Source organism: Ranitomeya variabilis, chromosome 1 (genome assembly GCF_051348905.1).
Source record: "Ranitomeya variabilis isolate aRanVar5 chromosome 1, aRanVar5.hap1, whole genome shotgun sequence".
In the NCBI taxonomy this organism is placed as follows: Eukaryota; Metazoa; Chordata; class Amphibia; order Anura; family Dendrobatidae; genus Ranitomeya; species Ranitomeya variabilis.
The window spans coordinates 986,867,918-986,940,006 of NC_135232.1; positions in this window are offsets into that span (position 1 = coordinate 986,867,918).

The following is a 72,089-nucleotide window of genomic DNA, read 5'->3' on the forward strand; positions in this document are numbered from 1 at the left end:
AGGGGAGTGTAGGCCGAAGCCTGCACAGGCGGCAGCTTTGGGTGTGTTGTGTCTGCGTGACTTTTGCAGGACACGTTGCCGGCTACACAGCAGGGGAACAGCTGGCGGTGCTGGACCCCACTGACACATTGGCGAGGTGTTTGGCTCTGTGCAGCCAGCACTTCCGGACAGCAACTAGCGTTGTTGGAGCCCGGGCTCTGCAGGTGGAGCAGAGTGTAGGCCGAAGCCTAATTGAACCGATTTCAAAAGTCACCTTTAACCCCCCCTCAGGGGTTACAAAGTAGAAGAGCCACAGCTTATGCAGCAGCAGTGCTGCGCAAGTCAAAGGTTGCTCTTGTAATTTTTCTCCTTGCACACGCTGAATGGAACACGTATAACATTCAGCCCTTTAGACAGTCAAACTGTGTAATGGAGGCGAGAGTTCCCTTTGTAATGAGACGCAGCACAGGTGTCAAGAATCCCACCTTGGTGCTGGGTGCAGCCTCCCGAGCGTTGTTATTTGCTGTACAGGAGTCTGCGCTGTCGTGTTATCCCCTGGCCTAGCGCCGTTAGCGCTGCCCATCTTCTGGCATCATGTAATGTCGGCCGGTGCGGTTCGCGATGCCCATGAATCCCAGCCCCGCAGTGTCTTAACATTGTTAAAACACTGCGGGGCTGGGATTCAGGGCCTGGCGCAGCACATATGTTCGCCTCTCACACTCGGGTCCTTACACCCGCTTCAGACTGTGCGGCGTCATCTGATCCCTTATCGCATGCCACGGCCATGAAGCCGCACAGTCCGAAGAAGGCGGAAGGAGAGGAGGGACAGGCGAACTGATGCACTGATCCTGCCCATCAATCACACCCTCGCAGTCCCAATAAATAAGACACCGAGGGGCGTTGTGTGGGTCAGGGCGGCCGCAGAGGCGCAGGCAGCCAAACCATGATGCCAGAAGACGGGCAGCGCTACCAAGGGGGTTGCAGCGTGTCATTACAAAGGAAAGTCACACCACCGGGACGGTTAAATGGTCACACAGAGGACACATTGCAGACGTGTTTTCAGTTCCACATGTGCGAGGAGAATACGTTTCTGAGCCACCTTGCACACATGCAGCATTACCGCTGTACAAGGTGGCTGGATAACGTAAAAACGCCTGGGGGAGGGGGGACAGGTTCCCTTCAATTTCAGTTCTTGTGTCTGCGTGGCTTTTGCAGGACACGTTGCCGGCTGCACAGCAGGGGAACAGCTGGCGGTGCTGGACCCCACTGACACATTGGCTGGTGTTTTTCTCTGTGCAGCTAGCACATCTGGGCAAAAACTGGCGGTGTGTTAGAGCCCAGGGACAGCAGGAGGAGGAGCAGGAGGAGGAGGAGCAGGGGGAGGGGAGTGTAGGCCGAAGCCTGCACAGGCGGCAGCTTTGGGTGTGTTGTGTCTGCGTGACTTTTGCAGGACACGTTGCCGGCTACACAGCAGGGGAACAGCTGGCGGTGCTGGACCCCACTGACACATTGGCGAGGTGTTTGGCTCTGTGCAGCCAGCACTTCCGGACAGCAACTAGCGTTGTTGGAGCCCGGGCTCTGCAGGTGGAGCAGAGTGTAGGCCGAAGCCTAATTGAACCGATTTCAAAAGTCACCTTTAACCCCCCCTCAGGGGTTACAAAGTAGAAGAGCCACAGCTTATGCAGCAGCAGTGCTGCGCAAGTCAAAGGTTGCTCTTGTAATTTTTCTCCTTGCACACGCTGAATGGAACACGTATAACATTCAGCCCTTTAGACAGTCAAACTGTGTAATGGAGGCGAGAGTTCCCTTTGTAATGAGACGCAGCACAGGTGTCAAGAATCCCACCTTGGTGCTGGGTGCAGCCTCCCGAGCGTTGTTATTTGCTGTACAGGAGTCTGCGCTGTCGTGTTATCCCCTGGCCTAGCGCCGTTAGCGCTGCCCATCTTCTGGCATCATGTAATGTCGGCCGGTGCGGTTCGCGATGCCCATGAATCCCAGCCCCGCAGTGTCTTAACATTGTTAAAACACTGCGGGGCTGGGATTCAGGGCCTGGCGCAGCACATATGTTCGCCTCTCACACTCGGGGCCTTACACCCGCTTCAGACTGTGCGGCGTCATCTGATCCCTTATCGCATGCCACGGCCATGAAGCCGCACAGTCCGAAGAAGGCGGAAGGAGAGGAGGGACAGGCGAACTGATGCACTGATCCTGCCCATCAATCACACCCTCGCAGTCCCAATAAATAAGACACCGAGGGGCGTTGTGTGGGTCAGGGCGGCCGCAGAGGCGCAGGCAGCCAAACCATGATGCCAGAAGACGGGCAGCGCTACCAAGGGGGTTGCAGCGTGTCATTACAAAGGAAAGTCACACCACCGGGACGGTTAAATGGTCACACAGAGGACACATTGCAGACGTGTTTTCAGTTCCACATGTGCGAGGAGAATACGTTTCTGAGCCACCTTGCACACATGCAGCATTACCGCTGTACAAGGTGGCTGGATAACGTAAAAACGCCTGGGGGAGGGGGGACAGGTTCCCTTCAATTTCAGTTCTTGTGTCTGCGTGGCTTTTGCAGGACACGTTGCCGGCTGCACAGCAGGGGAACAGCTGGCGGTGCTGGACCCCACTGACACATTGGCTGGTGTTTTTCTCTGTGCAGCTAGCACATCTGGGCAAAAACTGGCGGTGTGTTAGAGCCAAGGGACAGCAGGAGGAGGAGCAGGAGGAGGAGGAGCAGGGGGAGGGGAGTGTAGGCCGAAGCCTGCACAGGCGGCAGCTTTGGGTGTGTTGTGTCTGCGTGACTTTTGCAGGACACGTTGCCGGCTACACAGCAGGGGAACAGCTGGCGGTGCTGGACCCCACTGACACATTGGCGAGGTGTTTGGCTCTGTGCAGCCAGCACTTCCGGACAGCAACTAGCGTTGTTGGAGCCCGGGCTCTGCAGGTGGAGCAGAGTGTAGGCCGAAGCCTAATTGAACCGATTTCAAAAGTCACCTTTAACCCCCCCTCAGGGGTTACAAAGTAGAAGAGCCACAGCTTATGCAGCAGCAGTGCTGCGCAAGTCAAAGGTTGCTCTTGTAATTTTTCTCCTTGCACACGCTGAATGGAACACGTATAACATTCAGCCCTTTAGACAGTCAAACTGTGTAATGGAGGCGAGAGTTCCCTTTGTAATGAGACGCAGCACAGGTGTCAAGAATCCCACCTTGGTGCTGGGTGCAGCCTCCCGAGCGTTGTTATTTGCTGTACAGGAGTCTGCGCTGTCGTGTTATCCCCTGGCCTAGCGCCGTTAGCGCTGCCCATCTTCTGGCATCATGTAATGTCGGCCGGTGCGGTTCGCGATGCCCATGAATCCCAGCCCCGCAGTGTCTTAACATTGTTAAAACACTGCGGGGCTGGGATTCAGGGCCTGGCGCAGCACATATGTTCGCCTCTCACACTCGGGTCCTTACACCCGCTTCAGACTGTGCGGCGTCATCTGATCCCTTATCGCATGCCACGGCCATGAAGCCGCACAGTCCGAAGAAGGCGGAAGGAGAGGAGGGACAGGCGAACTGATGCACTGATCCTGCCCATCAATCACACCCTCGCAGTCCCAATAAATAAGACACCGAGGGGCGTTGTGTGGGTCAGGGCGGCCGCAGAGGCGCAGGCAGCCAAACCATGATGCCAGAAGACGGGCAGCGCTACCAAGGGGGTTGCAGCGTGTCATTACAAAGGAAAGTCACACCACCGGGACGGTTAAATGGTCACACAGAGGACACATTGCAGACGTGTTTTCAGTTCCACATGTGCGAGGAGAATACGTTTCTGAGCCACCTTGCACACATGCAGCATTACCGCTGTACAAGGTGGCTGGATAACGTAAAAACGCCTGGGGGAGGGGGGACAGGTTCCCTTCAATTTCAGTTCTTGTGTCTGCGTGGCTTTTGCAGGACACGTTGCCGGCTGCACAGCAGGGGAACAGCTGGCGGTGCTGGACCCCACTGACACATTGGCTGGTGTTTTTCTCTGTGCAGCTAGCACATCTGGGCAAAAACTGGCGGTGTGTTAGAGCCCAGGGACAGCAGGAGGAGGAGCAGGAGGAGGAGGAGCAGGGGGAGGGGAGTGTAGGCCGAAGCCTGCACAGGCGGCAGCTTTGGGTGTGTTGTGTCTGCGTGACTTTTGCAGGACACGTTGCCGGCTACACAGCAGGGGAACAGCTGGCGGTGCTGGACCCCACTGACACATTGGCGAGGTGTTTGGCTCTGTGCAGCCAGCACTTCCGGACAGCAACTAGCGTTGTTGGAGCCCGGGCTCTGCAGGTGGAGCAGAGTGTAGGCCGAAGCCTAATTGAACCGATTTCAAAAGTCACCTTTAACCCCCCCTCAGGGGTTACAAAGTAGAAGAGCCACAGCTTATGCAGCAGCAGTGCTGCGCAAGTCAAAGGTTGCTCTTGTAATTTTTCTCCTTGCACACGCTGAATGGAACACGTATAACATTCAGCCCTTTAGACAGTCAAACTGTGTAATGGAGGCGAGAGTTCCCTTTGTAATGAGACGCAGCACAGGTGTCAAGAATCCCACCTTGGTGCTGGGTGCAGCCTCCCGAGCGTTGTTATTTGCTGTACAGGAGTCTGCGCTGTCGTGTTATCCCCTGGCCTAGCGCCGTTAGCGCTGCCCATCTTCTGGCATCATGTAATGTCGGCCGGTGCGGTTCGCGATGCCCATGAATCCCAGCCCCGCAGTGTCTTAACATTGTTAAAACACTGCGGGGCTGGGATTCAGGGCCTGGCGCAGCACATATGTTCGCCTCTCACACTCGGGTCCTTACACCCGCTTCAGACTGTGCGGCGTCATCTGATCCCTTATCGCATGCCACGGCCATGAAGCCGCACAGTCCGAAGAAGGCGGAAGGAGAGGAGGGACAGGCGAACTGATGCACTGATCCTGCCCATCAATCACACCCTCGCAGTCCCAATAAATAAGACACCGAGGGGCGTTGTGTGGGTCAGGGCGGCCGCAGAGGCGCAGGCAGCCAAACCATGATGCCAGAAGACGGGCAGCGCTACCAAGGGGGTTGCAGCGTGTCATTACAAAGGAAAGTCACACCACCGGGACGGTTAAATGGTCACACAGAGGACACATTGCAGACGTGTTTTCAGTTCCACATGTGCGAGGAGAATACGTTTCTGAGCCACCTTGCACACATGCAGCATTACCGCTGTACAAGGTGGCTGGATAACGTAAAAACGCCTGGGGGAGGGGGGACAGGTTCCCTTCAATTTCAGTTCTTGTGTCTGCGTGGCTTTTGCAGGACACGTTGCCGGCTGCACAGCAGGGGAACAGCTGGCGGTGCTGGACCCCACTGACACATTGGCTGGTGTTTTTCTCTGTGCAGCTAGCACATCTGGGCAAAAACTGGCGGTGTGTTAGAGCCCAGGGACAGCAGGAGGAGGAGCAGGAGGAGGAGGAGCAGGGGGAGGGGAGTGTAGGCCGAAGCCTGCACAGGCGGCAGCTTTGGGTGTGTTGTGTCTGCGTGACTTTTGCAGGACACGTTGCCGGCTACACAGCAGGGGAACAGCTGGCGGTGCTGGACCCCACTGACACATTGGCGAGGTGTTTGGCTCTGTGCAGCCAGCACTTCCGGACAGCAACTAGCGTTGTTGGAGCCCGGGCTCCGCAGGTGGAGCAGAGTGTAGGCCGAAGCCTAATTGAACCGATTTCAAAAGTCACCTTTAACCCCCCCTCAGGGGTTACAAAGTAGAAGAGCCACAGCTTATGCAGCAGCAGTGCTGCGCAAGTCAAAGGTTGCTCTTGTAATTTTTCTCCTTGCACACGCTGAATGGAACACGTATAACATTCAGCCCTTTAGACAGTCAAACTGTGTAATGGAGGCGAGAGTTCCCTTTGTAATGAGACGCAGCACAGGTGTCAAGAATCCCACCTTGGTGCTGGGTGCAGCCTCCCGAGCGTTGTTATTTGCTGTACAGGAGTCTGCGCTGTCGTGTTATCCCCTGGCCTAGCGCCGTTAGCGCTGCCCATCTTCTGGCATCATGTAATGTCGGCCGGTGCGGTTCGCGATGCCCATGAATCCCAGCCCCGCAGTGTCTTAACATTGTTAAAACACTGCGGGGCTGGGATTCAGGGCCTGGCGCAGCACATATGTTCGCCTCTCACACTCGGGTCCTTACACCCGCTTCAGACTGTGCGGCGTCATCTGATCCCTTATCGCATGCCACGGCCATGAAGCCGCACAGTCCGAAGAAGGCGGAAGGAGAGGAGGGACAGGCGAACTGATGCACTGATCCTGCCCATCAATCACACCCTCGCAGTCCCAATAAATAAGACACCGAGGGGCGTTGTGTGGGTCAGGGCGGCCGCAGAGGCGCAGGCAGCCAAACCATGATGCCAGAAGACGGGCAGCGCTACCAAGGGGGTTGCAGCGTGTCATTACAAAGGAAAGTCACACCACCGGGACGGTTAAATGGTCACACAGAGGACACATTGCAGACGTGTTTTCAGTTCCACATGTGCGAGGAGAATACGTTTCTGAGCCACCTTGCACACATGCAGCATTACCGCTGTACAAGGTGGCTGGATAACGTAAAAACGCCTGGGGGAGGGGGGACAGGTTCCCTTCAATTTCAGTTCTTGTGTCTGCGTGGCTTTTGCAGGACACGTTGCCGGCTGCACAGCAGGGGAACAGCTGGCGGTGCTGGACCCCACTGACACATTGGCTGGTGTTTTTCTCTGTGCAGCTAGCACATCTGGGCAAAAACTGGCGGTGTGTTAGAGCCCAGGGACAGCAGGAGGAGGAGCAGGAGGAGGAGGAGCAGGGGGAGGGGAGTGTAGGCCGAAGCCTGCACAGGCGGCAGCTTTGGGTGTGTTGTGTCTGCGTGACTTTTGCAGGACACGTTGCCGGCTACACAGCAGGGGAACAGCTGGCGGTGCTGGACCCCACTGACACATTGGCGAGGTGTTTGGCTCTGTGCAGCCAGCACTTCCGGACAGCAACTAGCGTTGTTGGAGCCCGGGCTCTGCAGGTGGAGCAGAGTGTAGGCCGAAGCCTAATTGAACCGATTTCAAAAGTCACCTTTAACCCCCCCTCAGGGGTTACAAAGTAGAAGAGCCACAGCTTATGCAGCAGCAGTGCTGCGCAAGTCAAAGGTTGCTCTTGTAATTTTTCTCCTTGCACACGCTGAATGGAACACGTATAACATTCAGCCCTTTAGACAGTCAAACTGTGTAATGGAGGCGAGAGTTCCCTTTGTAATGAGACGCAGCACAGGTGTCAAGAATCCCACCTTGGTGCTGGGTGCAGCCTCCCGAGCGTTGTTATTTGCTGTACAGGAGTCTGCGCTGTCGTGTTATCCCCTGGCCTAGCGCCGTTAGCGCTGCCCATCTTCTGGCATCATGTAATGTCGGCCGGTGCGGTTCGCGATGCCCATGAATCCCAGCCCCGCAGTGTCTTAACATTGTTAAAACACTGCGGGGCTGGGATTCAGGGCCTGGCGCAGCACATATGTTCGCCTCTCACACTCGGGTCCTTACACCCGCTTCAGACTGTGCGGCGTCATCTGATCCCTTATCGCATGCCACGGCCATGAAGCCGCACAGTCCGAAGAAGGCGGAAGGAGAGGAGGGACAGGCGAACTGATGCACTGATCCTGCCCATCAATCACACCCTCGCAGTCCCAATAAATAAGACACCGAGGGGCGTTGTGTGGGTCAGGGCGGCCGCAGAGGCGCAGGCAGCCAAACCATGATGCCAGAAGACGGGCAGCGCTACCAAGGGGGTTGCAGCGTGTCATTACAAAGGAAAGTCACACCACCGGGACGGTTAAATGGTCACACAGAGGACACATTGCAGACGTGTTTTCAGTTCCACATGTGCGAGGAGAATACGTTTCTGAGCCACCTTGCACACATGCAGCATTACCGCTGTACAAGGTGGCTGGATAACGTAAAAACGCCTGGGGGAGGGGGGACAGGTTCCCTTCAATTTCAGTTCTTGTGTCTGCGTGGCTTTTGCAGGACACGTTGCCGGCTGCACAGCAGGGGAACAGCTGGCGGTGCTGGACCCCACTGACACATTGGCTGGTGTTTTTCTCTGTGCAGCTAGCACATCTGGGCAAAAACTGGCGGTGTGTTAGAGCCCAGGGACAGCAGGAGGAGGAGCAGGAGGAGGAGGAGCAGGGGGAGGGGAGTGTAGGCCGAAGCCTGCACAGGCGGCAGCTTTGGGTGTGTTGTGTCTGCGTGACTTTTGCAGGACACGTTGCCGGCTACACAGCAGGGGAACAGCTGGCGGTGCTGGACCCCACTGACACATTGGCGAGGTGTTTTTCTCTGTGCAGCTAGCAGTACCGGGCCCCAACTGGCGGTGTTGGAGCCCAGGGTCAGCAGGAGGAGCAGGGGGAGCGGAGTGTAGGCCGAAGCCTGCACTCGAGCAAGTTGAAAGGAAACCTTTAACCCCCCCCCCCCAGGCGTTTGTAGCTGAAAGAGCCATTGTGTACAGCACTAATGCTGGAAAAGGTAAACTTAGCTCTTTTAATTATGGTCCTTGCACATGCGGAACCTAACAGTTATGAAATGTGTCCCCTCACAGCGTTAAACCGTCCGGTAGGTGGAACTTTCCTTTGTCGTGTGACGCAGCACAGCCATCATTTTTACCCCCTTGGCGCCGTGCGCCGCCTCCTCAGCGTTGTTTTAATCTGTCCCGGAGCCTGCGCTGTTAGGTTAGCCCTTGGCCATGCACACATTTTGCGCTGCCCGTCTTCTGACATCATTTGGTGTCAGGCTGGCTGCGCCTGTGCGGGTGCGCTGGCCGAGATCCCGCCTCGCAGTGTCGTCTAATGTAATCCCACCGCGGGCCTGTGATCCGTGCCCGTGCGCAGTGCATATCCTCTCCTCTCACTCCCCTCCCTACGGCTTTTTCAGACTGTGCGGTGTCACGGCCGTGGCATGCTATTAGGGACCAGCTGACATCGCACAGTCTGAAGAAGCCGTAGGGAGGGGAGTGAGAGGAGAGGATATGCACTGCGCACGGGCACGGATCACAGGCCCGCGGTGGGATTACATTAGACGACACTGCGAGGCGGGATCTCGGCCAGCGCACCCGCACAGGCGCAGCCAGCCTGACACCAAATGAGGTCAGAAGACGGGCAGCGCAACATGTGTGCATGGCCAAGGGCTAACCTAACAGCGCAGGCTCCGGGACAGATTAAAACAACGCTGAGGAGGCGGCGCACGGCGCCAAGGGGGTAAAAATGATGGCTGTGCTGCGTCACACGACAAAGGAAAGTTCCACCTACCGGACGGTTTAACGCTGTGTGGGGACACATTTCATAAGTGTTTGGTTCAGCATGTGCAAGGAGCATCACGAAAAGAGGCACTTTTTCCCTTTGCATCATTACTGCTGCACAAGGTGGCTCCTTCAGTAACAAACGCCTGGGGGGGGGGGGGGTCAGGTTCCCTTACATTTAACTTGTTGTGCCTGCGTGGCGGTCGCAGTACACGTTGCCGTATACACAGCAGGGGAACAGCTGGCGGTGCTGAACCCCACTAACACATTGGCGAGGTGTTTGGCTCTGTGCGTACAGCACTTCTGGACGGCAACTGGCGGTGTTGGAGCCCAGGGACGGGTGGAGGAGGAGGAGGTTGGAGGAGGTAGGAGGGATTGCCACACACACAGCAGGGGAACAGCTGACGTTACTGAACCCCAATAACAGAGGAGGGACTGTTGACTGTGCGTACAGCACTTCTGGACGGCAACTGGCGGTGTTGGAGCCCAGGGGCAGGTGGAGGAGGAGGAGGTTGGAGGAGGTAGGAGGAGGTAGGAGGGATTGCCACACACACAGCAGGGGAACAGCTGACGTTACTGAACCCCAATAACAGAGGAGGGACTGTTGACTGTGCGTACAGCACTTCTGGACGGCAACTGGCGGTGTTGGAGCCCAGGGACGGGTGGAGGAGGAGGAGGTTGGAGGAGGTAGGAGGAGGTAGGAGGGATTGCCACACACACAGCAGGGGAACAGCTGACGTTACTGAACCCCAATAACAGAGGAGGGACTGTTGACTGTGCGTACAGCACTTCTGGACGGCAACTGGCGGTGTTGGAGCCCAGGGGCAGGTGGAGGAGGAGGAGGTTGGAGGAGGTAGGAGGAGGTAGGAGGGATTGCCACACACACAGCAGGGGAACAGCTGACGTTACTGAACCCCAATAACAGAGGAGGGACTGTTGACTGTGCGTACAGCACTTCTGGACGGCAACTGGCGGTGTTGGAGCCCAGGGGCAGGTGGAGGAGGAGGAGGTTGGAGGAGGTAGGAGGAGGTAGGAGGGATTGCCACACACACAGCAGGGGAACAGCTGACGTTACTGAACCCCAATAACAGAGGAGGGACTGTTGACTGTGCGTACAGCACTTCTGGACGGCAACTGGCGGTGTTGGAGCCCAGGGACGGGTGGAGGAGGAGGAGGTTGGAGGAGGTAGGAGGGATTGCCACACACACAGCAGGGGAACAGCTGACGTTACTGAACCCCAATAACAGAGGAGGGACTGTTGACTGTGCGTACAGCACTTCTGGACGGCAACTGGCGGTGTTGGAGCCCAGGGACGGGTGGAGGAGGAGGAGGTAGGAGGGATTGCCACACACACAGCAGGGGAACAGCTGACGTTACTGAACCCCAATAACAGAGGAGGGACTGTTGACTGTGCGTACAGCACTTCTGGACGGCAACTGGCGGTGTTGGAGCCCAGGGACGGGTGGAGGAGGAGGAGGTTGGAGGAGGTAGGAGGGATTGCCACACACACAGCAGGGGAACAGCTGACGTTACTGAACCCCAATAACAGAGGAGGGACTGTTGACTGTGCATACAGCACTTCTGGACGGCAACTGGCGGTGTTGGAGCCCAGGGACGGGTGGAGGAGGAGGAGGTTGGAGGAGGTAGGAGGGATTGCCACACACACAGCAGGGGAACAGCTGACGTTACTGAACCCCAATAACAGAGGAGGGACTGTTGACTGTGCGTACAGCACTTCTGGACGGCAACTGGCGGTGTTGGAGCCCAGGGACGGGTGGAGGAGGAGGAGGTTGGAGGAGGTAGGAGGGATTGCCACACACACAGCAGGGGAACAGCTGACGTTACTGAACCCCAATAACAGAGGAGGGACTGTTGACTGTGCGTACAGCACTTCTGGACGGCAACTGGCGGTGTTGGAGCCCAGGGACGGGTGGAGGAGGAGGAGGTTGGAGGAGGTAGGAGGGATTGCCACACACACAGCAGGGGAACAGCTGACGTTACTGAACCCCAATAACAGAGGAGGGACTGTTGACTGTGCGTACAGCACTTCTGGACGGCAACTGGCGGTGTTGGAGCCCAGGGGCAGGTGGAGGAGGAGGAGGTTGGAGGAGGTAGGAGGAGGTAGGAGGGATTGCCACACACACAGCAGGGGAACAGCTGACGTTACTGAACCCCAATAACAGAGGAGGGACTGTTGACTGTGCGTACAGCACTTCTGGACGGCAACTGGCGGTGTTGGAGCCCAGGGACGGGTGGAGGAGGAGGAGGTTGGAGGAGGTAGGAGGGATTGCCACACACACAGCAGGGGAACAGCTGATGTTACTGAACCCCAATAACAGAGGAGGGACTGTTGACTGTGCGTACAGCACTTCTGGACGGCAACTGGCGGTGTTGGAGCCCAGGGACAGGTGGAAAAGCAGAGGAACACAATGTAGGCCGAAGCCTGAGAAAGTCGAAAGGGAACCTTTAACCCCCCCCCAAGGCGTTTGTAGCTGAAAGAGCCAGCTTGTGCAGCACAAAAGATGCAAAAGGAAAAGGTGGCTCTTTTCATCATGCTCCTTGCAAACACAGAACTAAACACTTATAAAATGTGTCCCCTGCAACCGTAAAACCGTCCCGGAGGTGGGACTTTCCTTCGTAATGTGACGCAGCCCAGCCGTCATTCCTACCCCCCCGGCGCCGCGCACCGGCTCCTCAGCGTTGTTTTATTCCGTCAAGGAGCCTGCGCTGTTATGTTATCCCGTGGCCAGGCACACTTAGCGCTGCCCGTCTTCTGGCATCATTTGGTGTCTGGATGGCTGCGCCTGTGCGGCCGCGCTGGCAGAGAGCCCGCCTCGCAGTGTCTTCTGATTTAATCCCACTGGGGGCCTGGGATCCATGGACATGCGCAGTGCATATCTGAACCTCCACCTCTCACTCATCTCCCTATGGCTTCTTCAGACTGTGCGGTGTCACGGCCGTGGCATGCTGTTAGGGACCAGCTGACACCGAACAGTCTGAAGAAGCCATAGGGAAATGAGTGAGAGGTGGAGGTTCAGATATGCACTGCGCATGTCCATGGATCCCAGGCCCCCAGTGGGATTAAATCAGAAGACACTGCGAGGCGGGCTCTCTGCCAGCGCGGCCGCACAGGCGCAGCCATCCAGACACCAAATGATGCCAGAAGACGGGCAGCGCTAAGTGTGCCTGGCCACGGGATAACATAACAGCGCAGGCTCCAGGACGGAATAAAACAACGCTGAGGAGCCGGTGCGCGGCGCCGGGGGGGTAGGAATGACGGCTGGGCTGCGTCACATTACGAAGTAAAGTCCCACCTCCGGGACGGTTTTACGGTATCAGTGGACACATTTTATAAGTGTTAAGTTCTGCGTGTGCAAGGAGCTAAACAAAAATAGCTACCTTTTCCTTGGGCAGCATTACTGCTGCACAAGGTGGCTCTTTCAGTAACAAACGCCTTGGGGGGGGGGGGACAGATTCCCTTACATTTCAGTTGTTGTGTCAGCGTGGCGGTCGCATGACACATTGCCGGCTACACAGCTGGGGATCAGCTGACATTACTGAAACCCAATAACACTGGGTCGTATGTTTTGACTGTGCAGACGGCACGTCTGAGCCTCAACTGGCGGTGTTGGAGCCCAGGAATTTAAGTTCAGGTGGTAGAAAGATGAACACAACAGGAGACCTGGATAACGTATACAGTGACCTAATTATTCAATCAGGAGGAGGAGTGGCAAATTCCGGCGAGATCCAGGCCTTGTTCATTTTCAGGAAAGTAAGCCGGTCAACGTTATCGGAGGATAGTCGCATGCGACGGTCAGTTAGTACACCACCTGCAGCACTAAAGACACGTTCCGATAATACACTGGCCGCAGGGCAAGACAGCACCTCCAATGCATACTGGCTTAGCTCTGGCCATGTATCCAGCTTTGAGACCCAAAACTTGAAAGGGGAAGAGCCGTCTGGGAGTACAGCAAGAGGGCAAGACATGTAGTCTGTCACCATCTGACGGAACCGTTGCCTCCTGCTGACTGGAGCCGTCTGTGATGGTGTAGACTTTTGTGGCGGGCACAGAAAACTGTGCCACAGTTCGGCCATACTGGTCTTGCCTTGGGCAGAGGCACTGCTTCTGCTCCCTCTTTGTGCAGAGCCTCCACCACGGCCTGGACGCACTGAGCTGCTTTGGAATGCACTAGCAGCACTTCTCTCAGTTGGAATGGAGAAGATGATGGAATTGACCAGTGTGTCTTGGTACTCCCGCATTTTTCGCTCCCGGTTCAACGGTGTGATGAGGCTTTCTACGTTGTCCCGGTAGCGAGGATCGAGGAGGGTGAACACCCAATAATCAGACATGTTGAGAATGTGGGCGATGCGGCGGTCGTTTCTCAGGCACTGCAGCATGTAATCCACCATGTGCTGCAGACTGCCAACTGCCCAAGAAACGCTGTCCCCTGCTGGAGGCGTGATCTCTGCCCGCTCGTCATCACCCCACCCTCGCTGTACACACTGAGTACTGGACAATTGTGTAACTCCCTCCTCTGGACGGATGTCTTCCTCCTCCATTGACTCCTCCTCATCCTCCTCACAAACGGTCCCCTGCCTACGCGTTTGTGAGGAACCACGTGGCGCTGACTGTCCAGAAGATGATGGAAATGGTGAATCCTCATCCTCCACCTCTTCCACAACATCATCCCTTAGCGCTTGCAGTGATTTTTCAAGCAGGCAGATAAGGGGGACAGTCATGCTGACTAGTGCATCATCTGCACTCGCCATCCGCGTGGAATAATCAAAGGGACGCAAAACCTGGCAGACGTCATTCATAGTGGCCCACTCTGTGGTTGTGAAGTCTGTACGGCGCTGACTGCGACTTTTTTGCGCCTGAAGCAGCTGGTACTCCATTACAGCTTGCTGCTGCTCACACAACCGCTCCAACATATGTAACGTGGAATTCCACCTGGTAGGTAGGTCACATATGATGCGATGTTCCGGCAGGCGGTGTCGGCGCTGCAGAGCCGCAATGCGCGCTTTTGCCGTGCTGGAACGCCGCAAGTGAGCACACTCTAGGCGGACCTTGTGCAGCAGTGCATCAAGATCCGGATAGTCCCTCAAAAAGCTCTGCACGACCAAATTGAGCACATGTGCCAGACATGGGATGTGAGTGAGGTTGCCGAGGCCCAGAGCTGCCACCAGATTTCGGCCATTATCACACACTACCATGCCTGGCTGGAGATTCGCTGGCACAAACCACACATCGCTCTCCTGCTTGATGGCATTCCAGAGCTCCTGCGCTGTGTGGCTACGATTCCCCAAGAAAATTAATTTCAAGACGGCCTGTTGACGTTTGGCCACGGCTGTGCTCATGTCGGTCGTAACAGGTACACGTTCATCACGGGTCCATGTGGAGGTGGACTGTGACGGCTCCTGCAGCGATGATTCTGAGGAACTGGTGTAAGAGGAGGAGTCAATGCGTACAGAATGGATTCCTGCAATCCTTGGAGTGGGCAGGACACGTCCTGCGCCACTCGCACGGTCTGTACCCGGCTCAACGACATTAACCCAATGGGCAGTGAGGGAAAGGTATCGCCCCTGTCCATGTTGACTGGTCCACGCATCGGTGGTGAGGTGGACCTTGCTACTGACGGCGTTCAGTAGCGCGTGTTTTATGTGTCCCACCACATGCTTCTGCAGGGCAGGGACGGCTTGCCTGCTGAAGTAAAAGCGGCTGGGCACTTTGTACTGTGGGACTGCCAATGACATGAAGTCACGGAAGCTGTCAGTCTCCACCAGCCTGAATGACAGCATTTCCAGTGACAGAAGTTTGGCAATGCCTGCAGTCAGAGCCTGTGCTCGTGGGTGGTTTGACGAGAAAGGCCGCCTTTTCTCCCATGCCTGTACTACCGATGGCTGTAGACTGGGCTGGGAGTGTGTGGATGACTGGGAAAGTGGCGCTGCGGGTGGAATTACAGCGGGTCTCTGGACAACAGGGGCAGAGGTTCTTCCACGGCGATCCTGGGAGGACGCCGAACCAGCTGCGTGTGAGGTAGAGGAAGAGGCAACACGAGCTGAAGAGGTGGTAGCTGCCGCTGTTGGTTGGCCTACCTCTTCAGTGTGTTTTTCTAACTCCGCCGGGTGCCTGTTGCGCACATGTTTCCACATGTTGGAGGTATTGAGGTTGCTGACATTTCGACCTCTTTTGACTTTTTGATGACACACGTTGCATCTGACATAGCAAATGTCATCTGCAACTGTGTCAAAAAAGGACCAGGCACTGCAAGTCTTGGGAGCGCCCTTTTTGGCTTTTGGAAGAGACATGCTCCTAACGGGTGCCAAAGCGGAGGCTGCAGGATCCGCAGTCTTCCCCCTCCCTCTCCCTCTTTGGGCCGTACGGGGAATCTCTTCCTCAGAGCTGCTCCCACCACCTTCCTGTCCCTCACGCCAAGATGGGTCGAGGACCTCATCATCTACACTACCCTCTGCCCCCAACTGCTCCTCCTGGGTAGTCTCAGCAGCAGAGCACGCACCAGTAAGTGGCACCTGAGTGTCATCATCAGCTGATGCGGCCTGCGATGTGGTGACCGGAGCCACTGGCCCACCCGCCTCTTCAGAGGAAGACAGAAAAAGCTGTTGGGCATCACTGCACCCTGCCTCTTCTTCCATTTCTCCAATGCTGCTTGGCTGGCCCCCTGTTTCCAAGCCAAGAGATTCAGAGAACAGAAGTAGAGACGGCTCCTGTCCTGGGCTCTCTGTCTGCCTGGGCAATTTGGCAGGTGGTGAAGAGACAGATGGCTGCTCTCCAGTGCTCTGTGTCTGAGAGGATGTGGCACTAATGGAAGTTGATGCATTAGCTGCCATCCATCCGACAACAGCTTCAATTTGTTCTTCACGCAGCAGCGGTGTACGGCGCTCGGACACAAAGCTTCGCATGAACGACTGTTGCCTGGTGAAAGTGGGTGCTGATGAGTCACCGGTGCCCGCAGCAGGCACAGAATCCCCACGTCCCCTCCCTGCTCCGCGACGGCTCCCACGCCCCCGTGCCTTACTCACTGCCTTCTTCATCTTGGTTGACTGATAAAGATAAGCAGAAAAGTACTAACGGATTTGTGTGCTTATTCCTGAGCAACTCCTCCTAACAGGTATAAGAAGCACTAATTATCTAAAGTGTGGACTAGACACAAATATGAGCTAATGTGGCCTACAGAAATGTAAAGTGGTGTAACTGGTGTGTTTGGTGAACTTTATTATTTATTTATTTTTTGGGGGCTGAACTGACAACAGATAGAGCTGCAGTCACACGGAGACCGTGCAGACAGACGTAAACGGCGCTACAAGGCCCAAAAACCCTCCTCTACTTTATCCTATGTAGTGTTTTTCCACAAATTAGCTGGAGACGGGTGGAAAGACACTAATAGGATTTTTTTGAATAAATTAGCAGCAGACTACACTATTTTGAAAAAAAAGAAAATTGATTTGGCGGTATGACGCAGTGAAAAACCCTGAGCTGGAGACAACCAGGCTATAGCTGCTCACAGATTACAGGGCGAGCTGCAGTCACACGGAGACCGTGCAGACAGCCGTAAACGGCGCTGCAAGGCCCAAAAACCCTCCTCTACTTTATCCTATGTAGTGTTTTTCCACAAATTAGCTGGAGACGGGTGGAAAGACACTAATAGGATTTTTTTAAATTAATTAGCAGCAGACTACACTACTTTGAAAAAAAAGAAAATTGATTTGGCGGTATGACGCAGTGAAAAACCCTGAGCTGGAGACAACCAGGCTATAGCTGCTCACAGATTACAGGGCGAGCTGCAGTCACACGGAGACCGTGCAGACAGCCGTAAACGGCGCTGCAAGGCCCAAAAACCCTCCTCTACTTTATCCTATGTAGTGTTTTTCCACAAATTAGCTGGAGACGGGTGGAAAGACACTAATAGGATTTTTTTAAATTAATTAGCAGCAGACTACACTACTTTGAAAAAAAAGAAAATTGATTTGGCGGTATGACGCAGTGAAAAACCCTGAGCTGGAGACAACCAGGCTACAGCTGCTCACAGATTACAGGGCGAGCTGCAGTCACACGGAGACCGTGCAGACAGCCGTAAACGGCGCTGCAAGGCCCAAAAACCCTCCTCTACTTTATCCTATGTAGTGTTTTTCCACAAATTAGCTGGAGACGGGTGGAAAGACACTAATAGGATTTTTTTAAATTAATTAGCAGCAGACTACACTACTTTGAAAAAAAAGAAAATTGATTTGGCGGTATGACGCAGTGAAAAACCCTGAGCTGGAGACAACCAGGCTACAGCTGCTCACAGATTACAGGGCGAGCTGCAGTCACACGGAGACCGTGCAGACAGCCGTAAACGGCGCTGCAAGGCCCAAAAACCCTCCTCTACTTTATCCTATGTAGTGTTTTTCCACAAATTAGCTGGAGACGGGTGGAAAGACACTAATAGGATTTTTTTGAATAAATTAGCAGCAGACTACACTACTTGGGAAAAAAAAAAAAAAAAGGAACAGTATGAGGCAATGAACCACCCTCCCTGAACTGAATACAACCAACTATGGATGGCCTATGTGGCTGCACTCAGACTGGAGACTGGGCTGCACTCACACACACACACACACAGACCCTGCAGATCGCTGTGAAAACAGCGCTACAAGGCAAAAGCAAGGTGAATAGTAGGTGAACACAGCGGTTGCTAAATTAGCCTTTGGAAAGCACAAAGAAGCAAATCGCTATCTCTAAACTGTCCCTCAGTCAGCAAACAGCGTCCTGTCACTAACTGAATTCACAGCAGAGTGATCGCAAAATGGCGCCAGCGACTTTTAAACTGCATCATGACATCATTACACCAGCCAATCACAGCCTTGCCAGTAGTTTCATGCCCTCCATGCTAAACAGGATGTGCCCACACTTGGAATCAATCTCATTGGCTGAATTTCTGCTTTTTGAATCTTAGAACTTCCGATTCCGGTATCCGATACGCGGCAAGTATCGGAATCCCGGTATCGGAATTCCGATACCGCAAGTATCGGCCGATACCCGATACTTGCGGTATCGGAATGCTCAACACTAGTTGTAAGCAATTCCAAACAAATTTCGAAATAACAGTCCATGATCCACCTTGCATTCTACAGCATTGTTGAGCAAAAGGAGAAAAAAAGCAATAAAAACTAAAATGCTTATTTGAATCATGGTTATGTGTGAATCTGCCCAAAACAAAAATGTTGTAGGGATTATTCTTTAGGCGCTGTGCAGCTTTCTTGCAATTAGAGTTTGCACTTCATGGTAGAGACTGGGATTATACAATTCATGTAGTTAACATTGGTGAAATCTTCATTAAGTACTAATATACTGTGCATGTGTTGCAGCTGATTAGAGATGAGAAAATACATTTGAGTGGAACTGAATTTTAGTTTTATAAAAATATGCATTCTCCAAAATGTAAATTGTTTTCTAATTCAGATACGCATGGATGCAGCTACTGGTTGCCGTTTTTCTAAACTGTAAAAAGCCATCAAAATGTAAAAAAGCACCTTTATGCTCTTCCCTGCAGCCCCTACCCATAAGCTGTCTGGTTCTAACTGCATCATTATATTGCCTTTGCTTATGCTGAAATTCCGGTGTGTCTCATGCACTTCCAACTTTGATGAGGGCTTGGGGGTGTTCTGTGAAAGCTCATGAAAGGTCAGCATGACCTTGCACACATGTGTAAGAGTTGTAGACTGTACTGTCATGTTTCTACCCCTGAAAGCACTAATCGCATCATGTTGATAATGTCATGCATTTTATACATATATTGTGCAAATTGTCTCTTCAGAGAGGAAGAGGACTAGAACTCTAGTCCCGCCTATTGGAAGTAGCAATCCTAACAGTCAATGTCGACCCTTTAACGAGCCTTGTCACATGACTTAGGATAATAGCCAAACCAGAATCTCAATTTGCAGACACTGTGTTTTGGGGTACTGCCCCTCATCAGTGCAAAGTGGAGATCTGGTCTGGCTGAGTGAGAGGCGTCTGATCGAGATCCAAGAAGTATCGTTTCTCCTTGCGGAGAGTGACATGTTAAGACTGTTGAGATGAGGAGACTTAAAGCCGCAATGCTCCTCTGGGAAATATGCAAATTGTCTCTTCAGAGAGAAAGAGGACTAGAACTCTAGTGCCACTTATTGGAAGAAGCAATCCTAACAGTCAATGTCTGCCCTTTCACATGACTTAGGATAAAAGCCAAACCAGAATCTCAATTTGAAGACCCTGTGTTTCGGGGTACTGCCCACTTTGCACTGACAAGGGGCAGTACCCCGAAACACTGTGTCTGCAAATAGAGATTCTGGTTTGGCTTTTATCCTAAGTCATGTGACAAGGCTCGATAAAACGGTCGATATTTACTGTTAGGATTGCTACTTCCAATAGGTGGCACTAGAGTTCTTGCCTCATCCTCTCTGAAGAGACATTTTGTATATTTTCCAGAGGAGCATTGCGGCTTTAAGTCTCCTCATCTCGACATGATTAACATGTCACTCTCTGCCAGGAGAAACAATAATTCTTGGATCCCTGTCAGACGCCTCTCAATCAGCCAAACCAGATCTCCACTTTGCAGTGATGAGTGGCAGTACCCAAAACACAGTGTCTTCAAATTGAGATTCTGGTTTGGCTTTTATCCTAAGTCATGTGACAAGGCTCATTAAAGGGTCAACATTGACTGTTAGGATTGCTACTTCCAATAGGTGGCACTAGAGTTCTAGTCCTCTTCCTCTCTGAAGAGACAATTTGCATATTTCCCAGAGGAGCATTGCGGCTTTAGGTCTCCTCATCTTGACATGCTTAACATGTCACTCTCCACAAGGGGAAATTATACTTCTTGGATACATATATTGTGTTATGTGAAATGTGAACTAGGTACTGCGGTTTTAATGTATATTATAAATAGACTGCAATATAGTAGTGTACAGCGTAGGGTAGGGATTGAGATTAAAATCTAGAACATAAGATAAGGACAATAGGCTTAGTACATACTGTTATAGAATAAGATACAGTTAATGTTTGGGACTAATGCACAGTGGGAGGAGGCTAGTGCTAATGAAAAGTGGGCACTTCCTGTTAGTTGGTCAGATAGAGAAGTACAGTAACCAAGGTCAAGTTCAAGTGCAGTGTGCTGCTAGTGTCCGCAATTGTCTAATGTTCATAGCAGTGGGAGGTCTTACTTGGATCCCTTGGGACATTACTGCAATGTCCAGAGTGTAGGTATTGGTACAGATACTGTGGAGAATGCCTTATTCTCTGACAGCAAGAGAATAATAGACGTGGAACCATGAAAACTCCGGGTGGAATGCAGTACTGGACAAGAAATCCAATTGGTTGAGGGAGTCAGTGATCATAGGGTTAGTCCAGGAGGAACGGATAGCGATGACTGTACTAAGGAAACAAGGAATTAGAAGTGTTGTGCCCAATACTGTGTATTACAATCTAATGAACTTGAACTGTCCTGTAAACTTTTGTTTGTTGAAACAAACTGCGTGTCCCCTATGTCATGTGTGGTGGCCCTGAAAGATGGAGGCCTAGAGGAAGCAGAGCCCTGCGGCCTACAAGTGAGTGTGATCCAACCCACACATGAAATCACATTGGAACTGTGACATGATTTTCCTTTAATGTGCTGGGGCATTATGGAGCACCAGCTTGGTCATGGCTACCACCAGACACATGCACAGAATGCTCTTGCCATCAGAGCCAGATGTTCCAGCTCAGCATGAAATTTCAGCTTGAGTGGTGGTGATCTAAAGAGGTTCGGAGACGTGAGCAGTGAGGTGAATCTAATTAATTTTTATATATTATGTTTATTATGCTCTGCGGTCTAGAGAGACCACAGAACGTAATAAATGTTATTACATTTGCAGAGAATCACTTTTGCATGAATCAAATTTCCTGGGAAATAACACACAAACATGCAATTTCAAATTTTGCCCGCTCATCTCTACCGCTGATACAAGACTACTTTATAGTATTTTATAAAAGAGTAGTTATCTATTTAATGCAAGCGTTGTTTCTGTCATATATTTGCATACAGTAAGTCTAATCAGAACCATTGCTAGAGAGCATTTTGTTGTCATAGATTTCTGATATAATAACCCAGTTCTCTTTTTTTAATTCCATGTTGGCCCATAGCATGTAGTAAACTTAAATTAATGTATGTGGTTTATATATTATTAGATATTGTTCTAATTCGCAGCCTTTTTTTTCACATAGCTGTATTATGGCTTTATGTTAAAGAATTTTCTTTTAGCTCAAAAAAGTATTAGATCCTATCATGATTAGTCAAAAAACATGTGCTATAATAAATTTCCTGAAATGTTTTTCTCCATTTCTCTTAAAGGATCCAGTTAGATTTTGCAACAAAAGTTTACATACCTGGCAGAATTTTTGCTTTCTTTTGCCTTTTTTCAGATTTGAATATGAATGATAACATCAAAACTTTTTCTCCACTCATAATTAGTGGTTGGGTGAAACCATTTATTGTCAAATTACTGTGTTTTCTCTTTTTAAATCATAATGACCACCCAATATATCCAAATGACCCTGATCAAAAGTTCACATACCCCATGTATTAATACTGTGTATTACCCTCTAACATCAATGACAGCTTAAAGTCTTTTGTGGCAGTTGTGGATGAGGTTCTTTATTTTCTCAGATGCTAAAGCTGCCACTCTTCTTGGCAAAAAGCCTCCAGTTCCTGTAAATTCGTGGGCTGTCTAGCATGAACTGCATGATTGAGATCTCCCCAGAGTGACTCAATGATATTAAGGTCAGGAGACTAAGATGGCCACTCCAGAGCATTCACTTTGTTCTGCTGTAGCCAATGACAGGTCAACTTGGCCTTGTGTTTTGTATCATTGTCATGTTGGAGCCTCCAATTACGTCCAATGCGCAGGTTCCGGGCTGATGAGTACACATTTGCCACCAGTATTTGCTGATAATGTGCTGCATTCATCTTTTCTTCAACTCTGACCAAGTTTTCTGTGCCTTTGTAGCTCACACATGTCCAAAACATCTGCGATCCACCTGTGCTTTACAGTAGTAATGGTGTTCCTTTCATCATAGGCCTTCTTGACCTCTCTTCAAATGTAACATTTATGCAGCTCATTATTCTTCAATGATACATTGAATTACATGCAATGATGCACTGGCGCGTGATCCATATAATGTTTAATTTTTGAGCAGCCTTTTTGGATAAAAGCAACCACCTGCTGTCAAATGTTATGAAAGGTATATATACCAAAAAAGTTCCAAACGGCACTCAAACAGTAAAAAAATATGTGCCAAACTACATGTATGATCTGTCCTCACACAAGAATGAAGGGTTCAATGGCAAACATAGAGATAATGTTGCTCTTTAAGCCCAGATGTGAGAAATGGCTATTATTGATGTCAGAGACCCAAACAGTGGTAAATCAAGTGTGCCTCCTAATAACTAAGTTGAAATAGTGGCACTAATATTGTATATCAACCAGGAATCTGGGATTATGTGGTCTTATTCAAATAAGAACCGCAATACAGAATAAATAAAATAAACATATTCAACTACAATCCTTTCCTAAAGACCCTAATAGGTTGAAGACCTTCAATGGTATTGATATAGAAGGGTTAATGTTTTCCCTTTAATTTGCTTTTTATTGCTAGAATGTGTTTAGAATGTGTTTAATCATGATGCAGTAGTCTGGTAGTCTCCTCTTCAAGGAGACTTTACTTATGAGTTGGGTTCTCGACATTCCCAGTGTTAGAAGTCTATTACTGCAATGCACATTGTGTGCCTGACTATTGTCTTGGGGAAAACCACTCTTAAGATTAAAGTGTTTCAATACTCCTGCATGTGCGTGTCCCGTTCCAGGGCAAAAGCATCAGGTAAAATATACTCTTGTATTGGATCCAACAAAGTGGCAACAGAGTAGTCAGCACTATTTCTAACTCTAAGAATATGGGCATGATGCTAAAGATAGTGCAGAAAGAAGGCGCTCATTTGTCTGATGCTTCCATGAGGTTCAAGTCTGTGGTGTGCTGATGGTGAGGTAACACTCAAGCTTTCTTCCTCCATCCCCTCCAGCTAATCACAAACAACAGAGAGGGAAACATTATCCTCTTCATCTCCTGTGTGTTGCACATTCATCTCCTCTTCCTGTTTGTCCTGTCCTCCTCCATTTGTTCCTCTGCTCTTGCATCTTCACTAACAGTTTGGCTGGTATCATGAGCCCCCTTCGCTCACTGTTATCTACCATCCCATAGCACCTACCTGTACTCAACAGTCCGAAATGTAGAGGTATTGCTATCCCTTCCACATCCTCCTCTGCTTCCACCTCCTCCTCTGGTACCACCACCTCCTCCTGCAGACTATTCATAGTATGCTCCAGTATGTAGATGACCGTAATATTGATGCTGATGATGGTATCGTCAGCGCTAACCATCTTAGTAGCCATTTTGAAATTGTGCAGAAGGGTGCATAGGTCCTTCATCTCTGCACACTCTACAAGCATGATTTGCACCACATCCTTACTGTGTTTGCCCAGGCTATGCAAAAGGACATACTGCACTAGGGCTTGTCACTGCTGCCACAGTCGCTGCAACATGTGCAGAGTAGAATCCCACTGTTTCGGCATATCATAATTCAAGCAGTTAAAAGGTAGGCTGAAAGACATAAGTGAGCACACAGTGACTGTGCTTTCTGCAGCAGGGCATCCAGCCTGGGATAATGGCGGTAGGCTGAAAGTCCTTTTTAGTGATGCAGGTCGATAACTACACAGTAGTGATGACCGAGTATGCTCGTTACTCAAGTTTCTCTGAGCATGCTTGGGTGGTCTCTGAGTATTTCAGCGTGGTCGGACATTTAGTTTATTTTGACGCTGCTGCATGATTAGCAGCTGCTAGACAGCTTGAGTACATGTGTGGATTGGCTAACAAACAAACCATATTTATATTAATGCAGGATGCAGCTGAGCCCATCAATGTTGGCCTTGCAAACTAAGGTGTCTGCCCTGGTGGTGTGCACTTACAGCTCTGGCAAAAATTAAGAGACCACGACATCAAAACTCTGTCATGGGCAGCCCAATCTCCGGATCTGAACCCCATTGAAAACCTCTGGAATGTAATCAAGAGGATGATGAGTAGTCACAAACCATAAAACAAAGAAGAACTGCTTAAATGTTTGCACCAGAAGCCGTGTGAAAGACTGGTGGAAAGCATGCCAAGACGCTTGAAAGTTGTGATCAAAAATCATGGTTATTCTACAAAATATTGATTTCTGAACTCTTCCTGAGATAAAGCATTAGTATTGCTGTTTCTAAATGATTATGAACTTGTTTTCTTTGCATTATGTGAGGTCTGAAAGCACTGTTTGTTTGTTTTTTTAAAATTTTAACCATTTTTCTTTTTCAGAAAAAAAAATACAAAATTATTGCTTGGAAATTCGGCGACACGTCAGAAGTTTATAAAATAAAATAACAATTTACATTTTACTCAAAAATATACCTATAAAGAGAAAAATCAGACAAGCTGAACATTTTGCAGTGGTCTCTTAATTTTTGCCAGAGCTGTATATTCTGCTGGACAGCCAGCTCAATCTAATAGTATAGCAATACTGAGTAATCGCTCCTTGCATGAATTAGTAGGCTGTCTCATCAGTAAACTATATTTCCGATGTTACACATCACTGATGTGCATTGCTGAGGAACATAGAAGGAATGAAGTCTGATCTTGGATAACCCCTTTAATAATGGCATAAATACAAGCCTATGTAGGTGTCTAAATTGACAACTTTTCCATTTCTAATTAAAACCTGAATCTAGGATGTTTTAAAAGTTGTTTATGTTAAGAAACTGTAATCTGTAATATGTACAGTTTTCAGATACATTAATACTGATTATAAACTGTTAAAATAGTGTTTAAAGTTAGTTCAGCCTGGAATAAAGTCTGTGATCAAAGTGTGCCATGCTGCTCCTATCTGGAAGGAATAACATATTATTAATCATATTAGAACTTTATATTAAAATATTTCAAAGAGAATATCTATATATGTTAATTCTTTTGATGTAGATAATTAATTTTAATGTTTGTGGGGTTTTTTCCATCCATAAAACAACCAGGGGGCACTGCATATCTTATGTTTATTTAAGCACACAGAATTTAGAATCATGTTAATTAATCTTGAATTTATACTTTAAAGATGCTGCATGTAATTGACAGAAGCAAAAAGTCCTACAAAATAGGATGGGAGGATTTGAGATATAATTATTAGGGATGATCGAATGGCTTCGGATAACAGCTTATCCGAATAGCTGCATCGGTAACCTGGATACCTGGAGCACTCCCGATAATCAGCTGTTACTCCCTTGCAAAAAATTGTGTGACAATTATTCTTTGAAATGTGGAGACTCAAAGTTGGGCCACCATCTGGTGGGTTGGCTCTATTGGAAGGTGTGCAAGAGGTCTATCATACTGTTTCTACTCTGTGGAAATTAATGCCACTTTAGTGCTGTGTGACAATTAGTCTTTGAACTATGGAGACTCAAAGTTGGGTCTCCATCTGGTGGGTTGCCTGTGGTGGTCAGAAGCCAATTATACTATTTCTACTTTATGGAAATTGATGCCACTTTAGTGCTGTGAGACAATTATTCTTTGAAATGAGGAGACTCAAAGTTGGGTCACCATCTGGAGGGTTGCCACTAGTAGAAGGTGTGTCAATGGTCTATTATATTGTTCCTACTTTGTGGAAATTGATGAAACTTTAGTGCTGTGTGAAAATTATTTTTTTAAATGTGGAGGAGACTAAAAGTTGGGACTCCATCTGGTAATTTTCACGTGTAAGTAGGACTCCCAGACAGGCAGGCCTGCACTTACTTTCAACTACCTGCACTTACTTTCAACTACCGTCAGGGCCGTATTTAGAGTTTCTGCTGCCCTAGGCACTTTTAGAGCTGCCCCCCCCCCCATCGGTGAGTATGACACTATTGGCAGGGACTTTGGCAAGAATCGCTGATGTGAAAGTCGCCTTTTGCAGCAGATGGGGCAGTTTTTCTGCATCTGCCACGTAACGGATCACTTACGGCAACACTGCGGTTGGCCTCATTCATTCCCTATGGTATCTGCGGCACTTGCCATGATCTGGCAAATGTGGTACCATACCTCCCAACTTTTGAAGAAGGGAAGGAGGCACAAAGTGTGCGGCGCGCGTAGCGCGCCGCAGCAAATTTTAGGCCACGCCTCTGACCACACCCATTTCACAACTAGTCACACCCATATCCACGTCCCAACCACAGCCATATTAGCACTGCTGATCACAATGTTTTATATACAATAATTATAAACGAAAAAATATGGCCACACAGTGCTCCATACTGTATAATGGCCACACATGATGCTCCATACTGTATAATGATCCCACATGATGCTCCATACTGTATAACGGCCACACATGATGCTCCATACTGTATAATGACCGCACATGATGCTCCATACTGTATAATGGCCACACATGATGCTCCATACTGTATAATGACCACACATGATGCTCAATACTGTATAACGGCCACACATGATGCTCCATACTGTATAATGATCCCACATGATGCTCAATACTGTATAACGGCCACACATGATGCTCCATACTGTATAATGACCGCACATGATGCTCCATACTGTATAACGGCCACACACAGTTCTCCATACTGTATAACGGCCACACATGATGCTCCATACTGTATAATTGCCATGGGCCACACATGATGCTCCATACTGTATAATGGCCACACACAGTTCTCCATGATACTGTATAATGACCCCCCCTCCTGTATGCATGGCTCACACTCCCCCCCGTATGCATGGCTCATATTCACACACCCCCCTGTATGCATGGCTCATATTCACCCCCCCCCCCTGTATGCATGGCTCATTCACCCCCCCCCTGTATGCATGGCTCATTCACCCCCCCCCTGTATGCATGGCTCATTCACCCCCCCCCCTGTATGCATGGCTCATTCACCCCCCCCCCTGTATGTATGGCTCATATTCACCCCCCCCCTGTATGCATGGCTCATATTACACCCCCCCCCTGTATGCATGGCTCATTCACCCCCCCCTGTATGCATGGCTCATATTCACCCCCCCCTGTATGCATGGCTCATTCACCCCCCCCCCTGTATGCATGGCTCATATTCACCCCCCCCTGTATGCATGGCTCATATTCACCCCCCCCCTGTATGTATGGCTCATTCACCCCCCCCCCCTGTATGCATGGCTCATTCACCCCCCCCCCTGTATGCATGGCTCATTCACCCCCCCCTGTATGCATGGCTCATTCACCCCCCCCTGTATGTATGGCTCATATTCACCCCCCCCTGTATGCATGGCTCATATTACACCCCCCCCCTGTATGCATGGCTCATTCACCCCCCCCCCTGTATGCATGGCTCATATTCACACCCCCCTGTATGCATGGCTCATATTCACCCCCCCCCTGTATGCATGGCTCATTCACCCCCCCCCCTGTATGCATGGCTCATTCACCCCCCCCCTGTATGCATGGCTCATTCACCCCCCCCTGTATGCATGGCTCATTCACCCCCCCCCTTGTATGTATGGCTCATATTCACCCCCCCCTGTATGCATGGCTCATATTACACCCCCCCCTGTATGCATGGCTCATTCACCCCCCCCCTGTATGCATGGCTCATATTCACCCCCCCCTGTATGCATGGCTCATTCACCCCCCCCCTGTATGCATGGCTCATATTCACCCCCCCTGTATGCATGGCTCATATTCACCCCCCCCCTGTATGTATGGCTCATATTCACCCCCCCCCTGTATGTATGGCTCATATTCACCCCCCCCCTGTATGTATGGCTCATATTCACCCCCCCCCCCTGTATGCATGGCTCATATTACACAGGAATGCAGGACTTGGATGGCGTGTGGGGAGTTTGCCAGTTAGCCAGACCGGGACCGCTCGGTTCTGCTACATCTGCGCAGCACTCACCTTCAGGTGCCCGTTGAAGTCGTGCGGGTCCCGGTCCGGCTGACTGTCATGCGATTCCTCCAGCGTCAGCATCGGGGCAGAGGAGCGGCTGAACTCGTCCATGAAGATGCGAGCATCAGCCTCCTCCTTCTCTAGCCCCATGCCTCCTCCGAGCTGCAGCGCGAGAAGACACTTCCTGGATGGTGCAGCTGCTCTCCACGCCCCCCCCTCCCTGCTATCCGCCCGGTGTGAGTTGTGACTTGTGAGTATTGTCTTCCGGGAGGGCAGGTGGGACTCGGAGGAGGGGGGCGGGGGAGCGGGGGGGGGGCGGGGCGGTCATTCGCTTGTGACCTGGGGCTAAAAAAAAAAAAAAAAAAACAACCTTGCTCAGGTGCCGCCCCCCGCAATGTCGCCGCCCTAGGCACGTGCCCTCGAGTGCCTAGTGGCAAATACGGCCCTGACTACCGTACTTTCAACAGGCCTGCACTTGTCAACTACCTGTTTTACTATTCTTACATTTTTCCCTCATTAGTAGTCTATGGAAATGATGTTTGTGCCATATGTGTGTGGCTGGAATAAAAAAAAATTGTAGGTGTTGCATAAGGTTTGAGGTCTCCCAGCTTAAGGAGGCTTACACTGCTATGGTAACCTCAAATTCCTAATTAAAACTTCAATGCCAAGCTGTAAATGCTTGTCCAGACCCTGATACTTCATGCATGACCCATGGCTGACAACTTGTGTGCCATTATAACAGGTTCTACCGTGGGTCAATTGATCAGTCAACTACCTGCGCTACTATTCTTAAATTTTTCTGTGAATAGTAGTCGATGAAACTGATGTTTGTGCCATCTGAGTGTGGCTGGAATATAAAAAAAATTGGAGGTGTTGATTGAGGTGTGACGTCTGCCAGATAAGAAGGCTTACACCGCTCCCTTAACCACCAATTCCTCATTAAAACTTCAATTCCAAGCTGTAAATGCTGGGCCAGACCCTGATACATCATGCATGGCCTATGGCTGACTGCTTGTGTGTCATTATAAACATTTTCTCCTGTGGGTCAATTGATCAGAGAACTATCTGCATTACTATTCTTACATTTTTCTCTCAATAGTAGTCTATGAAACTGATGTTTGTGCCATCTGAGTGTGGCTGGAATAAAAGAAAAAATTGGAGGTGTTGGATGAATTGTGAGGTCTCCTAGCTAAGAAGGCGTACACCACTCCTTTAACCACAAATTCCTCATTAAAACTTCAATGCCAAGCTGGGCCAGACCCTGATACCTCATGCAATTATAACAGGTGCTACTGTAGGTCAATTAACCTATCAAATACCTGTGTTACTATGCTTACATTTTTCGATCAATAGTAATATATGAACATATGTGCCATCTGAGGGTGGCTGGAATGAAAAATGGAGGTGTTGCATGAGGTGTGAGGTCTCCCAGCTAAGAAGGCTTACACTCCCTTAACCACCAGGTACTCAACCACACTTCAATGCCAAGCTGTAAATGCTTGTCCAGACCCTGATACCTCATGCCTGACCCATGGCTGACAATGTGTGTGCCATTATAACAGGTTCTACTGTTGGTCAATTGATCAGTCAACTACCTGCGTTACTATTCTTAAATTTTTTTGTCAATAGTAGTCTATGAAACTGATGTGTGTGCCATCTGAGTGTGGCTGGAATAAAAAAACAAAATTGGAGGTGTTGCATGAGGTGTGAGGTTTCCGAGCTAAGAAGGCTTATACTGTACCCTTATCCACCAGTTCTTCATTGAAACTTTCCAAGTTATAAATGCTGGGCTAGGCCCTGATAATTAATGCATATCCCATGGCTGACTGCTGCTGTGCCATTTGCAAATTTCTACTGTGGGTCAATTGCTGCCTCTTTTCATGGCATTGGCCCCTAATTTTAGCTGTTTGGGAAGCTTTTGTCACCCCTTAAGGTGTTCAGATACGTTTGTCATACCGTTCGGCAAACTGTTCAGCGAACGGTAGTCCGTTTGGCGAATTCGAAGCAAATCAAACCTTGAAAGGTTAGCGTATCTCTAGTATTAGGTTCTTTCTGTGATATTACAGTGGTATATAAAACCTTTGTATTTTTCTCTGTATTTTTACATCCTGGGCATGCTGGGATGCAGTTTTCATTTCCTGGGCAGGAAATTACACTTAAGGGCTTTCCCAGACTGGTGTCCATAGATTGGGTCTCTGTCCTTTTGTCTGCCCTTATTCACACACTGAGGTGAATTCTGACACATGGTAAGGTTTTTAACATTAGACAGTGTAGGACCGTCCCGATCAGGGCACCTTGACGATGGTGGGATGGCTTTTGTGCTATTTTTGATTGAAAACAGTATTACTAAGAACCCTGAGTGATTTAGATACACTTTTGCTTTTTACTTATTTAGTTACAGCAGGGTTTTTTGTTTATCTTGTTTCTTGTAGGTTTTATATGTTCTATGGCCAATGTGAACATGTATTTATGTGCTGCATGCATGCCAACTTAATCCAAGCTCAATTTTTGTGCTTTTCTGTATTCAGTTAGACATCCATACATTGTTAGGTCCTTTCTGTTAAATTTCAGTGGTATATTACACTCCAAAAAAGAGTTGACATTTGTTTTTCTGTATTTAATTCCTCATCCATAGAGTATTATGTGCTCTGGGGAACATTTCAGTTTTATTTAACATTTAAAAAACGCACTCAAAAATTTGTCTGTAGTCAATTACTTGTACATAGAGTATTGCATGTTTTAGTATACACTATAAGTGGTATATAACATTCCAAAAAAGAGTTCAAAAATTTTTATGTAATCAAATACTCATCCATAGAGTATTACTTGCTTTGAGACACATTTCTGTTGCGTATAACACTCCAAAAATGCAATGACATTTATTTCTGGAATTAATTCATAATCCGGACAATTTCATCATTGGAGTTTTTGCATCGTTGGAGTTTTTGCAGACTGCAGATGGTAGAGACAGGATCCAGCAACTAGTGAGCGAACTATAAGGCCCAGGCTGGTCAGAAAAGAAAAGGAGGTGAGCCAAGACCAGAGCGGAAAATATGCTAGCAGGCCAGCGAGCTGCAAGGTACCGACAGTTGGCATTCCGGGGGGAGGTCATCATGTACAACCAGCAGCAGAGATGGGGGTCAATAAATGAGTTTGGAAAGCATTAGCACATCTCTTTCAACCAGCGGGCAGTAGAGACAGAACACTTGCCTCCAAGGCTGGAAGAGTTGATGGTTGAAACTAAGGTCACATTCCTCAAAATGGTGGGTCAGCATCGCTGGTATGCAGTGGGTGTGATCTGAAAAGGAAAGGAGCAGGATTAGCTTTTCTTGAGAAATGAACCTGCCTGAGGGACTTTTCTCGAGGCAACTTGAGATAGGACTTCCACCCTTGGGAGATCATACTGATCTTGGGTGATGGTACAAGTTACATAGGGGGCTGTCACAATTTGGTGCCTTCAAGGGTGTATGAATGACCCTGCATGTAATTATTGGCCGGCTTTGCACTGTGTGTAGAGCTTCTATGAGTGAAGGAGTAACTCAACTACACTTTGCTCACAATATTTGAATGAGTCACTACAGTTGTTCCTTCAAGGGTGCATGAATGACCCTGCTTGTAACTTTGAGCAGGATTTGCATTTAGTGCCTAGCTTTTATGGGTCTATGAGTACCACTACGTTACAAATTGAGCAGAATGTGGATGAGACCATACTTTATGTCTAATACAGGGTGTATCTGAGTCCCTGTGAGTCCCTGATTTTTAGTACTTCTTGCTTCCTTCAGAAATTACACTGAAATTTCCATTTAAAAAAATTCAATTTTGGTTTACTTAAATTATATAGTTTTTAAATCCCTTTTTAAATTTGCCTTATATACATGTCATTATGCAGGAAAAAAAATGTTTCTTAAAATTTTTTTCCTGTAAACTCAAATTTCTTGTCGATTTTTGAATGTTTTACTGTCTGTCCTTAAAGTAGAGTAAAAGTATAACACCATTGTTTTAAGCAACAATCTGGTAGTCGGAGATGCTTTCAGGAATCTTTCCCATGCTATTCTCCTTCCATTCAGCACTTTTTCTAACAATTTCAACATGTTCACTATACCCCAGACCTCCTTTTATGTCTGCTGAAAAAATGCTCAGATTTCCCATTGACTTCCACAATACTTGTTACTCGAAATGAGCATCTGAGCAATAGGAAATGCATGGTTCAACTAACGAGCATCAAAGCATTTTACTGCCCTCGCATCTCTAGCAATAAACTCTTACTTTATAAATGTGGTTTCATATGTCTATATTGATTATACCTTTTCAAGTAAACATAAACACTAAGTAGCCTTCTGCAGAATTAACATAATTGACAATCTTAAGCCTTTTCAAGTGATTCCAAATGTAAATTGGAAAGCAGACACAGCATTTTAATTAAACTGTTCGAACATTTATTTTTATTTATTTGCAAAACGTTTCATCAAAGATTCATAATTTTTTGAGGTGCACGTATTATTTGAAATGTAAATGTTTAATAACACATCTTTATTAAATGTTAGAAAAGATAGAATGTAAAAATCAAATGTAGATCGAGTTATATGCAATAAAATTGTTTATACAATGCAAAAGATAGACATTTGAGTTAAATGACAAAAATTATGTCACTAAAGGCTTTTCATATAAAGAATACAAAATTTTTTTTTTTGTGTTCCATGAAATCTGTTATTCAAAAATTCCAAAGATGAAATCAGTTGAAAGTTATGTCATATGTCGTGTCCTTCACTTTGAGACTGGAGTCACACTAGAAATTTTAAAATCAGTCCGATTTTGTTCCTGCAAACTCGGACGAGTGTAATCCATGTGTCATGCAAGTGTCATGTGTTTCCATGCGAGTATAATCCGATTTTTCACACCTAGCATCCGATTTACATCCGAATGTGGTGCGATTGCTATCTGACTGCAATGTAATTTTAACATGAGCTTTTACATAGAGAAATTCTCATTTACACATCATTTTAAAGGAAATATTCTTCTATACATTATATATATATATATATATATATATATACAGTATATATACACTGTGTATAGATAGATAGATAGATAGATAGATAGATAGATAGATAGATAGATAGATAGATATATCTATATATATATATAATGGATGGAAAGAATAAAAGCCGTCAATTCAGCAGCCGCATAATATAAAATCACAACAGGAGCCAACAGAATAGACTAGATGGATTACATACAGTATATACATATAGAATAGGTAGATATATAGATGTCAGTGACATATACAGTTAGTACAGTGTGTGCAGCGTACTGTGCATGTATTAAAAGGGAACCTGTGAAATCATTTTTGAGCTATGAGCTGTGACCACTGCCTTTCAGGGCTTATCTAGAGCATTCTAGAATGCTCTAGATAAGCCCCTGATCTAATTTGAAAGATAAGAAAAACAAGTTATATTATACTCACCTGGAGGCAGTCTGGTCCGATGGGCTTCACAGGTCCGGATCCGGCGCCTCCCATCTTCATGCGATGTCATCTTCCTTGCTTCATGTCCTTACTCCTGTGCAGGCGTACTTATCTGCCCTGTTGAGGGCAGAGCACAGTTCTGCAGTGTGCAGGCGCTGGGAAAGGTCAGAGAGGCCCTGCGCCTGTATACTGCTGTACTTGGCTCTGCACTCAACAGGGCAGATCAGTACACCTGTGCAGGATCCACGACAAGTAGCAAGGAAGATGACGACATTGCATGAAGATGGGAGGCGCCGGACCTGGACCTGCGACACCCATCGGAATGGTCCGTCCCTGGGTGAGTATAATATAACTTATTTTTCTTCTCTTTCAGGTTGGATCGGGCGCTTATCTGCAGCATTCTAGAATGCTGTAGATAAGCCCCAAAAGGCAGTGGCTGCAGCTCATAGCTCAAAAATGAGGTGAAAGGTTCTCTTTAATTAATAAAAGATTATTTTTCTGAAAAAATGGCTCGGGTTCCCATGTAATTTTCTTAACCAGCAGATGGAAAGCCGACAGCTGGGGCGGATGTTTATAGCCTGGAAGGGGGTAATAACCATGGAGATTCCCAGGCTATTAATATCAGCTCACAGCTGTATAATTAGTCTTTACAGGGTATTAAAATGATGTATGTTTCCTCTATAATAAGCAGCAAAGGCTATGTAGACAGCTGTGGGCTGATATTTATAGTCTAAGAAGGGGCCATGCATACTGGCCTCCCCCCGGCTAAAAACATAATCTCTCAGCTGCCCAAGAAAAAACACATCTCTAAGATATGTGACATCAATCCTCCCCAATTATCAATTATCACCCTAAGTGCTAGAATTGGCACATCTTAGGGACACACCTTTTCTGGGGCAGCTGAGAGCTAATGTTTTAAGCCTGGTGGAGGACAGTATCCATGGCCCCTTCCTAGGCTGTGAGTTGATATTAATAGCCTGGGAAGCTCCATGGGTATTACCCCCTTCCCAGGCTATAAATATCTGCCCCCAGCAGTCATTTTTCCCTCTACTGGTTAAAAAAATTACGCTGGAGACCACGCCATTTTTTTCAGAAAAATAATCTTTCATTAATTAAATACATGTACAGTAAGCTGCACACACACTGTACTAATTGTATATTTTCTAATTATATATATGTGTGTCACTGACATCTATATATCTATGTATTCTATGTGTATATATCTATTATATCTATTCCAACCTAACCTGTCACACTGTGATAATACTGTACTCGGCACTAGTGTTGAGCGATACCGTCCGATACTTGAAAGTATCGGTATCGGAAAGTATCGGCCGATACCGGCAAAGTATCGGATCCAATCCGATACCGATACCCGATACCAATACAAGTCAATGGGACTCAGGTATCGGACGGTATTCCTGATGGTTCCCAGGGTCTGAAGGAGAGGAAACTCTCCTTCAGGCCCTGGGAACCATATTAATGTGTAAAAGAAAGAATTAAAATAAAAAATATCGCTATACTCACCTGTCCGACGCAGCCGGGACCTCAGCGAGGGAACCGGCAGCGTTGTTTGTTTAAATTTCGCGCTTTTACTTGGTTACGTGAAGTCCCGGCTTGTGATTGGTCAGGGCGGCCATGTTGCCGGGACGCGGACCAATCACAGCAAGCCGTGACGAAATTACATCACGGCTTGCTGTGATTGGTCCGCGTCCCGGCAACATGGCCGCCATTAACCAATCACAAGCCGTGACGTCACGGGAGGCTGGACATGCGCGTATTTTGAAAAGCGCGCGTGTCCAGCCTCCAGTGACGTCCCGGCTTGTGATTGGTTAATGGCGGCCATGTTGCCGGGACGTCACTGGAGGCTGGACACGCGCGCTTTTCAAAATACGCGCATGTCCAGCCTCCCGTGACGTCCCGGCTTGTGATTGGTTAATGGCGGCCATGTTGCCGGGACGTCACTGGAGGCTGGACACGCGCGCTTTTCAAAATACGCGCATGTCCAGCCTCCCGTGACGTCACGGCTTGTGATTGGTTAATGGCGGCCATGTTGCCGGGACGCGGACCAATCACAGCAAGCCGTGACGTAATTTCGTCACGGCTTGCTGTGATTGGTCCGCGTCCCGGCAACATGGCCGCCCTGACCAATCACAAGCCGTGACGTCACGGGAGGCTGGACACGCGCGCTTTTCAAAATACGCGCATGTCCAGCCTCCCGTGACGTCCCGGCTTGTGATTGGTTAATGGCGGCCATGTTGCCGGGACGTCACTGGAGGCTGGACACGCGCGCTTTTCAAAATACGCGCATGTCCAGCCTCCCGTGACGTCACGGCTTGTGATTGGTTAATGGCGGCCATGTTGCCGGGACGCGGACCAATCACAGCAAGCCGTGACGTAATTTCGTCACGGCTTGCTGTGATTGGTCCGCGTCCCGGCAACATGGCCGCCCTGACCAATCACAAGCCGGGACTTCACGTAACCAAGTAAAAGCGCGAAATTTAAACAAACAACGCTGCCGGTTCCCTCGCTGAGTTCCCGGCTGCGTCGGACAGGTGAGTATAGCGATATTTTTTATTTTAATTCTCTTTTTTACACATTATTACATTAATGTTGTTGCGATACCCGATACCACAAAAGTATCGGATCTCGGTATCGGAAATTCCGATACAGCAAGTATCGGCCGATACCCGATACTTGCAGTATCGGAATGCTCAACACTACTCGGCACATGAATTGCTAGCTTTAATTCTATCTATTTATCTATCTAATATATATATATATATATATATATAGATAAACTTGTGCTCAAAAGTTTACATACCCCGGCAGAATTTGTTCCTTCTTGGCCTTTTTTCAGAGAATATGAATGATAACACCAAACCTTTTTCTCCACTCATGGTTAGTGGTTGGGTGAAGCCATTTATTGTCAAAATACTGTGTTTTCTCTTTTTAAATCATAATGACAGCCCAAAACATCCTATTGAGCCTGATCAAAAGTTCACATACACTGGTGATTTTGGCATGATAACATGCACAGAAGTTGACATAAATGGGTTTGAATGGCTACCAAAGGTAACATCCTCACCTGTGACCTGCTTGCTTGTAATTAGTATGTGTGCATAAAAGCTGACTGAGTTTCTGGGACCCAGACAGACACTTGCATCTTTCAATCAGCCACTGACAGTTCTGGATTGTGAGTCATGGGGAAAGCAAAATAATTGTCAATGGATCTACGGGAAAAGGTATTTGAACTGTATAAAATAATAAAAACAATATCCAATGATTTGATAATGCCAGTCAGCAGCATTCAAACTTTGATTAACAAATTGAAAATCAGGGGCTCTGTAAAAACAAAACCACGGTCAGGTAGACCAACAAAAATGTTGTCTACGACTGCCAGGAAAATTGTTCTGGGAATACTACTTTTGAGGCACAGTGCAAAGCTCAGAAGGGAAGAGAAACCCTCATATGTGAACTCATTTTGCAAACTACTCTCCCCAATTAATTCATCTAGAGGTGCAGTGATCAAATTTACACAACATGTGCCTCGCAGAATTTTATACCATTGAGCGGTGAAGAAAGAATAAATTACATTTTTACCACTAAAATGTTGTTTTAGCCCCAAGTTTATAAATTTTCTAAGGGTTAATATGACAATTATTTTTGCAACAAACTAAGGTCCATTTTTTTTCCTGAGTGCACAAATACCCTACAAGTATTCGGGAAATATTTTTCAGGCACGGTTCAAGGCTCAGATAAATGTGTGCCGAACCTAACTGCGATCTTTAGGAGGCAGAATGAACAAAACAGCAGGTGGAAAATTAGTTTTATTTATTTTGTACGCCATTCCTCGTGTGGTAAAAGTGATATGGCATCTTTATTCTTCGGGTCAGTGCGACTACGGCGATATCAGATTTATAATGGGTTTTTATGTTTGGCTACTGTCACACACTAAAAAATACTTGTTATTGCAAAAAAATTTTTTTGCATCACCATATTTTGAGAGTTATAATTTTCAATATTTCGGCCGACAGAGTCATGAGGTCTTGTTTTTTTGCTGAACAAATGGTAGCATTTTTAGACATATGACATTTTTGGATCACTTTCTAATCCGATTTTTGTGAAGTAGAATGAACAGAGACCAAGAATTCAGAAAGTTTTATGTCATTCGACGTGTTGTAAAATTGATAAGGCAGTTTTATTTTATGGGTCAGCAATACCACAGTTATATCTTTTTTTTTTTTTTTTCATATTTTGGTGCTTTTACACTACAAAACCTATTTTATAGAAAAAATTATTATTTTTGCAACACTCTATTCTGAGAGCTATTATTTTTTTTATTTTTCCAAGCTGTATGATGGTTGTTTTTTTGTGGGACAAGATGGCATTTTCAGTGGTACTACGTTTATTTATATTTGTCTTTTTGATCGCATTTTATTCCACTTTTTGTTCGGCAGTATGATGATCAAGCATTGTTTTTTGCCTTGTGTTTTATAAATTTTTTCATGCAGTTTACAAAAGGGGTAAACTAGTAGGACAGTTTCATAGGTCGGGCTGTTTCAGACGTGACGATACCAAATATGTGTACTTTTTTGTTTATATTTTTTTCATAAAAATATTTATTTATGGTACAATATAATTTGATTTTTAAATATTTTTACATATATTTTTACAATTGTTTTAAATACTTTTTTAAACTTTTTTTTTTTTTAAACTGTTTTACTTTGTCCCACTATGGGACTATCATTTTTTGCAGGCCGACCAAGGACAGAGGGGCTGTCATCCCTCTGGTGGCTCCCGAAATGCTGCAATCAACATCGATGGCAGCATTTAGGGGTTAAAGTGCCAAGAGCAGTGTGGGACCGCTCCTGGCTCTGAGTGCCAGGTGTCAGTTTTCAGAACCAGCTGACAGCCCATGTGAGCGCAAAATCACCGGGATGTATCCATACGTCCCAGGACAATAAGACCCATGTCACAGGGACTGATGGATACATCCAAGGTGGGAAAGGGGCTAATGTCAGTTCATCCCACTCCCTCAATGTTATTGCTGAAAATGTGATTTATGTTTTTCTCTTATGGGAACAAAATAGAGTAAAATAGAGTAGTGTAACAAAAATAGGGAAATAATTCATCTCTACCTGAGTTTGTCAGCCCTTCTTGGTGCACAAAATCACTAAGGTTAATTGCTAACTTGCTTATTTTCATGGTAATTAACCCCTTTCCGGCGGTGAGCCCACATCAAAGCGGCGACATGTCAGCTGTTTTGAACAGCTGACATGTGCGCGGAATAGCGGCGAGTGGAATCGCGATCCACTCGCCGCTATTAACTAGTTAAATGTGGCTGTCAAACGCTGACAGCGGCATTTAACTACCACTTCCGGCTGTGCGACCGGAAATACGCGCATCGCCGACCCCCGTCACATGATCGGGGGTCAGCAATGCATCAGGATAGTAACCATAGAGGTCCCTGAGACCTCTATTGTTACTGATGCTGGTTTGCTGTGAGCGACACCCTGAGGTCGGCGCTCATAGCAAACCTGTAATTAAGCTATATAGGAGCGATTTGATAATCGCTGCTATGTAGCAGAGCCAATCGAGTTGTGCCAGCTTCTAGCCTCCCAAGGAGGCTATTGAAGCATGGCAAAAGTAAAAAAAAATGTTTCAAAAATACAAAATAAATAAAAAAAATATGAAAGTTTAAATCACTCCCCTTTCGCCCCATTCAAAATAAAACAATAAAAATAAAATCAATCCTACACATATTTGGTATCGCCGAGTTCAGAATCGCCCGATCTATCAATAAAAAAAGGATTAACCTGATCGCTAAACGGCGTAGCGAGAAAAAAATTAGAAATGCCAAAATTACGTTTTTTTGGTCGCTTCGACATTGCATTAAAATGCAATAACGGGCGATCAAAAGAATGTATCTGCATCATTAAAAACATCAGCTTGGCGCACAAAAAATAAGCCCTCACCCGACCCCAGATCACGAAAACTGGAGACGCTACGGGTATTGGAAAATGGCGCAATTTCTTTTTTAGCAAAGTTTGGAATTTTTTTTCACTACTTAGATAAAAAATAACCTAGACGTGTTTGGTGTCTATGAACTCGTACTGACCTGGAGAATCATGATGGCAGGTCAGTTTTAGCATTTAGTGAGCCTAGCAAAAAAGCCAAACACAAAACATGCATGGGGTTGCACTTTTTTTGCAATTTCACCGCACTTGGAATTTTTTTCCTGTTTTCTAGTACATGACATGGTAAAACCAATGATGTTGTTCAAAAGTACAACTCGTCCTGCAAAAAATAAGCCCTCACATGGCCATATTGATAGAAAAATAAAAAAGTTATGGCTCTGGGAAGGAGGGGAGCGAAAAACGAACACGGAAAAATGGAAAATCCCAAGGTCATGAAGGGGTTAAAGCAATTTAATAACTTGAGATACCCCTTTAATTACTAGATCTTATAGTGTATGCATGTATAGCAAAAAATAACACAATTTGTTTCTTGAATTCATACCATAAAAAATATCAGTTAATCTGAGGACACAAAGGCATTGTGGAATGCAGAATGCTTCTGCATATACCGCACTGTGCTATGTTGTATTAGACACAAATTAATCACATATGCACACAAAACATTTCCCATCAAAAACAATATATGAAACCTTTTTCATAGGACTATGAATTGCTTATAGTTTCTTTCTATAAATATTCCATTACTAGCAAATTCTTTCTGATAGTTGTCCTCCAGTGCCTTCAAATCTTCATTCTGAAGTTGTAACTAGGGTTGAGCGACCTTTACTTTTATAAGATCGGGTCGGGTTTCACGAAACCCGACTTTTTCAAAAGTCGGGTCGAGTGAAATCGGCCGATCCTATAAAAAAGTCGGGGTCGGGGTCGGCCGAAACTCGAAACCCAATGCAGTGCATTGGGTTTCCAATGGTTCCCAGTGTCTGAAGGAGCGGAAACTCTCCTTCAGGCCCTGGGATCCATATTTAAGTGTAAAATAAAGAATTAAAATAAAAAATATTGCCATACTTACCATCTGATGCGCCCTGGTACTAAGCGGGAACCTTCCTTCCTTAGAATCAGCCTTCCAGGACCTTGCGGTGACGTCACGGTGACGTCGCGGCTTGTGATTGGTCGCGCGGCCGCCCATGTGACCGCTGCGCGACCAATCACAAGCCGCGACGTCAACGTGACGTCACCGAAGGTCCTGGAAGGGCTGATTCTTAGGAAGGAAGGCTGCCGGAAAGAAGCAGGGCGTGTCCGAGGGTGAGTATATACCTAATAGGAATATACTCACCCTCGGCTTCGTTCCGGCAGCCTTCCTTCCTAAGAATCAGCCCTTCCAGGACCTACGGTGACGTCACGGTGACGTCGCGGCTTGTGATTGGTCGCGCAGTGGTCACATGGGAGGCCGCGCGACCAATCACAAGCCGCGACGTCACCGCGACGTCACCGAAGGTCCTGGAAGGGCTGATTCTTAGGAAGGAAGGCTGCCTGAAAGAAGCAGGGCATGTCCGAGGGTGAGTATATACCTAATAGGAATATACTCACCCTCGGCTTCGTTCCGGCAGCCTTCCTTCCTAAGAATCAGCCCTTCCAGGACCTACGGTGACGTCACGGTGACGTCGCGGCTTGTGATTGGTCGCGCAGCGGTCACATGGGCGGCCGCGCGACCAATCACAAGCCGCGACGTCACCGCAAGGTCCTGGAAGGATGATTCTAAGGAAGGAAGGTTCCCGGTTAGTACCAGGGCCCGTCAGAGGGTAAGTATAGCGATATTTTTTATTTTAATTCTTTATTTTACATTTAAATCTGAATTCCGATACCAATTCCCGATATCTTAAACATATCGGGAATCGGTATCGGAATTCCGATTCCAGATTCAGAAGATCGCCGACTTCATGGCCGACCCCACACAGGGGTCGGGTCGGGTTTCATGAAACCCGACTTTGCCAAAATTCGTCGACTTCTGAAAATTGCCGACCCGTTTCGCTCAACCCTAGTTGTAACATGAAGATAACTACTGTACATTTCTGTTTCATAACCAAGGGAAATGCCTACACTGTATACTGAATAATTTATTGTCAATGTCTCTTTTGTTTCCATAAAAAGCTGTCAATCACACTTAAGCCCCATCCATGATATAATAAGCCCTCCCATTAAGTTTTGCATTCATTAAATGTGTGTACATGCATGTAATATAGTGTAATTGCATTAATATACTTACCTGTTGCTGCCTTCTACGGTGTCCAGCGCTCTTCAGCTCCTCTTTTAAGTGAGTTCACAGCAAATGCAATTATCTGGATAATTTTATGCGCTATGCATGAGTCAGAAGTCTCTTTTAATATATAAGTCTGTGGAACCTCATTCTGAGGCTCTATAGGCTTATATTGTATAAGTGGTTAGGTTAACGTGTGCACAACCAAATCTGGTGCACGGGTAGGTTCCCAAACCGTAATCAATAAACAATACAAAACCCGGCACTCAACTTAATGGTGAGAAGAAATGAAAAATTTATTGTATCCCAAATCCAACAAAACGTTTCGGTCTCACAACGGGACCTTCATCAGTAATGTAAATTGGGATAATAGCTAGGAACAAGTGACTATATAACCTGTCAGGCGAACTCTAGTCAATATATTGTAGAATGTCCAACAAAGGAAGAGAGGTTACAGCCTATACGCGGGCTGACATCGCGGCATCCACCGCTGAATGGTTGGTCTTGGTGGTTTATTGTATATTGTATAAGTAACTTCCGAAGAGGAGGAGAACAACACTGGACAATGGAGTAGGCATTTGTAGGTGACTATATTAATACTCTTACTCTGCATTACATACATATACATACATATTTAACAAATAGAAAACTGTCATGGCTCAACTCCAAGGTTTGTTCCGGTGACCTCTGGTTGTGAGTTGGTTCCCCTATCTGTTGGACAACAGTCTGTGTCATCCCTGTCCAAATGCTGGCAATGCTCTTGTGTTTGCTTTGCTGTGTTGTTTCTATGCAGGCATTTTTTCATCCACATTTGGTATGTTCTATCACACCGTGGGAGTGGCTATTTATACTCACTGGCACATGAACTCTTTGGAGGGCTATATTCCAAGTTAGATGGAGTCCCAGCTCCCCAGTGAAGGATTATCTTGCTTAGGTTTTCTCTGTTGCTTATCCTGCAGTTTGTGTGTTTCCATTCTCAGCACTTTTGTTACATTCAGGATCTGGGGGTTTTCACATATACCAAAGGTCTTTTTGGGTTCCTTTCTTTTTCTTCTGTCTTTATAATTTAGGCCTGTGAGAACATGTCTTTAGCCTTGTGTCTCGCTCTCTGTCTGAGTGCACTACCTTCTGTTGTTACTGTTTTGGGTTACACACTGTGTATAGTTGAGGGTGCAGTTAAGGACACTGAGGGTCAGCCAATATTGAGTGGGGGCGCCATTGCATAATTTTAGGGTGCTAGCCTTAGTGGTCAAGCAGGGACAAATAAAGGTGAAGCTAGAGATTTGCCTAGTCTGTACAATAGATAACCTGTAGTTTTTAATTCCTCTGTGAGTGCTAGGGCTCAGTCATAACAAAACTTACTGGGAGTGCTTCTTTCACAACTGAGTAGCATAAGCATTCTGAGCAACACAGCAGAGTAATAAGGTGAAATATGTTTTGCTTGATATGAAGAGCTCTCTTTTTTTAAATAGCATGCCACAATACATCAACGGTGGTATATTCCCGAGAACCTCCTTTTGCTAGGGTCACCCAGTGACAGAAGTAATGCAACATAAAATTTTGATATCACACTATTACATTCCAAACTAAGGAATGTGATCATGTTGTGATAAGTAATAGAAACATAACATTTTCAGTCTTAAGTCAGTAGACTACAAGTTGACACATAGCCGTTATCTAAATTGTTTTTCATGCTGAGACATTACAAATGATGTTGGATCAAAGAGGATTTGGACAGTGACACAGTTTTCATAATATAAATCAACATTATTAGCTTGAACGGAAACCATTAAGATGTAATAAAAGTGAAGACTTTCAGCTTTATTTCAAGAGTTCAAAAAATAAATATTACATTAACCACTGAGGAATTACAGCCTATTTTTATGAAGTCCCTTCATTTTCGCAATTCCTCCATTTTATAGGCGCAAGTATTTGGTTAGTAGATGCCTAGAAAACTTATGTCAAATAAACATGATCAATATGTGGTTGAAAGAAGTGTCCATGCAAGTGAAGGAAGTTGAAAAATGAAACCACCAGAGAGATAGTTGAAGTTACCAAAAAGCCTGTAGGAACTGTATGACAATAAAAATAACTAAAGAGAACAGAAATCTTCATGAATCTAAATCTAAACATGCTAACCATTTGTAACTTTCCAAAACTAAATGGCTGAATTAGATTTTGATTTAAGAAAATCTAGAAAAGCCACATAAGTAGTGATGAGCAAACCCATGGATGTTCATGTTCATCAGTTATATAGTAAAAAGTTTGATTTGGGTCCAAACTTGACCTCGATCTTGACCCTGGACCTGAACCCAGTAGAAGTCAAAGGGGACTTGAACTTCGGTATTTTAATCCCTTCACCCACCAAGCCTGATTTCACCTTCATGACCAGGGCAAATTTTACAGTTCTGACCAGTGTCAATTTATGTGTAATAACTGTGGAACACTTCAATGGAGCTCACTGATTCTGAGACTGTTTTTTTATGGACCACATTACATTTGAAGTGACTTTGAGAGGCTTATATGACACAAAATACCCAAAAGTGACACCATTTTAAAAACTGCACCCATAAAGGAGTTCAAAGGCACATTCATAAACATTATTAACCTTTTAGGTGATTCATGGGATTTAATGGAATGTGGAAGGAAGAATTCCAAGATTTTACTTAAAGGGAAGGTGCCATCAAAATTTTTTTTTTTCCAGCGATTGAAAAAATGTAAAGAATTAATGTTTACATTTTCTTAAAAAATATCATTTGTTTTTAATTTAGTAAAATATGAAAAATAATTTTAAAAGGTTTGGCATTTCTACTTTTAAACACTAGGGGGAGCAGCTAATGAAATTTGACAAAAACCTAGTGTAAAACTAGCTCACATTACTGCACTGCAGTAATTATGGGCTGAGTCTGCTGACGTGTGTGATGTCACTCCTCTCCTCCCCTTCTGGGTGTTTGCTAGGGGATGAGAGGATTCAGGAACACAGTGTGCAGCCATTTTGTTGGTGACTGCAAAGTTATACTGACAAGTAGACAGTCACCGAGGATGCAGGCAGCAAGGATTCTGGGAGATATATGGTGGAGGGAGCAGGGTGACAGCAGCACAGAGTATTTCAGGAGAGCAGTGTGCTGGTCTATGGGGGGCACCCTGTTTGGTGTGCGGAGCAGCCAGGGATTGTACATGGAGCAGCCAGGGATTGTACATAGAGCGCTGTCTTTTATACACATGGATGGACCGTCTCCTCAGAAATCCAGGAAACATTTCTGCTGATTGATGGCCTGTTCTGATCCAGACTTTGCATGCAAAGACCCCATTCCCCTCCTCAGATCCTGTCCTGGCGATGTGTGAAAGCGAGGTGACAGGCGCAGTCCGGGGTGATGCTGGGAAGGAAATGTAGCCATATAGTAACGATAAACATGAGACCCCTCTCTTCAGCTGCCTCACCAGCCCTCCCCTGAAGGCACCTAACTGGAGGTCATGCTGCCCCCTCTATTACCCCAGACCCACGTGCAGCTGCTCAACCGGAACCACCCCAGATTGGGTCCCCTTTCTGCAGATAATACTTCCATAGTGTTCTCACAAAATACCGCCATATAGATCACACATAATATCGCCATATAGATCACTCATAATACCGCCATATAGAGCACACAATACCGCCGTATAGAGCACACATAATACTGTCCTATAGTTCTCACATAATACCATCATATAGATCGCAAATAACGACGCTAGAGTGTTCTCACATAATACCGCCATATAGAGCACACATAATACAGAGCACACAATACCGCAATATACTTCACACATAATACCGCCATATACTTCACACATAATACCGTCATATAGATCTCACATAATACCACCAGTGTTCTCACATATCGCCATATAGATCACACATAATACCGCCATATACATCAAACATAATACCGCCATATACATCACATAGTACCGCCATATACTTCTCACATAATGACGCCATATAGATCTCACATAATACTGCCATATAGATCACACATAATACTGCCATATAGAGCACACATAATACCGCCATATAGAGCACACATAATACCGCCATATAGAGCATACCGCCATATAGATCTCACATAATACCACCATATAGAGCACACATAATACTGCCATATAGAGCACACATAATACCGCCATATAGAGCACACAATACCGCCATATAGAGCATACCGCCATATAGAGCACACATAATACTGCCATATAGAGCACACATAATACCGCCATATAGAGCACACATAATACAGAGCACACAATACCGCAATATACTTCACACATAATACCGCCATATACTTCACACATAATACTGTCATATAGATCTCACATAATACCGTCATATAGATCTCACATAATACCACCAGTGTTCTCACATATCACCATATAGATCACACATAATAACGCCATATACAAACATAATACCGCCATATACATCACATAGTACCGCCATATACTTCTCACATAACGACGCCATATAGATCTCACATAATACCGCCATATAGAGCACACATAATACTGCCATATAGAGCACACATAATACCGCCATATAGAGCACACAATACCGCCATATAGAGCATACCGCCATATAGAGCACACATAATACCGCCATATAGAGCACACATAATAGCACCATATAGAGCACACATAATACAGAGCACACAATACCGCAATATACTTCACACATAATACCGACATATAGATCTCACATAATACCACCAGTGTTCTCACATATCGCCATATAGATCACATATAATACCACCATATACATCACACATAATACTACCATATACATCACATAGTACCGCCATATACTTCTCACATAATGACACCATATAGATCTCACATAATACCGCCATATAGATCACACATAATACCGCCATATAGATCACACATAACGGGGGAGAGGACTGCATAGGAGAGGATTAGATACACAGCTCAACAGTCAGTATTACACAGGACAGTATTAGATACACAGCTCAGTCAGTATCACACAGGATAGGATTAGATACATGGCTCAGCACACAGTATCCCACAGTAGAGGATTAGATACATGGCTCAGCACAGTATCACACAGGAGAGGATTAGATACACAGCTCAGCAGACAGTAACACACATGGGAGGAGATACACTGCTCAGAGTCAGCACCACAAGGGATAGGATTAGATTGCCTCTCCCCCTCCCCCACTGATACTTCAGCTCCCTGCTGAATCCTTTCTCCCTCCCGTCCTTGGTCTCCTCCTTCTCCTCCTCCTATAACTGCAGGGCTCCTGCGATTATCCTGGGAAGCTGGAGCTCACAGATGCAGTGTGAGCTCCAGGAAGATGGCGCTGATCTCCTGCCTCTGCTGTGCTGTGGACGGCTCAGGGGGCGTGGCCAGACCAGAGCAGAGAGCAGCTTATAATGCTAGGTATAGTGTCGGGAGCCGACCGCAGATCTCTATGCCCAGGGCTGCTGTAATTGCAGAGTGTAAGTGTCGTTCAGCTTCACTTACACTCCTGCAAAGCAAAATGGCGGCGCCCAGTGGCTGAAAAAAAAATTAATAATAAAAAAATGTTAAAGTTAGAAAAAGGAAATTTGTATGAAAAATAATTGTTTATATAAACAATTATTTTTAATACAAAAAATAAAATGCGGCACCTTTCCTTTAAGACCCAATTCTTTTTTTATTTTTGCAAGGGTAACACAAAAAATTGCACCATACAACTTGTGCAAATTATAGTGAGTACGCCGATAAACCATATGTGGGTGAAAAACACTGAGTGCACGGCAAGGCTCGGAAGGGAAAGAGCACCATTTGACTTTTTGAATGCAAAATTTGCTGGAAAAGTTTGAGGACATCATGTTGCGTTTGGAGAGCCTCTTAGGTGGAAACCCCAAAAAAGTGACTCCAATTTGGAAACTATATCCTTCAAAGATGGTAACTAGATGTGTGGTGAGCACACCATTACCTCTTTGGTAATTTATCTACATATGTAGTGACAAATTTGACACCATTAGAGTTTTCCAGAAACAAGCAGCAGTGGATGTTAGAATTGAGCGACTTTTACTTTTTTAGGATTGAGTCGGGTTTCGCGAAACCCGACTTTGTCAAAAGTCGGGTCGGGTGAAATCAGCCGATTATTGCGAAAAGTCGGGGGCCAACTGAAACACGAAACTCAATGCAAGTCAATGGGGAATCAAAGTCGGCAGAGAGTGGAGGACAGGAAAACACCTACAGTGCCTATTTTAATGCCAAAAACATCAATTCTTTTTACTGAAGCTTGTCAATCTTAATTTACTTTATAATAATAGTTAGGCATTGAAAATTGGGGGTCATTTGGCTAAAGTTGTGGGGGGTAGGGCTGGTTCAAGTTTTTCATGGGCCCAGGAAACGCGGACTACGTCACAGCGGTGGAGCAGGGAGAGGTAAGTATTTCAACTTTGCAAGTGCTGTGATCCTGAGCAAGCAGGGGGGGGCCCACTTGTTCGCATTGGCACTGGCACAGGGCCCCTCAAAGTACGGCGGTGTGTGTGATGGTGGGGGCGCCTCCCACCGGCGGAGACACTTTGGCGTACTATGAGGGGCCCTGTGCCAGTGACATTGCCGAGTATGCCCCCCCACCTGATGAAGGAACCTGCACTTTCATCTGCACCTTCCTGTTTGTCCCCGTGTAAGGTGGTATAGTATGCGGGAAGGGGAACCTGACTCTCAGCATGGTCAGATTCTGGCTGTGTAGAATGCAAGGGGAATGTAGTGGTCTGGGTCAATGTACCAGCAGACTCATCTAGCAGTGGCTGGGCAATGGGCAGGATGAGGAGGAAACACAGATATAAGCCCAAATAATAAAGTGCACTAAAGGCAGTTCAAAATTGGTAACAGGAGTAAACTGGCAGCATAGCTTTGTTCAGCAGAGGACAATTGTAAGGAGTGGCAGACACAGTTAGTAGGCCCAAAATAGTACGTAGGCTAAATGCAGTTCAAAGTTGGTAACAGGAGTACACTGGCGGCATAGCTTTGTTCAGCAGAGGACAATTGTAAGGAGTGGCAGACACAGTTAGTAGGCCCAAAAAAGTAAGTAGGCTAAATGCAGTTCAAAATTGGTAACAGGAGTAAACTGGCGGCATAGCTTTGTTCATCGGAGGACAACTGTAAGGAGTGGCATACACAGTTAGTAGGGCCAAGTAATAAAGTGAGCCAAATGCAGTTTAATATGTGATATAGGCTGAAAATTGAAGCTCAGCTTTGTTCAGTGGAGGAGAAAAGCAAGGAGCGGCAGACACCGTTAGTAGGCCCAACCAAACTAGTAGGCTCAATGCAGTTTAAAACTGGTTACAGGAGTACACAGGCGGCATAGTGTTGTTCAGCGGAGGACAATTGTAAGGAGTGGCGCAGACAGACACAAGTAGTAGGCGTAAAATAAAAAAGTAGGCTCGATGCAGTTTAAAACTGGTTACAGGGGTACACAGGCGGCATAGCGTTGTTCAGCGGAGGACGATTGTAAGGAGTGGCACAGACAGACTTAGTAGGCCTAAAATAAAAAAGTAGGCTCAATGCAGTTCAAAACGGGTTACAGGAGTGAACTGGCGGCATAGCGTTGTTCAGCGGTGGACAATTGTAAGAAGTGGCAGAAACAGTTAGTAGGCCCAAAAAAGTAAGTAGGCTAAATGCAGTTCAAAATTGGTAACAGCAGTAAACTGGCGGCATAGCTTTGTTCAGTGGAGGACAACTGTAAGGAGTGGCTGACACAGTTAGTAGGCCAAAATAATAAAGTGAGGTAAATGTCTGCCAAAAATTTTTTCAAAAATAAACAGGTGGCATAGGTACGTACAGGGGTGGGCTACTCTGCTGAGTAGCAGACAGTGGTAGTTGGCGCAAAGTATTAAATGGTCTAAATGGAGGCCAGGGCCCCTGTATATTTTAAGTATCATTTATCATTTCAACAAATTTGTATTGGCAGTGCCATTGAAGGATTTATCAGCACAGACTACACTGTGGTGGAGCAGGGAGAGGTAAGTATTGCAAGTGGTAGAGCACTGTTCGACCAGGGGGGAACACTCTCTCGTGGGCAGCGGTACTGGCACAGGGCCCCTCATATTACGACAGTGTGTCTGATGTTGGTTGTGCACCACCACTGTCAGAGACTCTTCATTGTACTATGAGGGACCCTGTGCCAGTGCCATCGCCCAAGAGTGGGCACACCCACCTGTCCAGGCAAACGGCACTCGCACGGGTGCTTGGGATAGGTGGTGACCACGGCCCTGTGGGGGGAGTCAGTCCATTTAGGGAGGTAAAAAATGGCCTATGGTGGACATTCAGCAGCTGCAAATGGAGGAATTGGAGCAGTCAGTAAGAGGAGGCCAAAAGCAAGACATTTTTCAGGCAAGCTACGTGTCAGCAGGGGAAGGTGGGGCAAAATAATTTGAAATCCATGATTGGTTCATTTTAATGAAGGTTCGATCATCAACATTTTGGGTAGCCAGACGAGTCCTTTTTTCAGTCAGTATTGAACCTGCAGCACTAAAGACTCTTTCTGATAGCACACTGGCAGCTGGGCAAGCGAGCTCCTGCAATGCATATTCTGCCAATTCAGGCCAGGTGTCTATTTTGGATGCCCAGTAATCAAATGGGAATGACATGTGAGGGAGATCATCGATAAGGGAGGAAAAATAGTTGGTAACCATACTGGACAAATGTTGTCTCCTGTCACTTTGAATTGATGCTGCAGTACCTGTCGTGTCTGCGGTCATTGCAAAATCACTCCACAACCTGGTCATAAAACCCCTCTGTCCAACGCCACTTCTGATTTGTGCCCCTCTAACACCTCTGCCATGTTGCCTCTGCAGCTCGTGTGAGAACCATCACCGCCACCGTGTGCTGGGAATGCCTGAACCAAACGGTCTACAAGAGTTGCTTGTTTGGTAGCCAATATTTGCTCAAGGTTCTCATGTGGCATGATATTTTGCAATTTCCCTTTATAGCGTGGATCCAGGAGGCAGGCCAACCAGTAATCGGCATCGGTCATCATTTTGATAATGCGGGGGACCTTTTTAAGGATACGCAAGGCATAATCAGCCATGTGGGCCAATGTTCCAGGTGTCAAATCAATGCTTGTGCTGGGTTGAGGAGCACTTTCTGGCAAATCCACATCACTTGCCTCCAGCAAAAAAACTGTACCTGACCTTTCACCACCAACACTTTCTATTCCCCCCTGAGAAGCTTCCTCCTCCCATAAATAATCATCCCCATGTTCCTCCTCCTCCTCTTCATCTGCAACCTCGTCCCCGAGACTTCCCTGAGCAGACAATGGCTGACTGTCATCAAGGCTTCCCTCCTCCTCGGCTGCAGACGCCTGCTCCTTAATGTGCGTCAAACTTTGCATCAGCAGACGCATTAGTGGGATGCTCATGCTTATGATGGCATCCTCTGCACTTACCAGCCGTGTGCATTCCTCAAAACACTGAAGGACTTGACTGAGGTCTTGTAGCTTCGACCACTGCACACCTGACAACTCCATGTCTGCCATCCAACTGCCTACCCGTGTATGTGTATCCTCCCACAAATACATTACAGCACGCCTCTGTTCGCACAGCCTCTGAAACATGTGCAGTGTGGAGTTCCACCTTGTTGCAATGTCGATTATTAGGCGGTGCTTGGGAAGCTTCAGCGAACGCTGATGATTCTGCATACAGCTGGAGTGTATGGGCGACCGGCGGATGTGCAAGCAAAGTCTTCACACCTTCAGGAACAGGGCTGGTAACCCCGGATAACTTTTCAGGAAGCACTGCACCACCAGGTTCAAGGTGTGAGCCAGGCAAGGTATGTGTTTCAGTTCTGAAAGGGCTATGGCAGCCATAAAATTCCTTCCGTTATCACTGACTACCTTGCCTGCCTCAAGATGTACACTGCCCTGCTATGACTGAGTTTCTTGCTGCAAGTACTCTGCCAGTACTTCCACGGTGTGTCTGTTGTTGCCCAAACACTTCATTTCCAACACAGCCTGCTGACGCCTACCACTAGCTGTTCCATAATGGGACACCTCGTGTGCAACACTGGCAGATGCAGATGGAGTGGTAGGGTGACTGCGCTCTGTGGACGAGCTTTTGCTTCTGGAGGAGAAGGAGGACGAGGAGGAGGGGTGGCCAACACCTACAGCCAACTGTTTCCTAGACCGTGGGCTAGGCAGAACTGTCCCACTATGGCTGTCCCCTGTGGACCCTGCATCCACCACATTAACCCAGTGTGCCGTGATGGACACGTAACGTCTCTGGCCATGCCTACTGGTCCATGCATCTGTTGTGAGGTGCACCTTTCTACTGATTGATTGCCTGAGTGCATGGACAATGCGGTCTTTGCCATGCTGGTGGGGGGCTGGGATGGCTTTTCTCGCAAAGAAGTGTCGACTGGGTAGGTCATAGCGTGGTACTGCATAGGCCATCAGGGCTTTGAAAGCTTCGCTTTCAACCAACCGGTAGGGCATCATCTCTAACGAGATTTGTCTAGCAATGTGGGCGTTCAAACCCTGTGTACGCGGATGAGTACTTCCTTTTCCTAACGAGAGTCTCTTGTAGGGTGAGCTGGACTGGAGAGCTGCATATGGTGGAACTAGCGGGGGTGGTGGTGGACATGGCAGATTGAGAGAGGGTTGGTGATGGTATTCTTGATGTTGGCCTACATACAGTGTTTCCTACCAAGAACCTGGTGATTCCCTGACTGCCTTGGCCTTGCGAAGATACCTCCACATTTGCTGCAGGTGGTGTCCTAAATGGTGGGCTTACAGTGAGGGAAGCAATGTAGCATTGCTCACTACCTTCATTCTAAGCGGGTGCACCAACATTACGGGACTTTTGGTAGTTAGTCCAGGCTTGCAAGTGCATGCTGGTTAAATGTCTACGCATGCACGTTGTATTTAAATTTAGGGGATTCTTCCCTCTGCTAAAGGTCTTTGAGCATTTCTTACAGATAACTTTGCACTGATCATTCAGATCTTGGTTAAAAAACTCCCACACTGCCCTCTTACTACTATCGAATACCTTTTCAGGCATTGCACGCTGTGCTACTTTCACCGGATTTCCAAGCTGTCCTAAAACTGTTTTTGTTTTAGACACACGTTTTGGCCTGATACGGGCCTGCCAGATGAAAGCTGTTGCGATGTTGATGCCTGCTGTGGATCATCCTCCTCCGCTTCAGAGCTACTGCCAGCGGCACCCTGTTCCCCCAATGGCTGCCAATCTGGGTCAACAACTGGGTCATCTATCACCACCTATTCAATGTCATGTGCACCTTCCTCTGTGTCACCGTGTAAGGTGCTATAGCGCTCAGGACGGGGCACCATAGTCTCATCAGGGTCAGATTCTGGCTCAGTACACTGCGAGGGCAATGTAGTGATCTGAGTCAATGGAACAGCATAATAATCTAGCTGTGGCTGTGCATCTGTGCACGGCAAGTCCAATTCATCTTGTAATGGGCTGTTAACTATTTCCCTTTCTAACCCTGGCACGGTATGTGTAAAGAGCTCCATGGAGTAAACTGTAGTGTCGCCTGCCGCATCCTTCACTTTTGCTTTGGGTGAAGGACACAAGGAAGCAACTTGTTCCTGACCGGGAGCATCCACTGACGACTCGCTGCTTTTATATTTTGAACTTTCTGAAGAGGAGGCGAAAGAGCTAGAGGCTGAGTCAGCAATAAGAGCCAAAACTTGTTCCTGCTGCTCCAGCTTTAAAAGCGGTTCTCTTACTCCCAGGTAAAGGAACCTTCGAGGCCTTGTGTAGCCAGACGATGAAGCTGTCTGAACAACTTGACCCTTAGGTGCTATTTTACTTTTCCCACTACCACCAGATGCTCCACCACCACCACCATCATTACCAGCTGGCAATGACCGCCCACGGCCTCTTCCACCAGACTTCCTCATTTTTGGGAAAATGTAACCAAACTAACAACCGTTATATGGTACTGTAAAACAAGGTAGAAGGTGTATATAAACTTGTTGGCAATTTAAATCTCCCTTTTTTGTGTGGGAGACTGCTGCAAAATCCAGGCACACTGTATTACACTACACAATGTAAGTGGCAGAACGTGGCTGGCAGATATACGACAAACAGAACTGACGCAGATCCACTTAGGGGCAATTTAAATCTCCCTTTTTTGTGTGGGAGACTGCTGCAAAAACCAGGCCCACTGTATTACACTACACAATGAAAGTAGCAGAACGTGGCTAGAAGATATATATAAAAAAAAGGGACTGTACTACAATAACAATCTCAGGACAAGTATGGCAGCCAGCAATAGGACTGCTGCACACAAAAGTGTGGACAAATAAACAATAGAACTGTGCAGAAAGGAGCAACAGGATTTTTGCTTTTAAAAAAAGCAGTTGATTTGCACAGCGGCGTACAAACAGCAATGCAGCTATCAGGGAGCCTTATAAGCTGCAGAGCTGATGCACAAAAATCTAGCCTCCACTGTCCCTGCAAAGAAAAGGTGGTGTTGGACAGTGGAAATCACTACAGCTCAAGCGGTTTGGGGGTTAATCTTCCCTCCCTAACTATATCCCTTCTTCTGACGAAGCTGCAGCAACCTCTCCCTATGCTCAGATCGGCAGAAGTAAGATGGCGGTCGGCGTGCATGCCCCTTTATAGCCCCTGTGACACCACAGAAAGCAAACCAATCACTGTCATGCCCTTCTCTAAGATGGTGGGGACCGAGACCTATGTCATCATGCTGCCGACACTCTGCGTCCTCCTTCATTGGCTGAGAAATGGCGCTGAAAGCGTCATACGAAACATGACTTTGGCGCGAAGATCGCCGACAGCATGGCCGATCCCACACTGGGATCGGGTCGGGTTTCATGAAACCCGACTTTGCCGAAAGTCAGCGATTTTTCAATTTGTCGATCCATTTCGCTCAACCCTAGTGGATGTTAATGAGTGAAAATTGCAAACTTCCATTGTAGTGAATAGTACGTAGTAGTCCCCAGTACATTGTGGTGCCCAGTTCGTGCTTATGGAGTCATGCACTTGTAAGTTAGGTGAGCTGTCATCGCTACAGAAATGCCAAAAATGTAAAAGTTAAATGTGGTTTAGGCACACTGGTGCTCAGAAGGAATTGGGAGTACAGAATTTGCTGAATTTCTTTGGAGGGGGGAGGAGTCATTTTGCTTTTCCAGAGCCTGTGCACTACCAGTGTCGTTGAAGCCCCTATCGTTCCAAAACCAGATGGCATACCTGAGTGAGGTCTTGCTTTTTTTGTGCATAGGCTTGAAACTTTTTTGGGGAAATTTTACATAACATTTTGGATCACAATTATCCTGCGCTTTATGCAAAGAACTTACTTTAGATTTCCATTGAAATCACTGAGAGACGTGATTCAGATGAAACCCCCAAGGGATCCATTCAGCATAATGAGGCAGCAGAGTTACTCTTGAGTCTGTCTGGCCTGTGTTCATCATTGTGCTTCTTTTCAGAAGTGCACAAAACTGTGGCGGACAGCGCATTTATGCACGCCTAAAAAGACGGACAACGACAGATCATAGGTGGCCAGATGGCGTCAACAGTGCCTTCATCTGCCTCATTATGGGGAATCGGGGGTTCAGTCTGAATCACATATTTCAGAGATTTACATGGAATCCCCAGTGTAATTGCTCAATGCAGAGCACAGGATTAATGCCGGGCCTTATTGCAATCTTTGGGATGCAGAATGAAAAAATCAACAGCAAGTGAAGCAATTGCTCCTGGAGCAGTGTAAGTAATTAGACAAATGTATTCTGTGGGTCAGTACAATACAGTACAGTACAGCAATACCAGATTTACATCTATTTTTTTAACAATACATTTTTTCTCAAAAAAATCTTATAACAGAAAAAACTTGTTTACACAATTATATCAATATAGCAGTCATGTCCAAATTATCACCACTAGTATAAACTAATTCCAAATTGGATATTATAGGGGAGGGAAAGAATGGATTGTAGGGAGGAGTGAGTTTTAGGAGCTTTGATTAAAACATTTTTGTATACCAAACTGACCAATCTGATTATGCGAAGACCATAAGAACCAGGAAAAAATATTAAAAACCATCCTAAGTGTGAGCTATTGCCAATGCAGAAGACTCCCACTGGCGACTGACTCTTTCTTTTTGCTTTATTGAGTGAACCAAACAACGTTCATGTAGATAATGAGAATTAATCATACCAATGAGCTCCTCCTGTGTGGGGGTGGTAGCTTCTCCCAGTGCCTTGCCAAGATCTGACGGGCCACTGTCTAAACATGGGTTATCACTAGGGTTGAGCGAAACGGATCGTTCATTTTCATAAGTCGCCGACTTTTGGCAAAGTCGGCGTCTCATGAAACCCGACCCGATCCCTGTGTGGGGTCGGCCATGCGGTATGCAACTTTCGCGCCAAAGTTGCGTTTCAATGACGCTAAAAGCGCCATTTCTCAGCCAATGAAGGTGGACGCAGAGTGTGGGCAGCGTGATGACATAGATCTCAGTCCCCACCATCTTAGAGAAGGGCATTGCAGTGATTGGCTTGCTTTCTGCCGCGTCACAGGGGCTATAAAGGGGCGTTCCCGCCGACCGCCATCTTACTGCTGCTGATCTGAGCGTAAAGGAGAGGTGCCGCTTCGTCAGAAGCAGGGATAGACAGTGTTAGGCAGTGTACATTCACCCCCAAACCGCTTGTGCTGTAGCGATTTCCACTGTCCAACACCACCTTTTGTTTGCAGGGACAGTGGAAGCTACATTTTTTTTTCCTCAGCGCTGTAGCTCATTGGGCTGCCCTAGAAGGCTCCCTGATAGCTGCGTTGCTGTGTGTGTACGCCGCTGTGCAAACCAACTGCTTTTTTCAAAGCACAAATCCTGTTGTTCCTTCCTTTCTGCACAGCTATCTTGTTTGTTTGTCCACACTTTTGTGTTCAGCAGTCCTTTTTATAGCTGCCTGCCATACTTTTCTGAGATTACTGCAGGGAGATAAAGATTGGCAAGTCTGCCTCTGTGCCAGTGCTGTGTGTGGCATCTGTCTCTCATTGTGTGCCACAGAAAACCTAGTGTGTAATATTGGTTTTTTTTTGTTTTTTGTTTTTTTAATTCTCCCTGAAAAAAATAAAAATAAATAGTGGGAGATAAAGATTGGCAAGTCTGCCTCTGTGCCAGTCCTGTGTGTGGCATCTGTCTCTCCTTGTGTGCCACCGAAAACCAGTGTGTAATATTGGGCCATTTTTTTGGGGGGGTAAATTCTCCCTGTAAAAAAAAAATTAATAGTGGGTGATAAAGATTGGCAAGTCTGCCTCTGTGCCAGTCCTGTGTGTGGCATCTGTCTCTCCTTGTGTGCCACCGAAAACCAGTGTGTAATACTGGGCCTTTTTTTTTGGTAAATTATCCCTGTAAAACAAAAAATTAACAGTGGGAGATAAAGATTGGCAAGTCTGCCTCTGTGCCAGTCCTGTGTGTGGCATCTGTCTCTCCTTGTGTGCCACCGAAAACCAGTGTGTAATACTGGGCCTTTTTTTTTGGTAAATTCTCCCTGTAAAACAAAAAATTAATAGTGGGAGATAAAGATTGGCAAGTTTGCCTCTGTGCCAGTCCTGTGTGTGGCATCTGTTTCTCCTTGTGTGCCACCAAAAACCAGTGTGTAATACTGGGCCTTTTTTTTTTTTTGGTAAATTCTCCCTGTAAAAAAAAAATTAATAGTGGGAGATAAAGATTGGCAAGTCTGCCTCTGTGCCAGTCCTGTTTGTGGCATCTGTCTCTCATTGTGTGCCACCGAAAACCAGTGTGTAATATTGGGCCATTTTTTGGGGGGGTTAAATTCTCCCTGTAAAAAAAAAATTAATAGTGGGAGATAAAGATTGGCAAGTCTGCCTCTGTGCCAGTCCTGTGTGTGGCATCTGTCTCTCCTTGTGTGCCACCAAAAACCAGTGTGTAATACTGGGCCTTTTTTTTTTTGGTAAATTCTCCCTGTAAAAAAAAAAAAAAAATAGTGGGAGATAAAGATTGGCAAGTCTGCCTCTATGCCAGTCCTGTGTGTGGCATCTGTCTCTCATTGTGTGCCACCGAAAACCAGTGTGTAATATTGGGCCATTTTTTTGGGGGGGTAAATTCTCCCTGTAAAAAAAAAATTAATAGTGGGAGATAAAGATTGGCAAGTCTGCCTCTGTGCCAGTCCTGTGTGTGGCATCTGTCTCTCCTTGTGTGCCACCAAAAACCAGTGTGTAATACTGGGCCTTTTTTTTTTTGGTAAATTCTCCCTGTAAAAAAAAAAAAAAATAGTGGGAGATAAAGATTGGCAAGTCTGCCTCTATGCCAGTCCTGTGTGTGGCATCTGTCTCTCATTGTGTGCCACCAAAAACCAGTGTGTAATATTGGGCCATTTTTTTGGGGGGTAAATTCTCCCTGTAAAAAAAAAATTAATAGTGGGAGATAAAGATTGGCAAGTCTGCCTCTGTGCCAGTCCTGTGTGTGGCATCTGTCTCTCATTGTGTGCCACCGAAAACCAGTGTGTAATACTGCGCCTTTTTTTTTTGGTAAATTCTGCCTGTAAAACAAAAAAAAAATAGTGGGAGATAAAGATTGGCAAGTCTGCCTCTATGCCAGTCCTGTGTGTGGCATCTGTCTCTCATTGTGTGCCACCGAAAACCAGTGTGTAATATTGGGCCATTTTTTGGGGGGGGTAAATTCTCCCTGTAAAAAAAAAATTAATAGTGGGAGATAAAGATTGGCAAGTCTGCCTCTGTGCCAGTCCTGTGTGTGGCATCTGTCTCTCATTGTGTGCCACCGAAAACCAGTGTGTAATACTGCGCCTTTTTGGTAAATTCTGCCTGTAAAACAAAAAAATAATAGTGGGAGATAAAGATTGGCAAGTCTGCCTCTGTGCCAGTCCTGTGTGTGGCATCTGTCTCTCCTTGTGTGCCACCGAAAACCAGTGTGTAATACTGAACCTTTTTTTTTTTGGTAAATTCTCCCTGTAAAAAAAAAAAAAAATAGTGGGAGATAAAGATTGGCAAGTCTGCCTCTATGCCAGTCCTGTGTGTGGCATCTGTCTCTCATTGTGTGCCACCGAAAACCAGTGTGTAATATTGGGCCATTTTTTTGGGGGGGTAAATTCTCCCTGTAAAAAAAAAATTAATAGTGGGAGATAAAGATTGGCAAGTCTGCCTCTGTGCCAGTCCTGTGTGTGGCATCTGTCTCTCATTGTGTGCCACCGAAAACCAGTGTGTAATACTGCGCCTTTTTTTTTTGGTAAATTCTGCCTGTAAAACAAAAAAATAATAGTGGGAGATAAAGATTGGCAAGTCTGCCTCTGTGCCAGTCCTGTGTGTGGCATCTGTCTCTCCTTGTGTGCCACCGAAAACCAGTGTGTAATACTGAACCTTTTTTTTTTTTTGGTAAATTCTCCCTGTAAAATAAAAAATTAATAGTGGGAGATAAAGATTGGCAAGTCTGCCTCTGTGCCAGTCCTGTGTGTGGCATCTGTCTCTCATTGTGTGCCACCGAAAACCAGTGTGTAATATTGGGCCATTTTTTTGGGGGGGTAAATTCTCCCTGTAAAAAAAAAAGTAATAGTGGGAGATAAAGATTGTCATTTCTGCTTGAGTGCCGGTCCTGTGTGTGGCATCTGTCTCTCATTGTGTGCCACCGAAAACCAGTGTGTAATATTGGGCCATTTTTTTGGGGGGGTAAATTCTCCCTGTAAAAAAAAAAATTTAATAGTGGGAGATAAAGATTGGCATTTCTGCTTGAGTGCCGGTCCTGTTTGTGCCATCTGTCTCAAATTATTGGGGCACAGAAAACCTAGTGTGTAACATTGGGCCTGATTTTCCTTTCAGTGTCAGGCACCTATAAAGGTAAATATAAATCCTACAGAAGTTTGAGTTCACCTTATAAGTTGTTTTACAGTAACAAATACCGTTACTTTGGTTACGTTTTGCAAACAATGAGGAAGTCTAGTGGAAGAGGTCGTGGCCGTGGGCGGTCTTTGTCAGCTGGTAATGATGGTAGTGGTGGTGGAGCATCAGGTGGTCATGGTAAAAGCAGTACAGCACCTAAGTCTCGAGTTGTTGAGCCAGGTTCGTTGTCTGGCTACACAAGGCCTCGAACGCTCTCTTTTCTGGGAGTAGGAAAACCACTTTTGAAGCCGGAGCAGGAGGAACAAGTCTTGGCTTTCATTGCTGACTCTGCCTCTAGCTCTTTCGCCTCCTCCTCGGAAAGTGCCAAATGTCAGAGCAGTGCATCGTCAGTGGATGCTCACGGTCAGGAACAAGTCGCTTCCTTGTGTCCTTCACCCAGAACAACAGTGAAGGATGCGTCAGTTGACACAACAGGTTGCTCCATGGAGCTCTTTACACATACCGTTCCTGGGTTAGACAGTGAAACAGTTAACAGGCCATGCCCATTAGAAGTTGAATCGGACATGGAGTGCACAGATGCACAGCCACAGCCAGATTACTATGCTGTTCCTTTGACTCAGACCAGAACATTGCCCTCGCAGTGTACTGAGGCAGAATCAAACCCAGCGGAGACTATGGTGCCCCGTCACGAACGCTATACCACCGGCTTACACGGTGACACAGACGAAGTTGCACACGACAAAGAAGAGGAGGTCATAGATGACCCAGTTGTTGACCCCGACTGGCAGCCATTGGGGGAACAGGGTGCAGGCGGCAGTAGTTCTGAAGCGGAGGAGGAGGAGCCACAGCAGGCATCAGCATCACAACAGGTTCCATCTGCCGGGCCCGTATCTGGCCAAAAACGCTTGGCAAAACCAAAACCAGTTGGAGGACAGCGTGGCCATCCGGTTAAAAAAGCTCAGTCTGCAATGCCTGAAAAGGTATCCGATAGTAGAAAGAGTGCAGTCTGGCATTTTTTTAAACAACATCCAAATGATCAGCGCAAAGTCATCTGTCAAAAATGTTCAACTACCTTAAGCAGAGGTCAGAATCTTAAAAGTCTAAATACAAGTTGCATGCATAGACATTTATCCACCATGCATTTGCAAGCCTGGACTAACTACCAAATGTCCCTAAAGGTTGCAGCACCCTCGGCCAATGAAGCTAGTCAGCAACGCTACATCCCTTCCCTCACTGTAAACCCACCATTTCCCGCACCACCTGCAGTATCTGTGCAGCTTTCGTCGCCAGGCCAAAGCAGTCAGGGAATCACCAGGTTCGCAGTAGGAAACACTGCATGTAGGGCACCGGCAAGAATACCATCTCCAACCCTCTCTCAGTCACCCATGTCCACCGGCACCACCGCTAGTTCCACGATCTCCAGCTCTCCAGTCCATCTCACCCTACATGAGACTCTTGTTAGGAAAAGGAAGTACTCATCCTTGCATCCGCGTACACAGGGTTTGAACGCCCACATTGCTAGACTAATCTCATTAGAGATGATGCCCTACCGGTTAGTTGAAAGCGAAGCTTTTAAAGCGCTGATGGACTACGCTGTACCACGCTATGAGCTACTCAGTCGACACTTCTTTTCTAAAAAAGCCATCCCAGCCCTCCAACAGCATGTTAAAGACCGCATCGTCCATGCACTCAGGCAGTCTGTGACTACAAAGGTGCACCTGACAACAGATGCATGGACCAGTAGGCATGGCCAGGGACGTTACGTGTCCATCACGGCACACTGGGTGAATGTGGTGGATGTAGGGTCCACAGGGGACAGCAATATTGGGACAGTTCTGCCTAGCCCACGGTCAAGGAAAGAGTTGGCTGTAGGCGTTCGCCCCCCCTCCTCCTCTTCCTCCTCCTCCTGCAGAAGCGAGAGCTCGTCCACAGACCGCAGTCGCACATCCACTCCATCTGCAGCTGCCACTGTTGCACACCAGGTGTGCAATTATGGGACAGCTAGTGGCAAGCGTCAGCAGGCTGTATTGGCAATGAAGTGTTTGGACGACAACAGACACACCGCAGAAGTTCTGTCCGAGTTCTTGCAGAAAGAAACTCAGTCATGGCTGGGCACTGTACATCTTGAGGCAGGCAAGGTAGTGAGTGATAACGGAAGGAATTTCATGGCTGCCATAGCCCTTTCCCAACTGAAACACATTCATTGCCTGGCTCACACCTTAAACCTGGTGGTGCAGTGCTTCCTGAAAAGTTATCCGGGGTTACCTGACCTGCTCCTCAAAGTGCGCAGACTTTGCTCGCATATCCGCCGTTCGCCCGTACACTCCAGCCATATGCAGAACTATCAGAAGTTTTTGAACCTTCCCCAGCATCGCCTAATCATCGACGTTGCAACAAGGTGGAACTCCACACTGCACATGCTTCAGAGACTGTGCGAACAGAGGCGTGCTGTTATGTTTTTGTGGGAGGATACACATACACGGGCAGACATGGAGTTGTCAGGTGTGCAGTGGTCGAAGCTACAAGACCTGTGTCAAGTCCTTCAGTGTTTTGAGGAATGCACACGGCTGGTTAGTGCAGACAACGCCATAACAAGCATGAGTATCCCCCTAATGCGTCTGCTGATGCAAAGTTTGACGCACATAAAGGAGCAGGCGTCTGCAGCCGAGGAAGAGGAAAGCCTTGATGACAGTCAGCCATTGTCTGGTCAGGGCCGTGTAGAGGACGCGGTAGCGGGCGATGAGGAGGAGGAGGACGAGGAGGATGATGGGGATGAGTACTTTTTTAATGAGGAAGCTTCTCCTGGGCCAACCGAAATTAGTGGCGTTGCAAGGCCGGGTTCTGTTTTTTTAAGGGAGACAAGTGACATAGATTTGCCTGTAACTGCCCCTCAAACCAGCACAACCGCAGATTTGACAACTGGAACTTTGGCCCACATGGCGGATTATGCCTTAAGTATCCTCAAAAGGGACCCACGCATTATTAAAATGATGAGCGATGACGATTACTGGTTGGCCTGCATCCTTGACCCTCACTATAAAGGCAAATTGCAAAATATTATGCCATATGAGAACCTCGAACAAATATTAGCAACCAAACAAGCTACTCTTGTAGACCGTTTGATTCAGGCATTCCCAGCACACAGCGCCGGTGATGGTTCTCACACGAGCTGCAGGGGGCTACAGGGCAGAGGTGTTAGAGGTGCACAAATCAGAAGTGGCGTTGGACAGAGGGGTTTTCTGACCAGGTTGTGGAGTGATTTTGCAATGACCGCAGACAGGACAGGTACTGCAGCATCTATTCAAAGTGACAGGAGACAACATTTGTCCAGTATGGTTACTAACTATTTTTCATCCCTTATCGATGTTCTCCCTCAACCGTCATTCCCATTTGATTACTGGGCATCCAAATTAGACACCTGGCCTGAATTGGCAGAATATGCATTGCAGGAGCTTGCTTGCCCAGCAGCTAGTGTGCTATCAGAAAGAGTATTCAGTGCTGCTGGTTCAATATTAACCGAAAAAAGGACTCATCTGGCTTCCCAAAATGTTGATGATCTAACCTTCATTAAAATGAACCACTCCTGGATTTCAAATTATTTTGCCCCACCTTTCCCGGCTGACACCTAGCTTTCCTATAAAAAGGTTTTGCTTGTGGACTGGTCTTACTGAGTGTTCCAATCTCATAATTTGCAGCAGCTGTTTGTCCAGCATACGACATGTTTACACCTCCCTCAATGTGAAAACTCCCCCCACGGGGCCGTTGTCTCGCCACTTGGCGCAAGCACCCGTTAGAGTGGCGTTTGTCTGAAGAGGTGGGTGTGCCCGCTTTTGGTCGACGGCACTGCCACTGGGTCCCTCATAGTACAATAAAGTGTCTCTGGCGGTGGTGGCGCGCACCCAACGTCAGACACACCGTTGTAACATGAGGGGCCCTGGGACGGTACCGCCGGCCACAAGAGAGTTCACCCCCCCATCTCAAACTGTGCTCTACCACGTGCAAAATTATCTCTCACAGCTCCACCAATGTTTAGTCTATGCGCTGACATCATTCAATGCCTGGCACTGACAATACCAATTTGTTGACATCTATGATGCTAGTTAAAGTAGTCTGGGTCAGTGTCCTATATTGACACCAGTAAATACTTACTGCCAAATTACTATGTCAGAAACTCAGCAGATGAGCCCACCCCTGTACCTAAGTATGCTACACTTTTTTTTTTGTTGTTGTTGTTTTGCGAGACATTAACATCTATTTATTTTTTGTGAGTAATAACTGTGTCAGACACTCCTTGCAGTCCTCCTCCACTGACCACAACAATGCTGCCTGTGTACCCCTGCGAGATAACTCTAACTGCCTTGAGCCTATTTTTATTTATTTTAGGCCTAGTAAGCCTGTCTGCGGTCCCTCCTTGCAATCCTCCTCCTCCGCTGACCACAATGCTGCCTGTGTATCCATGTAACCGATTTAAAACTGCCTTGAGCCTATTTTTATTTATTTTAGGCCTAGTAAGCCTGTCTGCGGTCCCTCCTTGCAATCCTCCTCCTCCGCTGACCACACCAATGCTGCCCGTGTACCCCTGGAACCTATTTTAAAGTGCATAGAGCCTATTTCTTTATTTTATGTAATATTAAAAAAGCCATGATGGACTACGCTGTCCCACGCTACGAGCTACCCAGTCGACACTTCTTTTGCAAGAAAAGCCATCCCAGCCCTCCACCAGCACCACCTCCATTGTCCATGCACTCTGGCAATCTGTGAGTACAAAGGTGCACCTGACAACAGACGCATGGACCTGTAGGCATGGCCACGGAAGGTTACGTGTCCATTACGGCGCAATGGGTTAATGTGGTGGATGCATGGTCCACAGGGGACAGCCTACTAAGTCTGTCTGCAGTCCCTAATGCAAATTGTCCTCCACTGTCTAAATCTGAGCTTCAACCTTCTGGCTCTCATTAAGTGCTTTTTTAAAAAAAATTGGTGGTTGGGGCCTAATAACTCTGTTTGCCGCTCCCTGGTGTTGTCCTCAACTGAATAAATCTGAGCTTCAACCTTCTGGCTCTCATTAAGTGCTTTTTTTCAAAAAATTGGTGGTTGGGGCCTAATATCTCTGTTTGCCGCTCCCTGGTGTTGTCCTCAACTGAATAAATCTGAGCTTCAACCTTCTGGCTCTCATTAAGTGCATTTTTTTCAAAAAATTGGTGGTTGGGGCCTAATAACTCTGTTTGCCGCTCCCTGGTGTTGTCCTCAACTGAATAAATCTGAGCTTCAACCTTCTGGCTCTCATTAAGTGCTTTTTTTCAAAAAATTGGTGGTTGGGGCCTAATAACTCTGTTTGCCGCTCCCTGGTGTTGTCCTCAACTGAATAAATCTGAGCTTCAACCTTCTGGCTCTCATTAAGTGCTTTTTTTCAAAAAATTGGTGGTTGGGGCCTAATAACTCTGTTTGCCGCTCCCTGGTGTTGTCCTCAACTGAATAATTCTGAGCTTCAACCTTCTGGCTCTCATTAAGTGCTTTTTTTCAAAAAATTGGTGGTTGGGGCCTAATAACTCTGTTGGCCGCTCCCTGGTGTTGTCCTCAACTGAATAAATCTGAGCTTCAACCTTCTGGCTCTCATTAAGTGCTTTTTTTAAAAAAATTGGTGGTTGGGGCCTAATATCTCTGTTTGCCGCTCCCTGGTGTTGTCCTCAACTGAATAAATCTGAGCTTCAACCTTCTGGCTCTCATTAAGTGCATTTTTTTCAAAAAATTGGTGGTTGGGGCCTAATAACTCTGTTTGCCGCTCCCTGGTGTTGTCCTCAACTGAATAAATCTGAGCTTCAACCTTCTGGCTCTCATTAAGTGCTTTTTTTCAAAAAATTGGTGGTTGGGGCCTAATAACTCTGTTTGCCGCTCTGTTGTGAATTAGACTTTTTGGCTCCCTCTTGTGGTTACTAGTGATATGACTCTGGGATTGTCTTTCCTCAGTTTGGCACCCACCTGGGTCGTTAGTCCAGGGGAGTTGCTATATAAGCTTCCTGGATCCTTAGTCCAGTGCCTGGCATCGTTGTAATCAGATCCTTTCTGTTTGCTCCTGTCTGCTGGTCCGGGTTCGTGCAAAATTAAGCTAAGTCCTGCTTCTTTGTTTTTTGGTTATTTGCTTGCTCTCATTTTTGTCCAGCTTGTACTAAATGTGATTCCTGACCTTGCTGGAAGCTCTAGGGGGCTAGTGTTCTCCCCCCGGGCCGTTAGACGGTTCGGGGGTTCTTGAATATCCAGCGTGGATATTTTGATAGGGTTTTTGCTGACCATATAAGTCAGTTACTATATTCTGCCATTAGCTAGTGGGCCTCTCTTTGCTAAATACCTAGCTCATTCTTACGTTTGTCTTTTCCTCTTACCTCACCGTTATTATTTGTTGGGGGCTTGTATCCAACTTTTGGGGTCTTTTCTCTGGAGGCAAGAAAGGTCTTTCTTTTCCCTTCTAGGGTTAGTTAGTTCTCCGGCTGGCGCGAGACGTCTAGAACCAACGTAGGCACGTTCCCCGGCTACTGCTATTTGTGGTGCTAGGATTAGATATATGGTCAGCTCAGTTACCACTGCCCTATGAGCTGGTTTTTTGTGTTTGAAGACTTAGTAATTATTTCTGAGACCCTCTGCCATTGGGGTCATAACAGTATGCCAGGCCAACATTGAATGTTTATGCATTGCTGAAGTGGGATTATAAGAAAGGAAATTCTGAGTTTTTTTTTTTTTCCCTCTCTTCCTCCCCTTTACCTCTGAGTGGCTTGTGCTTGCTGCAGACATGAATGTCCAGACCTTGATTACAAGTGTAGACCAGCTTGCTGCTCGTGTGCAGGGCATACAAGATTTTGTTACCAGTAGTCCAATGTCTGAACCTAAAATACCTATTCCTGAACTGTTCTCTGGAGATCGATTTAAGTTTAGGAATTTCAGGAATAATTGTAAATTGTTTCTATCTCTGAGACCCCGTTCATCTGGAGATTCTGCTCAGCAAGTTAAAATTGTTATCTCTTTTTTACGGGGCGACCCTCAGGATTGGGCTTTCTCGCTAGCGCCAGGAGATCCGGCATTGGCAAATATTGATGCGTTTTTTCTGGCGCTCGGATTGCTTTACGAGGAACCCAATCTTGAAGTTCAGGCAGAAAAAGCCTTGCTGGCTATTTCTCAGTGCCAGGATGAAGCTGAAGTGTATTGCCAAAAATTTCGGAAATGGTCCGTGCTTACTCAGTGGAATGAGTGTGCTCTGGCTGCAAATTTCAGAAATGGCCTTTCTGAAGCCATTAAGAATGTGATGGTGGGTTTCCCCATTCCTACAAGTCTGAATGATTCCATGGCGCTGGCTATTCAAATTGACCGGCGTTTGCGGGAGCGCAAAACCGCTAATCCTCTGGTGGTGTTGTCTGAACAAACACCTGATTTAATGCAATGTGATAGAATTCAGACTAGAAATGAGCGGAAAAATCATAGACGTCAGAATGGGTTGTGTTTTTACTGTGGTGATTCTACACATGTTATATCAGCATGCTCTAAACGCCTTACAAAGGTTGTTAGTCCTGTCGCCATTGGTAATTTGCAACCTAAATTTATTTTGTCTGTGACTTTAATTTGCTCATTGTCTTCTTACCCTGTTATGGCGTTTGTGGATTCAGGTGCTGCCCTGAGTCTTATGGATCTGTCATTTGCCAAGCGCTGTGGTTTTGTTCTTGAACCGTTGGTAAATCCTATTACTCTTAGAGGTATTGATGCTACGTCATTGGCGGAAAATGAACCGCAGTTTTGGACGCAGGTAACCATGTGCATGACTCCTGAACATCGGGAGGTGATTCGTTTTCTTGTTCTGCATAAAATGCATGATTTGGTCGTTTTGGGTCTGCCATGGTTACAGACCTGTCATGATCTCCATGGCTAGAGAACATAGCATAAGCCTATATAGGAACAAGCTCTTGGAAGATGGGAACTGTACTGACCATGAACTAAACCTACCGCACAACTAGAAGTAGCCAGGTAGCATGTCCTACTTTTTATCCCTATATGCCCAGCGCCGGCCGGAGAACTAAATAATGCTAGCAGAGGGAAATATAAGACCTGGCTCACCTCTAGAGAAATGCCCAAAAAGGAGACAGAGGCCCCCCACATATATTGGCGGTGATTTTAGATGAAATAACAAACACAGCAGGAAAATAGTTTTAGCAAATTTGAGGTCCGCTTTCTAGATAGCAGAAGACAGAAAGAACACTTTCATGGTCAGCAGAAAACCCTAACAAAACACCATCCAGAAATTACTTTAGGACTCTGGCATTAACTCATAATACCAGAGTGGCAATTCCTGATCAACAAGAGCTTTCCAGACACAGTAACGAAACTGCAGCTGTGAACTGGAACCAAAAAGCAAAAACAAACATGGACGAAAGTCCAACTTATCTAGTAGATGTCTGGGAGCAGGAACAAGCACAGAGAGGCTTCTGATAACATTGTTGACCGGCAAGCAACTAACAGAGAAGCCAGGTTATATAGCGACACCCAGATCTGATGAGAACAGGTGAACAGGAAAGATGATGACACAAGTTCAATTCCACCAGTGGCCACCGGGGGAGCCCAAAATCCAAATTCACAACAGTACCCCCCCCTCAAGGAGGGGGCACCGAACCCTCACCAGAACCACCAGGGCGATCAGGATGGGCCCTATGAAAGGCACGAACCAGATCGGAGGCATGAACATCAGATGCAGTGACCCAAGAATTATCCTCCTGGCCGTATCCCTTCCACTTGACCAGATACTGGAGTCTCCGTCTGGAAACACGGGAGTCTAGGATTTTCTCCACAACGTACTCCAACTCACCCTCAACCAACACCGGAGCAGGAGGCTCAACGGAAGGCACAACAGGTACCTCATACCTGCGCAATAACGACCGATGAAAAACGTTATGAATGGAAAAGGATGCAGGGAGGTCTAAACGGAAGGAAACAGGGTTAAGAATCTCCAATATTTTATACGGACCGATGAACCGAGGCTTAAACTTAGGAGAAGAGACCCTCATAGGGACAAAACGAGAAGACAACCACACCAAATCTCCAACACAAAGCCGAGGACCAACACGACGGTAACGGTTGGCAAAAAGCTGAGTCTTCTCCTGGGACAACTTCAAATTGTCCATCACCTGCCCCCAAATATGATGCAATCTCTCCACCACCGCATCCACTCCAGGACAATCCGAGGACTCCACCTGACCGGAGGAAAATCGAGGATGGAACCCCGAATTACAGAAAAACGGGGACACCAAGGTGGCAGAGCTGGCCCGATTATTGAGGGCGAACTCCGCCAATGGCAAAAAAGCAACCCAATCATCCTGGTCAGCAGACACAAAACACCTCAGATATGTCTCCAGGGTCTGATTAGTCCGCTCGGTCTGGCCATTAGTCTGAGGGTGAAAAGCAGACGAAAAAGACAAATCTATGCCCATCCTAGCACAGAATGCCCGCCAAAATCTAGACACAAATTGGGTTCCTCTGTCAGAAACGATATTCTCAGGAATACCATGCAAACGAACAACATTTTGAAAAAACAGGGGAACCAACTCGGAAGAAGAAGGCAATTTGGGCAGGGGAACCAAATGGACCATCTTAGAAAAACGGTCACACACCACCCAGATGACAGACATTTTCTGGGAAACAGGCAGATCTGAAATAAAATCCATCGAGATGTGCGTCCAAGGCCTCTTAGGAATAGGCAAGGGCAACAATAATCCACTAGCCCGAGAACAACAAGGCTTGGCCCGAGCACAAACGTCACAAGACTGCACAAAGCCTCGCACATCTCGTGACAGGGAAGGCCACCAGAAGGATCTTGCCACCAAATCCCTGGTACCGAAAATTCCAGGATGACCTGCCAATGCAGAAGAATGCACCTCAGAGATGACTCTACTGGTCCAATCATCAGGAACAAACAGCCTATCAGGCGGACAACGATCCGGTCTATCCGCCTGAAACTCCTGCAAGGCCCGCCGCAGGTCTGGAGAAACGGCTGACAAAATAACTCCATCCTTAAGGATACCTGTGGGCTCAGAGTTGCCGGGTGAATCAGGCTCAAAACTCCTAGAAAGGGCATCCGCCTTAACATTCTTAGAACCCGGTAGGTATGACACCACAAAATTAAACCGAGAAAAAAATAATGACCAGCGCGCCTGTCTAGGATTCAGGCGCCTGGCGGTCTCAAGATAAATCAAATTTTTGTGGTCAGTCAATACCACCACCTGATGTCTGGACCCCTCAAGCCAATGGCGCCACTCCTCAAACGCCCACTTCATGGCCAAAAGCTCCCGATTCCCAACATCATAATTCCGCTCAGCGGGCGAAAATTTACGGGAAAAGAAGGCACAAGGCCTCATCACGGAGCAGTCAGAACTTTTCTGCGACAACACTGCCCCAGCTCCGATCTCAGAAGCGTCGACCTCAACCTGAAAAGGAAGAGCCACATCAGGCTGACGCAACACAGGGGCAGAAGAAAAACGGCGCTTAAGCTCCTGAAAAGCCTCCACAGCATCAGGGGACCAATTAGCAACATCAGCACCCTGTCTAGTCAAATCGGTCAATGGCTTAACGACATCCGAAAAACCAGCAATAAATCGACGATAAAAGTTGGCAAAGCCCAAAAATTTCTGAAGACTTTTAAGAGAAGAGGGCTGCGTCCAATCACAAATAGCTTGAACCTTGACAGGATCCATCTCAATGGAAGAGGGAGAAAAAATATATCCCAAAAAGGAAATTCTCTGAACCCCAAAAACGCACTTAGAACCCTTGACACACAGAGAATTAGACCGCAAAACCTGAAAAACCCTCTTGACTTGCTGGACATGAGAGTCCCAGTCATCCGAAAAAATCAGAATATCATCCAGATACACTATCATAAATTTATCCAAAAAATCGCGGAAAATATCATGCATAAAGGACTGGAAGACTGAAGGGGCATTAGAAAGACCAAAAGGCATCACCAAATACTCAAAGTGGCCCTCGGGCGTATTAAATGCGGTTTTCCACTCATCCCCCTGCCTGATCCGCACCAAATTATACGCCCCACGGAGATCAATCTTAGAGAACCACTTGGCCCCCTTTATGCGAGCAAACAAATCAGTCAGCAACGGCAATGGGTATTGATATTTAACCGTGATTTTATTCAAAAGCCGATAATCAATACATGGTCTCAAAGAGCCGTCTTTCTTTGACACAAAGAAAAAGCCGGCTCCTAAGGGAGATGACGATGGACGAATATGTCCCTTTTCCAAGGACTCCTTTATATATTCTCGCATAGCAGCATGTTCAGGCACAGACAGATTAAATAAACGACCCTTTGGGTATTTACTACCCGGAATTAAATCTATAGCACAATCGCACTCACGGTGCGGAGGTAATGAACCCAGCTTGGGTTCTTCAAAGACGTCACGATAATCAGACAGGAACTCAGGGATTTCAGAGGGAATAGATGATGAAATGGAAACCAAAGGTACGTCCCCATGAGTCCCCTTACATCCCCAGCTCAACACAGACATAGCTCTCCAGTCAAGGACTGGGTTGTGAGACTGCAGCCATGGCAATCCTAGCACCAAATCATCATGTAGATTATACAGCACCAGAAAACGAATAATCTCCTGGTGATCCGGATTAATACGCATAGTTACTTGTGTCCAGTATTGTGGTTTATTATTAGCCAATGGGGTGGAGTCAATCCCCTTCAGAGGAATAAGAGTCTCCAAAGGCTCTAAATCATACCCACAACGATTGGCAAAGGACCAATCCATAAGACTCAAAGCGGCGCCAGAGTCGATATAGGCGTCCGTGGTAATAGATGACAAAGAGCAAATCAGGGTCACAGACAAAATAAACTTAGACTGTAAAGTGCCAATGGAAACAGACTTATCAAGCTTTTTAGTACGCTTAGAGCATGCTGATATAACATGAGTAGAATCCCCACAATAGAAACACAACCCATTTTTCCGTCTAAAATTCTGCCGCTCGCTTCTGGACAGAATTCTATCACACTGCATACTTTCTGGCGTCTTCTCAGTGGACACCGCCAGATGGTGCACTGGTTTGCGCTCCCGCAGACGCCTATCGATCTGAATAGCCATTGTCATGGACTCATTCAGACCCGCAGGCACAGGGAACCCCACCATAACATCCTTAATGGCATCAGAGAGACCCTCTCTGAAAGTAGCCGCCAAGGCACACTCATTCCACTGAGTAAGCACAGACCATTTACGGAATCTCTGGCAGTAAATTTCAGCTTCAT